This window comes from Wolffia australiana, chromosome 2 (genome assembly GCF_029677425.1).
Source record: "Wolffia australiana isolate 7733 chromosome 2, ASM2967742v1".
In the NCBI taxonomy this organism is placed as follows: domain Eukaryota; kingdom Viridiplantae; phylum Streptophyta; class Magnoliopsida; order Alismatales; family Araceae; genus Wolffia; species Wolffia australiana.
In genome coordinates this window covers 16,842,559-16,899,861 of record NC_135836.1, presented here as the reverse complement: position 1 = coordinate 16,899,861, position 57,303 = coordinate 16,842,559, and the positions used below count along the sequence as shown (strand labels likewise).

General features: G+C 43.9%; 1 protein-coding gene and 1 long non-coding RNA gene across 3 annotated transcripts; both read left to right on the top strand.

The window, feature by feature from the left end:
• The first annotated feature begins 20,227 nt into the window (after window positions 1–20,227).
• LOC144717043 (ADP-ribosylation factor GTPase-activating protein AGD4-like) lies at window positions 20,228–45,771 on the top strand. Of its 2 annotated transcripts, none has more exons than XM_078592357.1 (19): window positions 20,228–20,562; window positions 21,816–21,879; window positions 22,808–22,908; window positions 23,101–23,171; window positions 32,980–33,042; window positions 33,997–34,041; window positions 34,387–34,452; window positions 34,535–34,582; window positions 34,673–34,768; window positions 34,833–34,874; window positions 34,951–35,169; window positions 35,348–35,479; window positions 41,350–41,553; window positions 41,678–41,764; window positions 41,855–42,115; window positions 42,641–42,762; window positions 43,119–43,215; window positions 45,008–45,468; window positions 45,563–45,771. In XM_078592357.1, coding segments are annotated over exons 2-19 (2,232 nt in total). In that variant the 5' UTR covers window positions 20,228–20,562; window positions 21,816–21,877; the 3' UTR covers window positions 45,678–45,771. The 2 variants fall into 2 exon arrangements, with proteins under 2 accessions (XP_078448483.1, XP_078448482.1); XM_078592356.1 differs by having other exon boundaries at window positions 21,816–21,892.
• LOC144717044 (uncharacterized) lies at window positions 37,121–38,088 on the top strand. Its single transcript, XR_013585041.1, has 2 exons — window positions 37,121–37,474; window positions 37,813–38,088. It is a non-coding gene; the product is annotated as an uncharacterized LOC144717044 (long non-coding RNA).
• Window positions 45,772–57,303: the final 11,532 nt, after the last annotated feature.

Here is a 57,303-nt window from a genome sequence, read left to right as displayed (position 1 = left end):
TCTGAAGCAGCCCAATGGATGAATATTTAGATGACACTACCTTAGATGAAACCAGGCAATTGGATGGATACGCGATCAGATACACAATTAGATGAATATTTGGTATCTGATTGTGTATATGTCTGTAGAACACTACCTTAGATGGACATTATTTTGGATGATGATAGATGACATATGAAAGTGGGTACATATTGATTTGTGGACATAACTTTATGTGTAAATTTTTTTGTCCATATACGCCTAGTTTCCTATATGTTTATATCTATGTGTATATAAAACAAAAACTACATACTTGTTTGTTTTATAGATATCAGTTAAGGAATAGATATCTATGACTAAATTGACATCTATATGCATAGATGTGTTGGTATATGTATATGTAGTATCTGGATTCACATTATACCTCTCCAAAAGCAGTTCCATATCTACACTCATGTGTACAGCAAAATAATATAGAGTATATCTTAATCATGTTTATAGCAACGCCTACATTTTAATAGTATGTGCTAGATATTCTGTTGAGAAACTTACCGTAAGTTCTTTCTGTCATGGGGACAGATCTAGTCTGCTGGTTGTGGATGTGATGCACTGAGAAAGAGTGGTGATCATGCTCAGCTCCGTGTTGGAAAAGTCTTTGGATACTTGAGGTGACTATATGTATCTGTTATCTTACACCTGGAAAGAAAGTATTATTATGTCAAATGAGCAAATTTTTTAAAGAGAGACCATATTTGACAAACATGAAGATGAGAAATATAGCAAGACCACATTAGTTTCTGTAAGTAGTTGTGTGCAACCACAATGTCAGCATGTTTGGATTCCAATAATAAAATAACATAGCAGTGATAAGTTTATAATGCATCACAGTTATAACTTAGATACTTTATTCATTATATTTATACAAACATGTATTTAAAATATATTGAAAATAACATATCTGATGATAGAAAAACCAGTATCCGCTAAAGATATGTGAGATTGACGTCCAAACCTACGAATGAAGGTGAATGCTAGTATCGGGCCAGATATTGATATTGGGTATCGATACTGTAACAACCAACATCTGGTTATCTTAAAGGTTAGGGTCTATATTGGTCTTTCCTCCTTTTGATTAAGCATCTATGGTTAATTCATATATTAGCGCATGAATGTGTGTACTCTTTCATCTACTAGTGCTTGCCTCAGTCTTGTATTTTCATAAAAAATAAGAAGGCTCTCTTACGTGGCACAAATTTTCATTAGGGTCGGAGATACTAAATGAAGAAGGAAGTTTATTCATATGTATACAACTTAATTCACCCATTCCACCAGAATCAGACTGTGTAAATTTTTTGCATCCTTGAGGAGATGTGGCCATCGTGTTACTCTTTGTGTGTGACACATACTCCGCACCTCTTAGGCTTAAGATGCGGTGTCAACTTACCCACCTTGCAACCACAACATGTCAGCCCTAGTTCTGGTAAACCCATGACGCTCACCATGAATCAAAGAAGGCTGAACATTCCTCAAAATAAAATAAATATGTTAATATATATATATATATATATATATATATATATATATATATATATATATATATATATATATATATATATATATATATATATATATATATATGTTACAACCTTATAAATACATGTTTATAAAATAATTGCTGAAACATCTAGAGAAATTCGTAAAATGTACAATAATAATAATGGCCCACAGAAAAAATATTGAATAATATTAATATACTTTGTGCGTATAATAAATTTATGAAAAAACAAGTCAATGCATTAATAATGCAGATATGAATAAAAAAGAAGTGATAATATGATTCATTTCAGTCAGTCAATTGCATAACTTGATGATAAATTTCATCTAAATGCATGATATCACAGATCAACCTTTTGGAAAGATTTCTGAGCTAGAAAGCGTTGCTGACATTTGGTGGCATATAATTTTCACTGGAATCCATATTCATAACCCAAGAGAGGAAGAGAGAGGAAACAATTAAAAGGAGGATTTTGTAATTGATCTGAATATAGCAAGAGTTGTGTTGATAGATAAAGGTATAGAAAAGTTAATGCATTTGGATTGATAGATGGATCGTGAGAGAGAGGAAAGAATAGGTGACTCAATTAGAAGAGAAAGATAAAGATAGAGATAAAAACAAATATATTAAAAGTGACTCAAGGGAGAGGTTTGGTGTGAGAAAAAGACAAAGATGGCTGTCAGAGAATATGAAATTTTCATACTTATTTTCTTCAAAAAATTTACTTTGGAAAATTGAAATAATATTGATATTGGTATATAAATATATTCAATATGTAGGATTAATTAAAATTGAATTTATTGTAGACAATGGAGGTCAACCATTATAATTTTTTTTATTCTATGAGACGATTAATATAATGCTATTCTTGTGATTTTTAGAAATGACCAATTGAGAAGACTAGTCATTATCCACTCCTAAAGACACGCCGTCGCACCTTAAAGCTCAAGCTTAATCTGTAAAATGTAAATCAATTTTTCTGATTGCACAAGTTCTGTGTTGGACCTTTTTTTTTCCACTCTGTTGCTTCTGCTCATTTTTTGCCCGTTCCTAAGTGCCAGATTGTAAACGCTCCTAATGTCACACCTACAGTAGACATGGATACAATATATTATTTTATTTAATATTTACAAGATATTAGATATTTTATTAGCTCAAATGTGATTTTAGATCATTAAAGATATATTATGTAATACTTGATTTCTTGTCTAATCTTTTTTCACAGCTATTGAATTATGAGTAGCAATCAAAATTAAATATATACATATTTAATTGGACCTAAAGGACTCTTTGATTTAATTTTATAGCTGCTAATGAAAATAAAATTTAGAAGTGTTATTTTGTGTTGGAATTTTGAATTAATCAAAAAAATTTATAGGACTTTGACTCATAAAAGAAGGTGTCTATAAAGTGATCAGCAAGGGTAGTCTCTATAGGGAATCAATATTAGGGATCTGATTCATTTTCAAACGGTAAATAGGGGATGATAAGTGATGATTTGAAAATTTATAAAATATGATTATGGGATATAGATGTCGAAATAAAGAGGGGAGGGTGCATTATGCTCACACATAAATTAGATTTGGATGGATGAAGTGTATGGATGATTTGGATGAGATAGATATTGATTTATATGTAGATGTGGATTGATGCATATAGATGCATTTGCGTTATAACTTCAATCAATTATGGAGACAAAGAAAACTTGATTGATCTCAATGTCATTTTATTGTTCTCTCTCCTCATTGTCAAATCCCCACCATGTCATGGAATCCACATATTTTTCAAATATTCTAAACTGACTTCAGTGCAAAAATCCTCAGATTTTTCAACCCAACGTCATTAGATTTTTCAATTCTAATTACATTGTGTTGGTGAAAATTTGCATCTTTGGCATCCTATAAAAGGATATCTTCGTTTATCATTAAATCCCATTCTCATTCCCCACATGTAGGCACTTTGTGAGTCTTCAAAGTAACACTTATCATGATTCAAATTTCAGGGTATTTTGCTAACAGGTGTCCTGCTTTCTCGGTCATCAAAATTGTGTTGATTGAGATTTAAATGTGGCTTCTTTGTTGGGCCAGATATTCCTATGCATTACAAAATGGCATGTCAGCTCCTGATTTGGCCATTCTGGTATCATGATTTTCGAATCCACAAATGGTACCATCCCATAATACAAACATTGCTTATCTTTATGCATGTGTTTGAATAGGAAATTAGGAATAGTCATCATCTGTCAATACAATTTAAAAATTCATACAATTTACTTAAAACCATATTGTTGTAAATTTCTGAATGATTCGTGCCTACAACACGATTATATAACTGTGTTTCTAGCAAGCCAATTTGTGAATTTCCCACATATAATAATAACCCAAACATATAACCATGGATTTTTTGGTTATTAGTTCCCACAGATTTTGATACTATTGATGTTTCAGTCAATGTTCCAGAGCATCTTGATTTGTTACTTTGGTTGCATATTATTTTACTGTATATTGATTTAACCTAATATAATTCCTTCTGCCCTAATATATTTTTGAATTGAATATTCTAGGTTGATATATTAACATTCGTTTGTCGTAATTCATTCAACAGTTGGTTTTAATAAAATACATTATGCATATAAATAAAATTAGTTTGCAAATTTTAAAGTCATTGAAAATAATGGAAATGTATTTATGTTGAACATTGATTTTTTTGTTTCCATTAACTTGGATATATTTGACAAATATTATCAAATAATACATTGAAAATAGTTTTTCATCAAGAAAATGAAAATACATAAATGGGGATGCGATTGGGATCTGGGTAATGATTTTATTGACAAAGAAGAGTCATTAATTTGGGTTTTTATTATGGAAATGTACTTAGATATTGAGCTGTTTTTAGAATTAATATCATATTGATTATTTGGGCAAAGATTAGAGGTAATAAAAGCATTGTGTATTACATTCGGCACCCATGAAACTTATGCACCATTTTAGAACTATAATTGGCATTGATCATTTGGGAATGTCTTTTGATTAGTTAGATACAATGAACTGAGTTAGGAAAATCTTTTTGATCAATGGTGAAGAGGGACAGTGACCCTGCACATAATGTGTTATACCTATTATGAAGTCCATGCATGATCCAACATAGTGAATTATAATTATATTTTAATAAGTTGCTCGCTATTTTTTAAGCATCTGTCATAAATAAACCTATTCAAAGGATACTTGAAAAGGACATCAAAGTATCTAAATATAATAGCACCTATTCTCAATCATATGATGAGTATGGCCACTCCTATAGCCATTACTACGTGATAATCATAAATAACATGCTAATTTTCATAGTAATTTCATATATCTCATGTGTTTATTCTCATTAAAATAATCATAAGGTCAATGTTATTTGTTCTTAAAATGATTTATTAATTTTTTAGAATGAAGTTCTTATTGTTCTATATTTTAATGTAATTTTATAACATAAATTTCATAAAGAAATATTTTTTGAAAGTCATAAGATATATTTTATATTATTAAAATTTTCTAATGGTTTGCTATACTTTTAGAACGGTATTTTGATTTTTATGGATTTTATATCATTTTTATGTAAATTTCTGATATTAAATTGATAAAGAACATAGTTTTATAAGTCAGAAATTTTTTTAACTTATTTAAATACTTTTAATGAAATTATTGACTTTTTTCAATTCCAAGAATTGCATAGCACATTGGCTATTCGCCACTCAATTCAGAGGAGACAGAAAATCAGATTGCTCAGATAACTCCAAATTGAAGTGATAATATCCGACGATCTAGAACGAGTTTTGGGCTGAAAATTTGAGGGTAGTTCCACCTTTCCGTCCATCCATCCACAATCTTCAATATATAAACAAAAGCCTCCATCCTTGTAAAAAAGGCACCCTTGGTTTTTTTGTTTCTAATTACTATTTGTAGAGCGATTTTCTATTTCATAGTCTCGTTTGGGTCCGCTCTTGTACTCCAAGAGCAAAAGATTGAAGAAGTGATGTTCATATCAAGACACAAGAAGAAAAGTCACCATTCGACCGAGTGGGCACATGACGAAGAGGATAGTGTGATCATCATCTTTGTCTAAACCAAATTTTTATCTTTTTTCCTAGGTTATCATCACCTATAACCTAGGTTTCCACTCTCATGCACACCAATTTCATCTCGGTACATATCCACCTCCATCTCCATCACATGAACGACAATAAAATGGTCATCACTCGTCCCCACTCTGCCACTCATCCGCATGTATTTATCATCATCTCCATTGCAATCAACATAATATCTCTTTCATCCGCTCCACTCCACTCATGTCCATCTTCATGTATCATCATCTAGCACTCGCAAAGCGCCAACTAAGGTATTTCAAAATAGAATTAATTAGTGTAAAATCTGAGTAAATTAGTTTAAATAAGATTAATACTTCCTGACCTTCTTATAATTATTTGAATTATTTTTTTCTAATTTTTATTTACTTAAAATTTTAAAATAAATATAAAAATCCAAATATAGAAATTAGATATAAAAATTACTTATTCAATACTTTCTCCCTATGGATTGAAGCCTTACTCGCTCTATGTTTGTAAGGAAATTATAAATATTGTTGTATAAACCTGAAGTCTTAAGCAACATATTTAGCCCTAATACCTGGTTCAATGCGAGGACACTAATGAAAGTTATTGGATGCTCTTTAGCAAAAAGAGTTCACTGAATTGATCCATAAAAATCTATAAATGATATTCTAGGAAAATATCAATTAGATTTATCCATGTCTTGGTCGTGTAAGTGGTCCTTGAACATGATATACTAAATATATATTATAAAATGGCTATTGTACTTTGACAATGGCTTACAAGTTCTTAATAATAAAGTCTAAACATTCGTAGTCCAAGTACATCAAGAAGTTGGCGAAGATGATTGAGCAGTCAAGATGGGATCATCTGTCCTTTGGATAAGAGGAGACAACTTAATGAACATGATGCAATGAAAGTCTTTTCTAAGGTAATGGAATATCAAAGAAGAGTTATCTAATGATTTCCAAATGCAGCAATACTAACTCGAATGAACAATTAGATTTTACCAGTCTACCATATCCTAAGCCATCCTAAGAGTGTAATGTTGATAAGGGACTATAATGACACGATAAGCGATGTCAATCAAGTTCCATGTGTGAATTGATACAAACTCCTTTTTATCTTCTAGAGCATGGGTTGTAGCTGGACATCATACATCTACAAACTGGATTGATTGATTGGATTAAATCGACATGTCATTTATTAATCTAAATGATGAAATATCTAGTTAATGTCGATGGATATAAATGTTATTATGCCACTAAAGTCATTAGTTAGGATAATACATGGGCCTAAAAGGCCACCCAGGTCTTTTGGACATTAGAATCTGTGTAAAGTTTGGGATTTTATGAAAAATACTTAAAATAAATAAGGGTAGGCCCGGAATAAAATTTACCTAGGTCTAAGTTGTTCAAGGATTTCTCCCTTCTTCTCCCTTCTCCCATGGCTCCTGTCCAATCTTGACTCGATCGGGACATCGTAACGGCGAAGGAGTGTGAAAAGAGCTTGTCAAGGCGAGGGTGAAAATTTGATGTGTCAAGGATCACGTGCATACATCTAGAGGTTGCACACATGAGACGATCAACTCGTCTCAAATGAGGATGGAATAAGTCATGAATCTGATTTGTGCCCATATGATTCAATATTTTATTTTGATTCTGATTCAAGTCTTCTACTACAAAGATCATTTTGATTTATCCATATCAAGGCCCTATAAATCAATATTAACATGGTAGGCCCTCCCATCGACATTTTACCCATCAAATGTAAGCATATATTTAAGAAATAGTAGTACTGATGGATAGTGTGACACTTTCAAGGAAAATGTTATTGGAGATAGGTTTCGGTGAAAACTGTATTTTCACTATAGTCATTGAAACATGAGGCTTGTTGTGCGCATTATAAACTTTCATATATCATTTTAGTGAATCTAATATGTCCACATGTAGTATCCTATATGCACTTTAATATCTCATTTATTTTGATATTTTTCCAACTTTTTTTTGCCGCCACTAGTCTTTAATTTCCGTCACATTTTTTAATAATTGAAAATTATCTCTTTTTATCCTGATGCCACATCTCTATGCATTAAAAAAGATAAAACGTTACCTCTATGTTTGGGGTAGGAAATCATTATTCTCACTTTTAAACTGGGTGCATCAATTGATTGGGTGGAATCCAGAGTAAATCAGATACTCACATTTGGGGCAATAATGCCAAATCATGTTAAATCACATTTAATTTTATAGGGCCGTCTTAAAAAATCCCTAAAAAATATTTCTTTGCTTAGAAATTATTGATTACTAATATGATATTGGAAAACTGTATCAAAACATCAAAAAATATGAAAATTAGAATATCTTTCTAAAATTGATTTAAGCCTTTTTAAGCTTGATAACACATATGTGATTATTTTGATGCAAATGAACATATACAGTTATTGATAATAGTGCAATGATTAGCATGTTCTCAACGCTAATATTGGATGTTAGATACTGAATCCTGAATATGATAAAATACTTTAATTGACGGTGAATAGAGGGATTACAGGCACACCCATGTATAAATTGTTAGAGATAGAAATGAGTGCACATTTCTTTGAAGTGTATGCTATTTATAGGTTTTTTAGTGAGGAAACTCGGATTATGTAATTGCCATTCGATCATGAGCAACAAAGAATGATGGCGGCTCTATTGATGAGGGTTTTCTTCTCCACCCATCTCCTTGCCACCATGAACAACCTTGCCTTCCCCTTTTCATATTCTTCAATTTTTCGATGCAAGACCATGTCCATCAGGCTTCCATGTTAAGTGAGAGATGTTTTTATATAAAAAAGATGGATAGAGCCCAGATTATATTCAATTAATCAATGGTGGACTCTATGGAAAACAAACCACAATTCTCACCCTTCTCCATAAGCAACGTCTGCATGAAGAGATGATCAAATAGGCTGAATAATATAATTTATAACTTTAGATAATTAAAGTTCATATTTTTGAATGCATAGCAATCAATTCCCAATATCCAGAATTTTGGTTATTCCTTGCACCAAATCCAATATCCAGATCCAAATAAGAAGACACTTACTGATGCCTACATGGGATATCGGTTGCCATTATACCTATATCCAATATCTGATGCCAGTCTCGGATATTAGAGCTTGGAATGAGAAATATTATTTTCTAAAAACTAATTTTAAAGTAGTTAATTTTTATGTGGGCGTTGTCTATCACCGAGATACAAGGGCCGACTTCAAATAAGGTCTATACTGGGTCGTCATCGGTTCATGTGGCCTAGTTTATAGTGCATGATCATCCATGACTGGGATGAAGATGGGACGGGACAAAGATCATCTAGTCCTCCGTCCCAATTTTTAGAAGTTTGTTCGAATCATCCGTCCACAGTTTGTCCCCTTGCCAATATTTTTGTTTATGTCCTATCTCATCCAAAAACTATCCCGTCCAAGACATTCTCGTTCCATCTCATGTACGGGAGTAAATAGTACATTAGGCCAATCGTAATTTTACATGTGGCACAACACGTGTCAAAGTCCAGCTGGATTTCTCAAGTGGATACATGACTCTCACAAGACGTAAAAACCGTTCTATCTGCCATCCAATGCCCCGTACGGGACAGTTTTCTTGTCCATGGACGAAATAATTGTTCAGTCCAGGGACTGGCAGACGAGTCTTTGTCCCGTTAGTTGTTCAAACTCTGGGACGAGACATTTTTTTCATCCACAGATGAAATTACCATCATGTTTGCATTTGCGCAATATAGGCCTTATGCTATGACGGTCCTGGTCTGATCAAGGTTTTTTTTTTTTTCAATGGCAAAAAACACGGTGCCGGGTACGGCCAACCTGACGGTTGTGGCCGTAGACCGATCCAGCCATGCCTTGGATGCCACCCAGGGGAATTTTATATATAAGTGGAGTGTTTATAAGTGTTTATAGGCGTGGAACGAGTATAAATATCCCAATTACACTCGGATCCCACTCGTCTACGCCCATGTTTAGAAAATGAAAAGATACATATGTGATACCTGGCAGGTGCTCGGAGATGTGTTCGTGTCGACGTCCCACCGGAGCCCCCCACGATGACGATGATGGAGTAATTGTGGAGATGTTCTCGCCTCCGTCAAATGGTATCGATGTAGTACAACGCGAGGTCTTTAGCCGAGGTGAGCGCATACCATCCCTCTAGCTCTAGGGTTCCACGCAATCCTCCAGTCCCGCGGGCCTGCCGTCGCAAGGATATGGCGTGTGCAAAGGGTCGGCATGCCGAGACGATCGACGCGATAACAGCCCCTAGCTGTCGGAGGGAGTGCCTGCCAAGAAAGAAAGAGGGAAGAAGGGGTTTGTGCATGTACCGCGTGGTTGGCGAGGGCATCTGCTGTCTCGTTGCCCTCTCGCAACTGATGTCGAAAGCTGGTTGTGCGAAAACGGCACCGCATGATGTCCTGCCATACACGATGAAGCCGCCACTGGGAGCATGTACCTACACGAAGCATGTCGACTAACACCTGTGAGTCTGATTCTACGACAATATTATGAAGGTTATGTTCCTCACAGAGGAGTAGACCATTGCGTATTGCCATAGCTTCGGCTACTATATTAGTCTGTGTGTCATAGAAAGAAGAAAAAGCAAAAAGAATGCTCCCAGGTTCCCTTTGGTCGCACCATCCACATTCAATTTAAGGATGCCTATTGGCGGTGGCAGCCAATAAACAACCCGATTCTGAATCCGTGTAGGGGTCGGGGTCACCGGAATGCCCGAGGGGCGGAGGAGGTCGCATGCGAGTGCTGATTTGCCGGCTTGAGGGGGAATGATGTGGTGGATGCGCCTGATCCATATCTTGACTCGACGCATGATATCCACGGGACGCATGGGCGATCCTGCAAAACGAGAGTTTCGCCCTTTCCATATGTCCCATATTAGATAAGCTATGGTGATGTATAGAATGGGGCTCCGTTTAGAGTATGTTGGCGAGAGAAACACCCTGCCAAAACTCTCGAACCGGGTCAGTGTAGCATGAGATAGTGGACGCCAATGGTCTGTGATTTGGCGCAAGCATTCAAGTGATGTCTCACTATGAATGAAAAGATGATCCATGGTCTCAGTATGGGGGGCTGTGGGACAGCAGTGGCAGCCGGAGCCGAGAGAGTAGCCTATATGGGTCACTTGATCATCGGTCGGTGGGCCGCGATGCAAGAGTCTCCAGAGGAAAGAGGAGACTTGAGGAAGGATCGTCGGATGCCAGATGCGGCGACCCCAGTGCTGGATGGGGGATTTCTCGCGAAAATGCTCCCATGAAGATTTGCACGAGTATGCTCCTTCGGGTGTAAGCGTCCAAATGGCAAAGTCGAGATTAGACCCGATTGAGGTACTCAGGACCTCAGGTAACGTATCTGAAGGGAGGTCATGCTGCTCTAGTACGTGTTGCGTGTTACCCATAAGCAGTTGAGCCATTGTTAGTTTCACTTCATGTGGGACAAACTGTGGATGGTGTGCGAGTGGTTCATCAGCATGCCTGGTGTCGAACCAGGCGCTAAACTCTCCTCGTCCAATGTGCTAGTGAGTGATCTGGGCAAGCTGAAGCCAGTGGCGCTGCCACGTCCACCATTGCCGAGGACCCCGAATATCAACCTCTCGATGGCCCCACTCGCCATACTTGGCATAAATAAAAGTACCCAATGGTGAGTATGTGGTGCGCAAACGCCATACGAGCTTCTTTTGGAGCATGTCTTGGACATCTGTGAGGCGTCTGATCCCTAGACCCCCCTCATCCGTCGGCCGACATGCTTTCTCCCAAGAAACCCAATGGTGACGACGCTCTCCCTCTAGGTGACCTGGCCATAAGAAACGTGCGCATAGTCGTTCCACTGAGCAGAGAACCGTAGAAGACAGTGAATGAACCGCGAGGGTGTGCAATGGGATACTCACGAGGACGTGTCGAATAAGTTGGATACACCCGCCATGTGATAGGAAACGAAGTTTCCATCCCTCTAGTTTCTTTCGGAGTTTACCCAACAAGGTATCAAAGTAATGATGCCTCGCGGGTCTCAGAAAGATAAGACATCCAAGATATTCAAAAGGAAGACATCCTCGTGGGTAGCGAGCATACTGCTGGATGATCTGAGAGCGCTTTATAGTAGTGGAAGGACCAACTATGAAGCTACTCTTCAGGGCATTGACAAGCTGGCCCGAAGCTTGCTCGTAGGCTGTGAGGGTACTCATAAGTTTCTTAATGGATTTTTTAGATCCATTGAGGAAGAGGATGGCATCATCTGCAAATAGAGAATGCGAGAGGATCAGACAACCCATTTTCGTAAAATACAGTTGGATGAGGCCGTGATCGATCGCACGGGTGAGTGATCGGCTGAAGACCTCTTCCATCAATATGAAAAGGGTACGCGAGATAGGATCGCCTTGCCGGAGACCTCTCGTGGCCGTGAAGAAGCCAATGGAGTTTCCATCCATCAAAAGAGAGAAGTGATTCTCTCTTTTGATGGATGGAAGCATCTACAAAAGAGAGAAGTAAATGCAAGCATCTACAAGATGGATGAACTCAGTAGTGAACCCAAAGCGGCGCAACACTAGGGTAAGGAAATTCCACTCGATTCAATCAAAGGCCTTCTCCATATCCAGTTTGATGATGACATTTGAGCCCCGAATATGAGCTTCCAAGGACTGGGCTAGCTCATGAACGAGCATGATGTTGTCATGGATCTGTGGACCCTTGACAAAACCACACTGCTCAGGCAAGATGAGTCGCTCAAGGAGGTTCCCTAGTCTGTTTGTAATGATTTTGGATGCAACTTTGTAGCATACATTACAAAGACTAATGGGGCGAAAGTCTCGGAAGGTAGTTGGAAGAGCTACTTTTGGTATGAGCGCTAAAAAAGTGGATTTCCAACTACGAGGGAAGACTTTGTGTGTAAACACCTACTTGATAGCGAGCACCAAATCGGTGCCTACGATGTCCCAACATGCCGTATAGAATTTCGCTGAGAATCCATCCGGTCTGGGGGCTTTGTTCCTAGCCAAGGAAAAGACTACCTCCTTGATCTCTACTCGAGTGGGTAGGGCTGTGAGGAGGGCACTGTCCTGGTTGGTCACCAAGTGAGGGATAGAGGCGAGAAGGTCCTCACTCACCATAGTTGGTTGTGAGGATAGAAGCGAGCGGTAAAATGCCACTCTTGCGTGTGCCAGCTGGGCGTGGTCCTGATTATACGTCTCTAGTAGAGTCGTATAGTTGGGCCTGGCTCTGTGACGGATCGAGGTGTGAAAGAAACGTGTGTTTCTATCACCTTCTTGTAGCCATTAGATACGCGATTTCTGGAGATAGAAAATCTCCTAGCGCCGCATAGCGTCCTCAAGTTGCTCCTTAAGTCGAACTTGGCGCTCTCCCACCTCGCACATCCAGACATCTTGCAATTGTCGCTCGACGGTAGCTAATTCCATCTTGAGTGCTTCAACTGGCGCGTGGACGTCTCCAAAGACATGTCGATTCCACCACTTCAGGTGGAGTTTGAGATTCCTCAGGCGATAGCTGAAGTTCTCCATAGGTGATGTCGAGATCGTTCCATGCCAATGGCTGTGTACAAAACGACGGAAGTCGTTATGCTCTAACCACATGGCTTGGAAGCGGAATGGGGGGTGGCGAACTCGATTACTCGAGTCCGGGAGAAGGAGGATCGGTGAGTGATCAATCACGATGGTGCCCTGCATCAGCGCCGTGATATTGGTGAAATACCGGTCGATCCATTGGTACATACGCGCATCGGCTTGACGCTGATTACACCAAGTCCACTTCTCTCTGATAGTAGGAGGCTCCACAAGTGATGTCTGGTGGATAAAATCGTTGAACGCTTGCATAGAACTTGGCCGAGGTAGGCGTCCTCCCTGGCGTTCGCTGACTGCCTGTATGCATTTGAAATCCCCAGTAAGAAACCAAGGGAGGTCAACAAGCTGTGAGTGAGAGTGAATATGCAAAGCGAGTTCCCCTAGAGGGCCTCCCGCACTAAGTGTCTATGTGAGGCATAGACTATAGTAAGCCTATAGGGCTTTGGAGAGGTTGGTATGTCAAAAGTGGCGTACTGGGTCCCTTCAGCTAGTAGTTACAACGAATAATCCCGCTTCCAAAAAAGCCAGAGCTTATTCGAGGGATGTCAATAAACATGATCCATTCCGAGTTTCCTCGCAATGGGAGGGGAGCAATCCGATGTGGTCATCGGTTCAATAAGTCCAACTATTCCTAAGTTGTACTTATTGACTAGGGAGAGCAGATGTGATGGCGCGTCACCGTCCGACACCGCAGGACCATCGCTCGAGGAGCCTGCACCGTCATCGAGCCCGACGCCAACACGCGTCCAGCTGACGCGACAAGCCAAAGCGACGACGCGTACACCCGGGTTTAGATATTCGGCGTGACGACACGCCACCTTCGGATCGTTTTATTTACTCGCTTCTTATTTTCTTATAGTTTGTCGTCTCATCTACGTTCTAGCGAGGGGAAGTTCCCATATGAGGATACCTTCCCCTCCCATCTACCTAGTGGGCCTAATAAGCCCTTTTATTTTCTTTCCCCCCCTTTTTGTAGTTAAGGGGCCCATTTATCCCTCCTATATAAGGGAGGGGTGGGCGCCCCCCCCCAGACTTACTCTTGAATTTCAATTGAAAGTTTTAACATAAGAAGTTGAAGAGTCATTCTCGTTAAGGAGAGGAAGAAGAAGAAAGAAGGAGAAGAAGAAGGAAGAAGAAGAAGGAAGAAGAAGGAAAGGAGAGAAGAGGGCTGCTGCCTCACGCCCCGCTGCCGCCGTTCCTCCTCCTCACCACCGCACGCCGCCAACGCCGCGCCACGCCGTCTCGCCCATCCGCGCCACCTCGCCACGCCCGCACCGTCCCAGCACGCCCGCGCCGCCTCGTTGTGCCCCGCACAGGCACGCCGCGCCCCGCGCCATCAGGCCGCGCCCCGCGCCGTTTGGGTCGCACTCTGCGCCGTCTCGGCTACGCCCGCGCCCTCTCGCCCGCGCTCGCCTCACCGCACCGCGCCGCCTTGAGTTCTGCCTGCGCCGCTACAGGCCGCACTCGGACTCGGCGCCGCGCCCACGCCTCGTGTTGCGCCCGCAACGCGCCGACCTCCGCTGCCTGTGCCCCGCGTGACGGACCGCGCCCGCGCTCGTGCCATGTCGTTCACCGACCGTCGGTGTCCCGCGCAGCGATCGTGCCCCGAGTCGCGCCCAACTCTGCAGCCGCGCCGTGCCGAAGCTCTGCCTCGCGCTGCGCCCCGTGACGTTGCGCCTTCCGTCGCCTAGCACTCGACACGACCACCCACATACGGCATTGCCCGCGCCTACGACGTCGTTGCTGCCCCGGCCCTGTGTTACGAAATAGATGTCGCGGGACGCGACGAAGGTACCCTCCCTTACTGCTCTTTACGTCTCTTACCTTTTTCAGTATACTTTCGTATTGCCTCCTCCGCGCTCGGGTTAGACATAGGTGAGAGTGAGACAAGTTGAGAAAACGACGACGATGTCTGTGAGAGTCTTACCTGGCTGGTACGAGTCGGGCGAGCCCGACGAGTTTGAGCATCGAAGCGGGATATCCCCGCTCGGCAATGTAGTCGCCCTCGACCCTCTCAGGCGAGGTTCGGGAGGTCTGGTTGACCCTACCCTAGGGGACCCCATCAGATCTCTGGAACGGCACCTCCGCATATCGGCACTAGCACGTACTACACATAGGGTTTTTGGATTTTCCGTCTACATCCATATCTGTCCATCCGCAATATTGGACGACTCTTGCCGTCGTGGTCCGATAGAGACCTTTATTCGATACCGAGCCACTACCCTCGGTGTCGACCGGACCACGTCTTGACGACGTCCGACGTCAATATGTGACTGGGTTAGAGGGTTACCGATCCCTCTACAATTCCAAACAAGACTTGGAATCATAAAACTATCGACTCGCGTGACGCACCCTCGATCGGGTGTTATATATGCGACGTGTACGCGGGGTATCTGAGTGATGACCTAGTAGAGGGGGGTGTCCACATCTGACTCCTCTGAGAGGGAGGCGACATCGTCCTCCTCGCCTGTGCAGGTGTGGCCCCTAGTATCTCCACATGTATCCTTTGAGCTAGGGAGTGGGGCTTGACGTTTATTCTAGCAGTCCTCTTGCTCAAAAGGAATATGTGATGGGTGGAGGTCGGGCATGAGAGTGAGTATATCAGGGGGGGGGGAGGACATGGCCAAGGTGGGGCGGTAGGCTAGGGGTGGGGATGGGTGGCGATAGGCTAGGGGTAGTGTTGGGTGGCAATGAAGGGAAAGGTGTGGATGAAGGTGAGCGAGGTGGTGGAGGTGCGTGAGGTGGTGGGGGGAGCAAGGCGTAGGGGAGGGAAGTGGAGTAGATGAAGGGGGTGTAGATGGAGGTGAGCGAGGTGGTGGAGGTGCGTGAGGTGGTGGGGTGAGTGAGGCATGGGGGAGGGAAGTGGAGTGGATGAAGGAGGACAAGGTGAGGGGGATGAGGATGTGGGCTAGTGGGCTGATGAACAGCGAGGGGCTGTGGAACGGGGGAACGATGAGGGGGTGTGTAACGGGTGGGGGACGAGTGGGTGTGTGGCCAGAGGTGTGTGGAATACTCGTGTGACTCTGCCCTGCCTACACATAGTCTCCCTCAGGACTTTGGAGATCCAAGAGGGCAAAGGTATTGGAGGTACTAGTAGATGCTCGTACCTCCTTACCTTTACCTGGCCAATTGCCGATAGTGGGGACAGCTAGGGGGCAGGGTAGGGAATGTGGGCGCTTGTCAGCCCCTTTCTTCACCCATTGGGATCTTGAGACTGTGTGCTTGGCCGTTACGGGCTTGGGCGGCATAGAATCCCTAGGTGGGGGAAGGTTAGGGGCCGGCACACTAAGTGGTGCAGGGGCGGGGCGTGTACTTTGATTCGGTCTCTGGATGGGGCGGCGCCCTTGAGAAGTAGACTTTGTTTCTATTATGCATTCGTTATAAGGCAAAGGTGGGAGGTATTCCTCTGAGGGGGCCGAGGAAGTCTGCGATGCCCTTTGGCGACACGTATGAAGTGTGTGCCGTAAGAGGATACAATGCGTACAGAACTGCGGAAGGTTCTCGTACACTATGGTCTGACGAATAAGCTCATGCCCATTGCGGATGAGGATCATGCAGTGGATGGGCTCTAGTAAGTCAATCTCGACACATACCCTCGCATATCTGGGGTGATTGAACAGATGGACGTATTTGTCAAGACGTATAAATGTGCCAACATCACTATCTAGGGACTCTAGAGCGGTGGGTGTGAAGAGATGCGACCTAAGCCCTGGAAAACCGATCAAGACTGGTACAGAGTGGGGGCAATGCTCCCGCGAGGTGCTAGTCTGTTCGGCTGTCCATCGATAGGTGTGCATTGTGGAACCACTAATTGTCCACGTGGTACGACTCCAAGCTTTCCTAAAGTCCGCTTACTGTTGGAAGCGAATGAAGACACTCCGGTGGTTGCGTGCGCCAATAACCACCGGGCCAGTGAAGTATCCTGGCGCTACATAGACCCTCATGATGTCATCAATGAGGGGACGTTTCGTCGTGAATCGCCCTATCAAAGTATAAGTGAATGGGGCCGCCATTCGCGAGACCTCCTCTTTCAAGAAGGCGACAACTCTCACACCTTCTATGTCAATGTAGTCCCGCTTGGGGGTCGTGTCATTGTATAGTGGAGGGAGTGTGACCTTTGGGAGGGGTTGAGTGGTAGCCGTGTACGTAGTCCCTGCTACTTTCGCCGCCCAGGTCGTCGATGATGGTTGCCCAGCCAATGCATTGCCACGGTCGATTGGCGCTCGATATGTCTCCGTGTCTAGTCTGAGTGGTGCGATGTGTGGTAAAGTAGGAGGAACAACTTCGATGGAAGATGCCAGACCCACTTTCTCGGTGTCGGTCAAGACCTCACGGGCTGGTTCATCCACGCTAGTCCGGTCAGCATATGGGGGGGGGGCAAAGTACCCGAGTTGGGCCAGCGAGAGTTGTCTAAATGTCCCAAGTATAAAGGTCCTAGGTCGTCTAGGTGTACTTTATCAAGGATGATCGAGTTGTCGTGGAGGACTGGATCAGAGGTGGCTGTATTGACCAAGTACGTCTGGTCAGGATTGACTAAGTCACCGCAATCAGGGTTGACCGAGGCACCATGGTAAGCAAGGTCAAGGTTGACCATGTCAACATGATCGACCAAGTCAATACGGTCATCCGTGGCCAAGATTGATCGGTGAACTTGGTCAAGATCGACTGAGTCAGCCTTTTCAACACAATCAGGGTTGACTGAGTCAACACAATCAGGGTTGACCGAGGCACCATGATCAGCAAGGTCAAGATTGACCAGGTCAACATGATCGACCAAGTCAATACGGTCACCAGTGACCAAGACAGCTCGGTCAACACTATCAAGATCAACCGAATCGCTTTGGTCAACACTCTCCAGGTTGGCCGTGTAAACCTGGTCAACACAGTCAGGTTTGACCAAGTCGGCTAGGTCAACAAGGTCAACACGGTTTAGTTTGACCAAGTTGACTGGGTCAACAAGGTCAAGATGGGCCAAGCCAGCATGTTCAACTTCGTCCAAGTTGACCAAGTCACTTTGGTCAACTTGGCGAGGTTTGACCGAGTCAACCTGGTTGACTCGGTCTGAGGCGCCCGAGTCGACCAGGTCGACTCGGTCTGAAGCGGCCCGTTCGACTTGGTCGGAAAAGGCCGAGTCGATCAGCTCGACTCAGCCGATACCGCTCGGGTCGACTTGTGGTGAGTCATCCGGGTCGACAGAGTCGACTCGGACTGTCTCGGTCGATGTAGGTGGGTCAAAGAACGCCACGTCAGCCATCAAGGTGGACCAGTGTGGAGCGGATGACGTGGAGAGAGCTGGGCTGTCGATTGGATAGTCCAGATGGGGATCTAACGGCAGCGGGGCCGTTGAACGGTCAACAAAAGCGGGCAGCGGGGGCGTGGAACGGTCAACAAAGATGGGCGCTAAGGGCTTGGAATGGTCAAAGAAGGCAGGCGACGGCGGTAAGCTCACCGGCAACGGCTCTTTTTTATTTATTTCAGCAACGTCCACGGGAGGTCCATCATCTGGACCGTCGACGACGCGACACGTTTCGTCGCCGACGGTCGAGATAGACGGACAAACAGCGCGCGCTGTTATGATTGCGGGTTGCGACACAAGATCTAAATGTTTTTGGGTTTTTTTAAAATATTTGTTTTTTTTTTTCAATTTTTTATGAACGTTAGATCCATCTTGGCAGTTAGTTTTGACAGCCTGGATGGATCTCGTGTCTGACAAGTCCAGCACAACCATATCTGACGTGGTGAGCACGTCTGATGCAGGGTGTGCTGGCATTGCCAGCGCGTCTTGGTGGGCAGGCTGGCCATTTGACGTGCGTGACACGTCAACCGCCCAGCTAGCCGTCTCTGCTGACTCAGCGGCCCGCATGGGATTGCGGGCCGTGAGTTTTCCTTTTCATTTTTCGGCGAAGTCGTTTAAAACATCAAATATTAAGCAAGTAAAAGATAAATAAATGAAAAATGAATTAAACCTGGATGTTCTACTCCCCCAGACGAGCAATCCAAGTCCAGATTTGACGGGATTTGGATTTGTATAGCGTCCAAATAAAGAAAAATAAAAATCGAGAACGAAAACTTACTTCTGATCTTCAATTGCCTCTAGAACGAGCTATACTGATATGTTTTGAGCGATTTTTGAGTCGATTCCAGTAGATTTCGACCTTCCGAATCCAATGGGACCAATTTCAGCTCATTCCATCCTTGTCCAAGGTCAATCAAACTTTACTCTTCTGCACGACAGATGAAGGTCTTAATCTTCTCCTTGATCCAGGTTTTTAGCAAAGACCTAAACCTTACTTAAACTTCGGTCCGATTCTGGTCTGTTCTTATTCAATCTTGGTCTGATCCCAAATGGTCTTGGTCTAGTTAGGTTGACTAGTCAATGTCAAAGGAAAAAAATTATGTTAATGATATTTAGAACTGCTGGTACTGAATTCCCCTTCACCTCCCTTCCATTGTTTCCCCACTAACTAGGTCTTTGTCCTCCCACACCTCCCTTTACTCCTGGAGAACTATCGAGGTGACTAGAGAAGGAAGAAACATTCAATAGAAAAAGATGTTTGGATGGGTTCTTAAAGCCCACATTCGAACTCCTCTACATCACACGGGTGTGCACATATGCTCAAATATTTGGCGGCTATGCTGGGCACAATAGAAACCTCTATGGCGAGTTGGATTTAACATTTTTAGAATTTTACAAAAAAAATTTCTGATAAATATTTAATAATATACTTTCGGTTTTGGTCTGGTTTGACCCTTGGACCTAAACCTGTTTGACCAACCGCTCCACCCTCAAATGCAAGACCTATGGTCTCAGTTCGGTCTGGTCAAACCCGGTCCGCGGTCCTAAGTGTCCAACCCTAATAGGCCTAGTGGCGTCGGATGACATTGCGTCGTCCGTTCTCTTGTTCGCGTCATCCGTCTTCTAATTCAGTTTAGGCAAGTCCACTAAGGAAAATGAGAGTTGGTGGGGAATCTTCGGCGTTGAAAGTGGGTCTGCGAGCGAGGAACGCTTCCAAAAATCAGACGAAGCATCTCCGAATCTAGTTCGATCGCATCAGCACGAAGTTCCCATCGAGAAATCTCATCGAGGATACAGCTCGGAGTTTCTTGTCGGTCTTGCGCGCGCTTCTCTTCGGCGAGAACGAAGAGCCTTCGACGGTGTTCGTCCGCGAAATCTTCCTTTGTCGTATTTTTCCATAGAACGTTGTAAATCTGAAGGTCTGATCCCCCCTGACCTGACTGAGTCGACGAGAAGAATGGCGGCCTTCATGAAGCTGGACGATTCCCCGATGTTCCGGCATCAGGTGCGCGCTTTTCTGCCATTTGTTTCACTGCGACCCGCCCATTTGGCAACTTTTCCATTTTCGTCTTTAGAGGTGTTTACATCCGTTCCCAGAAAGTCTGAACAAGATACTGTGACTTCACAACCGGAGTCCTTATTTGGTTGTCTTTGGGCGTTGATGAGTTTATTGCCAATTATTGCCTCCTGCTCTATTTTTTTGGAACTGATCTGCACGACAACTTATACACCTGACGTTGGCTTCTCTGAGCTGTTCATTATCTCGGGAGTTAATAGTTTTACCAAAGATGATTTGCTTACCATTTTTTTTATTAATCAGCTGTCGAATAATTAGCCCGAATTCTATGTTTGCTCATTTCCTGGATTGATATCGACCTTGGAACTGAGATTTGAAAGGGAGAGTTATGTCTTTTGTCCTGCCCGCACTCTTCCAACAGACGATTTCTACTCGCTCCGAGGCTATAACGTGGATCGATTTCCATGTTTAATCTAGAAGTAGAGGATGGATGAATGAAAATCCTGAGTTCCTTACATCTAATCGCATTCAGGAAAAGGTGGGGCTTGAATTATAAGCGTGAGAATACGAAAATGGCTTTTTAGTTACTTAGTCTGGTGAGGCTTTAAACTATATAAATAGGTCAGGGAGAAGAGTTCTCCAATTGGAGTGTCAGGCGAGAGCAAATTCTAATCGGAGTGTCAAGCGCGTGGGTTTATGGACCTTTACTGATAGTAGAACCCTTCAAAGTGATCAATATTTTTTATCTTCCATATGTCTTGAATCCGATCCTTCCTTATTTAGATCTTCCTCAAGTGTCATCCTCTTATATCTCCTCCTCTCGCATTCATAACCCCTTAAAATCCAAGATTCATCAAAGATTGTAACAGCTGGTCCCTTTTATGTGTGGCCTCTTTTTATGTGAATATCATAACGGTTGGTGTCTTTTACACGGTCAATTGTAAGTTTTTGGGAAGGACTGCAACCAATGTGTGGCTCAGGTCTGTCTACATGTTAAGAAAAAGATGGGAATCGGAGCAATTATACCATGAAATATTTCAACGAGAAGTTTTATTCTTCTGAAATAAATTCAAGAAGAACCCATGTTGTAGGTATACTCATGTCTTCTCTCGAAACATTGATAATATATAAAAGGGGATATGATAACGGTCTTTATCAGCTTAGTTTTAAAAGGGGATCTTCTCTGTTCCGTTATAATTTACTAAATGAATTGATCTCCTTTTACGGTATCTCTTTTGCAGCTATTCTCTTTGGAACATGCAACAGATGAACTGAAAGAACGATGCCAAAGACTTCATAAAGGATGTAAGAAATTTGTGTGAGTAATCTACTCTTCTCTGGCTTCCTTTAAGTTCACTCGTACGTTTAATTCTTACCTTATAATTGGGACTCATACAGAGGCAGTTCACTTCCAAATGACTATTTTTAATGAATTTAATGATGTGGCTTTAGCGTGTGATCTATTCAATGAAATGCTGTTCTTCTTCACCATGGGTTTGGGCGTGAAATTTTGCATTTATGTTTTCTTTGATGCCATCTTTCTGAAGACACGTTAAATGGGTCTATTATGATTAAGCTTGAGGGAAGATACTTAAGAGTTAGCAGGAAATACAGGAAATAAAGGAAATATACCGACCAGTTCGACAATTCACTCTGATGACCACCCCTATAGAGCTGCCATGGCCAGGACCCCACAAATCTCCAAACCAGACTCTCAGGGACCCCGTCCCCAATGCCCTAGCTCCCTTTCAAACCTCTGCTCTCTCATATGAGCTCCCCTTGACACGTAACAGTACCTCACGTGTACTCCTTTCATAGTGCCTGCAAGGTGTCCAAAGTTTTGTATGATGAGGTTTATGTGATGGCCGCCTCAATGAGTCAGCGTGTCCTTTTGCTTTTTGTAAATGATCCTTTATTTTGAAGTTAGGTATTGTATGTCGCCATTGCTAGAAGATAATGCGCTTCACTTGTCCTGTTGCTAAATATGTTTTCACGTCCTCTTTCTATCTCACATATGTCCTTCTCAAAACTTTTGAAGTCATAGTTTAAAAAATAAATAAATTTGATGTCATGTGCCATATTTTGTCAAGTTATAAGACTCTGTAGAGTCTTTTAGTCAGTATGCTCTGACTGAAGGTCTCTGCTGCAAAGCCGGCGAACAGGATAGTTTTAGAGTACCACTTTGAAACTTGAGGCTGATTAAGCTTTACAACGCATCTTATGCCCATTGTAGGGCATCGCTTGAAGGAGCATGCGAAGGGGACATCTCTTTTGCCAATTCCTTGGAAGCTTTTGGAGCTGGTCATGACGATCCCATGAGTGTGGCCATTGGAGGTTGCAAAATTTTTCTTATTTCTCTTATTTTGGCTAAATGTTGCCTATGTTGGGTCTTAGATTTTACCCCGTAAAAACATTGTTTACTTAATGACCCAAAATCACATTTTCATTCTCACTATACTTATTCGTTGGATGCACCCACATTTCCTCATTCGACAAATGAAATTTACTCAACGTTGATTATTGTAGGTCCAGTCATGTCCAAATTTACGACTGCATTCAGGGAACTTAGTTCCCACAAGGAACTTCTTCGTTCCCAAGTAAGTCTGTACAAAATCATTTTTCTCTGCAACTTCTCTCGTATAGTTTATGATTTTCGTTGAGAAGTGTCTTGGGTCCGTCATTGTTTTCTGTCTATGGCCTGTTATGGGGTCTCATTATTTGTACCCGGTTCCGTACCCTTTTATATAAAGGATACACCGGTCCAGAATCGTTCAGATTTAATCCCATGAGTGTGAAACAGAGTCTTTCTTTCATGTTTCTCTGTGTCTCCACCTGTCATCTAGGGTTTAGATCCAGGTGAGGCTGCCCGTTCAACCCCCATCGTTTCGTATATCCACTTTGAAAATTTTCTTCAATCTGTTAGTCTATATATTTGTCATGCTGTGATGTTACTAAATTATTACTTTGGAAACTCAGGGTTAGGGTCCAGGGCTTGGATATTTTTTGATCAAGATACTTTCATGAAGACTTTTTTTTTGATGGGGATGCGTCTTGTTTCTCATTCTAGTTACTGTCGGGCAGATTTACTCGCATTAAAAAATAGCATTCGGGTAGACAAATCATTTGAATTCCTACTAGCCTCGTTGTTTCCACCAAATTCTATACGTATAAGGCCTCATATTCTGAAGGGCCTTGTTTTTCTCGTTTCCTGCATAGTAGTCGTTGACTCTAGTTATTACTGAGAGATGCTCTCAGAAAATAGCTCGTTATCATTCTATTGATTGTAAATACAATTTTATCTAGGTCATATTTCAGAAAATAACAATTTTATCTAGGTCGCAAAGTATCGTATAGTTCAGTTGAATGCTCTCAGGAGTGCCCCTGGCAAAGTATCATGAATGGAAGCCTCTGCTTCAGTGCAGAAGCCTCTGCCAGTGCAAACAAGGGTCCTTAAGTATCTGGACCTTGTTTATATTAAAATTCTAAACCATAGTAAGTTACATAATCCATAAAAGTCCTCATCCTGAGTCTATACTTCGTTAATGTCATTTTCTAAGAGGAGCATAAAATAGCATACATGTGAACATTTGATCTTCCTTCTCCGCTTAGATGTAGGAAAAGAAGCTAAGATTCTTTTAGAACTTTATAATTCCGTTATTTTTCAAATTCTAACTCCAGAGGATGAAAGAAAACAACTGTCGATTAGAAACTTATTCTAGTCAAGGCTCTCAATTCTGTGCCATTTTACTAATCACATTTGTCGTCTGGAATATACCAATTGAACCTTTCTTTTCGTCATTGAATTTCGTCGAGCATTTTAAATAAATTATGCCTCTATAGTTTTTGGATTCTGTAGTCATGTTATTTTAACTTCATGGGAGCTGCATTTTTGGTTTGCGGGATCGCACTAGATCTTATTGAATCAAATGTATCTTATACAAAGCTCATATGAAAAATGATGGCTGCCGTAACAATGTTGTTTGCCAGTATGTGAGGCATTTATAAACACTTATTCCCATTTGGGCCATTAAAAATAAAAGGAACAGCTATGGGCCACTTATACAGTGTGGCCCATTTGCAACACTTCTGAGAAATAAACAAATGAGCTTTGTTATGATCAACACCCCCTGCAAGTTGGGTATGGATGTTAATCATGTTCAACTTGCTGGCAAAGTGTTGAAATTATGGACTGGGTAGTTCTTGGTGAAGATATCTCATGTTGGCTCTGCTGATACTGCAAACGCAGGTTCCATGATCCCACATCTGTTTTCTCCATGATGAAGCGTCTACTGATTTCAATATTTTTGGTTCTATCGTGTTGAACCCGATCCTGTGAGATTTCTATGGCAAACTGATTATCACAATACAGTCTGATACTCTTCTGGGAATAACATTTAATTTCCCTGTGCCATCAATCTAAACTTGGGTGCTGCACTAGACTGGGGTTCAACCTTCTGTTTCTTTCTCATCCATGTGACGAGACTCCCTCACATTAAAGCACAGTAACCCGAAGTCGATCTTTTATCCAGCATCATCAGCATCTGGGTAGATTTCTGCTGTCACGCCTTTAATTTTTTGACAATTGTTTACCCTGTCCAATAGCACCTTAAAGATAGGTCAGAACATGATATGTCACATGTTGATGTATCTCATGTGGGTTAGAATATGATCCCTACCAACCCTAAGGATGGCTCCGTGTCTTCTCCTTTGTCAATGTTTTCAGCATGCTTTGAGGATATTCTTCCTATCTCCTTCAAGAGAACAATTATACACTTGTGCTGTGACAGTGCTATTTCTTCATGCAGAGATGCCAATTTTATTCCCAGAAAGTACTCCAACTTCCCCAAAAGGTCATAGATTCCATTCAAGCTTTGCTGCCAAGGCCATAATTATCTTTACTGTGTAAAACTTGGGAACTGGAGCAAAAGTCTTGAAAGAATCAATTCCAGGGTTTAGCCCTTGGCTAGCCTGGCTTTACATTTCTCCAAGGTTTCATCTGCTTTATATTTCAGGGTATACACCCCTCGACATCCTACAAGTTTCTTGCCTGGTGGCAGTCCATTGATTCCCACATCTGATTCCAATTCTTTGGAACAGATATACTGGAAAAAAATTCACAAAAAACTGTATATTGGGGCCCTAATTTTTCATATGAAATATAGTTTGCGAGAGGATAGCTGCCACCAGTTCAACAACTTCTCACTTTCTTGCATATAGCAATGTGCCATCCCAAATCATCTTCAACCTGGGAATCAACTTGATTATCTTCATATTTTGTTTAGACAAATTTTCTTCTTCAATTTGCAGCTCTTCTTCATTGTGACTTCATTGTGATTTCCACCTCCCTTTTGTCGATCAGTACTTGGTTAATGTGCTCTCTCTCTTTCTGGGCTGTTCCTCAACTGCAAATTCTGTCCAGAAGTCTCCTTCTGATGGTACATATTTCATTGTTTCTAGCTGTCTATCACTGGGAAGCATAAGAATTTGAAGATTCGACCACTGACTCAGTCTGATCTGCTACTTCTCTTTCCTCTTTCTGATAGACAATGTCGTACTCATTGAAGGTTCACATCAGCTGATCTCTTAAGTCCAGTTTCATTTCAATTTGAATCAGAACACAATATTGATACTTCCCTTAAGAGGGACATATCACAATGCGATGTATCTGACCTGTTTTATTCGAAAAAAAAATTCTGACCTGTTTTATTCACGCTGGGAACTTTTAACATGCGTTTCTGGGGTCATCAGGCAAAACAAAAACTAGTGTTTAAGCTCTTCTGTCCCTAAAACTTATTGTGAAAGGCTAGCAAGTGGCCTCTAAACTGGAACTTCTGACCAGAACAAATAAGCTCAACCACCTCTACGAGGTTTTGTCTTACAATCTTGAACTTTGGGTTTATTCTGAAGATATATTCTATCCATCATCTGCTCAACAGTCTGCACGCTCTCATTCGCCAGAAGGACCTCCTAACTTTGGCTCTTCTTGGGATGATGTTTTCCGTATCCAATGTCAATTCAATGGATTTTGCACAGGAGACAAGGTGTCTGTCAACTTGGGGAATAGTGTTATAATTTTCTTTAAGATATTTCTAACAAAGAACAAGCTTCTAAACCACAGATCCTTAAACATTGTATAAATTTCTTCAGCTCAGCAATAAGAGACTTATTTTTCAAATATTTGCACAACCATCTCTGTTAGCAAGCTCCCTGGCTGGTCGGCTGTTGACCTAGCCGTCAGTCAGAATGAGAGAACTCAAGAAAAACCACACTACATTGACTAGGGTTTCGCTGGTTTAAAAACCAGTGAGATAGAAGAAAACGGTTTTGGCCCATATAGATGTGTTAGCGGGTAAGTGGGCCTCTTATGTCCAGGGTGCATATTTACATATAAAGAGTAAACAGAATAAAAATAAATAGAGAAAGGAAATAGGGCTTCTGCGGACAATCTCTGCGTAACAGTCAGCCTCAGATGCATTTGGCTGCTTTGGGACCTGTCTTTTCTTACTCACTAATATCTAAATCTCGTCCTGTGGAGTGTAGAAAAAGAGTGGTTCGTGATAGCATTACCTTGAGATCATGTGTGAAACATTGGAAATTGCTCCGATTAAACTGCTAGACGACTGTATGCATAGCAAGAAAAAACTCTTTTCTCCTTCCTCTAAAAAGATATGGTTCCAGGGCTCAGCAAAGATTCAAAACTAAAGATTTGTTCTTGTTAGTGTGGACTTCTTCCCTATTATGTACTCTCTCTCCTACTTACTCTCCTAGGGTATAAATACCCTCTATGTACCCCTTTGGGTCCTCATGTCATTATCTTCTTCCTCCTTCAATCTAGGATCTTCTCCTCTCCCTCAACCCTTCTAGGGTTTCACATGGTATCAGAGCCCTTGGGCATCTGAGTATAGGGCTTGACATCACCCTAATCCCGGCGGAACTCCGGTGAACCAAAGCCCTGTTCGAATCTGCAGGAAGGGAAACCCTAACTTCCTGCAGAATCGACCCTGGTTCCACCGACGACCACCGTTTTTGCCGAAGACCGTCTCCCACCGCGGAACCGCCGCCCGAGCCGCCAGATCCGAGCGGACCAGCCGCCCGAGCAGCAGCCCAGCGGACCAGCCGCCCGAGCCGCCAGTTCCGAGCGGACCAGCCGCCCGAGCAGCCAGCCCCGAGCGGACCAGCCGCCCGAGCCGCCAGCCCTGCACGGTCCAGCAGCCCGAGCGGACCAGTCGCTTCGCGCGGACCAGCCGCCCGAGCAGCCGATCCGAGCGGACCAGCCGCCCGAGCTGCTAGCGCGGACCAGCCGCCCGAGCCGCCAGCCCGGCGGACCAGCCGCCCGAGCCGCCAGCCCTGCGGTCCCGCAGCCCGAGCAGCCGATCCGAGCGGACCAGCCGCCCGAGCCGCCAGACCCGAGAGGACCAGCCGCCCGAGCAGCCAGACCTGCACGGTCCAGCAGCCCGAGCAGCCCCGACCGCGGAACTGCCTGAGCAGCCAGCCCCGAGCGGACCCCTGACAGTCAACTGCCTGCCTGATGGCGGACGACAGTGTTGACCCTCCCGTCTCCGGCAATGCCAGCACCACAGTGGCCCCGCTAGTGCCGACGCCTGCTAGTGATTTTTCCGACGCTGATTTTCAGCGGGAACCGCTGTCGCACAAGGTGGTCCATCCTCTCCCGATGGTCCCGGAGTCGACCCTTCTCCGCGGCCCGAACATCCTTAACTGGCGTCGGTACATCGAGACCACCCTCAAGGCGCGCCAATTGTTCAAACACTGCATAGCCGGACCGCTACCGCCGACCCATCCACACTTCGCGGCATGGGAAGCCGAGAAAATTTTATCATGGGCTGGCTGTACATTCACACTCGTGCTCCCGAGTTCCGTGACGAGTTCCCGGACCGGACGACTGTGAAGGGTGTTTGGGGCCAGGCCGCTGCCTACTGTGGCCGTGATGGCGACAACTGGCGCCTGTTTAGCCTTGTCCAGCGCGCCCAAAACCTCCGTCAAGGCCAATTGTCCATTTCGGACTATGCCTTGGCCCACAAGAAGCTGTGGGAGGAAGTTGACTACTACCTGCCAACGGATGACCCGGCTTCCGTGTCCTATCAGAATACACTCCGCATCCGGCTCCTGGGATTCCTAAACGGCCTCAACAAAGAATACGATGACATTCGCCGTCGCCCTCCATCGACGCGAAGGACTCCCGTCAATCGATGATCTCGTCAAGGAACTCCAGGAGGAGGAAAGTCACTTCCAGCTGCAGCAGGCTTCCGTCGAGCCCTCTCCCGACTCGACGGCTCTTCTCACTCGGCCATCGACTTCCTCCTCCACTTCCTCTTCCGCCTCTACTTCCGATCCGCCGGCCTCCGCAGTGGTATGCAACTACTGCAACAAGCCCGGCCACCGCAGTCGTTTCTGCCGGCGTCGCAAGTTAGATAACGAGAAGAAGAAGGCAGCCGACCCGAAGGCCATGGTCGCAGCCACTCCGTCCTCCACGTCACCCATGGATCAGCTTCAGGCTGATGTGGCCCTTCTCCGCGAGCAGCTGGCCGCCATGCAGTCCCAGTCTTCCGCCCATTTTGGCGGTTTCGGTGCGTACTCCTCTCCGGTGTCTGATCAGTGGTACTGTGGTCATACGGCTCTCCACTCACCTCTGGTCTCGGATACAACCTGGGTGCTTGATTCGGGGGCTACCGATCACATGACCCCGTTCAACGACCGGTTTGTATCCTACGAGAGGCATAGTGGGAGTCGTACGGTTCTCACGGCCGGTGGTGGACGTCTCCGCGTGGCTGGTATCGGGGCAGTCTATGTTGACGGCCTCGGTGTTGTCCGCAACGTCCTTCACGTCCCCGACCTGCGAGCCGTCCTCATGTCACCGCAGCGTCTGGTTGATTCAGTTTTTTGTTCGTTTCACCTCCAACCTGACGGCATGTTCCTTTCTGACAAGGGGGGGCCGCTCGCAGTGCTTCTTGGTACCTCGTAGCCTCCGTCCGGTTGACGAGCAGCGCCGTGCACGGCTCCAGTTGGCTCATCAGCGCCTGGGTCATCCTCCGTTTTCCACTTTGAAGCGTTTATTTCCGTCGTTGTGTACTGGACTAGACCTACAGACCGTTGTTTGCGAAGCTTGTCAGTTGGCCAAGCATCGACGATCCACGTTTTCTCCGTCTGTGTCCCACAGCTCGACGCCGTAGTTCCGCGTTCATAGTGATGTTTGGGGACCGGCCCCACAGGCGAGCCTAAAGGGCCATCGCTATTTTTTGATTCTCGTCGATGAGGCGACCCGCTACACGTGGACCTACCTGCTGGCGGCGAAATCTGAGGTTCCTGCCTCCGTCCGTCACTTCTGTGCCGTCGTCCAGACTCAGTTCGGCCGCGGCATTCAGCGATTCCGGTCCGACAACGCCCGCGATTTCGTCAATGCCGATCTCGCCTCCTACTTTGCCGAACGGGGTATTCTTCATGAATCCTCGTGTGTGGCGACCCCGGAGCAGAACGGCATGGCTGAGCGTCGCATTGGCTATGTCACCTCCACGGCCCGGACACTCTTGCTGAACTACCAGGTACCCTGGTCGTATTGGGGTGATGCGGTGTTAACGAGCACGCAACTCGTCAACCGCATTCCCTCCGATATCTTGGGGTTCCACAGTCCCCTTGATCGGATGATTGAGGCCTTCCCCGGCGTGCCTCTTCGGACCGGCCTGCTCCCTCGCGTCTTCGGCTGCACTGCCTATGTGCATGACACGTCTCCTTCCCGCACGAAGCTCGACGCTCGTGCCCTCCGGTGCGTGTTTGTGGGTTATGCCTCCCTTCAAAAAGGCTACCGGTGTTATCACCCACCTTCCCGGAGGGATTTCATCTCGGCAACCGTCACCTTTGCCGAACATGAGTCCTATTTCGGTGACCCCTCATCCCGCCTCCCGTTGGATGAGGCTCTTGCGGCTCCCCACTTAGAGCCGTTTCCTATTGCGGGGCCCACTGCTCCCTTGCCCTCCTCCATTGTTTCTCCCCCACTTGATCGGCCTTCCATTCCAGTGGCTTCTTCTCCTCGTCTGGAGCACTCCTCCACTTCCCCTTACCCCTTCCGGCATCCTTGCCACCCTCGCCTACCCGTTAGCGGTTCCGCCACTACCGCCGACACCTCCCTCCCCGCGGCTCCTCTCCCCCGGTGTGTCGTCATCCACACCTCTTGGGGAGTCGCCCTCTCTCCCTCCTGCGGATTCTTCTCCATTCCCCGAGGAGTCTCCGTCTACACTCGCTTCCGCTCTCCCAGCGGACGATCCTTCCCTGTCTCCTCCCGATGATGACGATCAGTTGGGATGGCCTATCGCCCTTCGGAAGAAGTGCACGCGAGTGCACCCGCACTCCGCTATCCCCTGTCCCACTATATCTCCTTCGACCGGCTGAGTACTTCCTACCGGCTGTTTCTCACTGTCGAGTCGGACCCCATTCCACGCCGCCTAGCCGATGCTATCGCTTCTCCTCATTGGAAAGCGGCGATGGACGAGGAGATGCAGTCCCTGCTCAAGAACCACACTTGGTATGTTGTCCCACTCCCTCCTGGCAAGAGGGCGGTGGGTTGCAAGTGGATTCACACCAAGAAACATCATGCTGATGGCACCCTCGGCGCTACAAGTCGCGTCTCGTGGCCCGAGGGTTCACTCAGTCCTCTGGCGTGGACTACTTGAGACATTCTCACCCGTGGCGAAGATGGACACCGTCCGTCTTATCTTGGCAGTGGCTGCTCACTTCCACTGGGGTATCCGACAGTTCGGCGTGAAGAACGCTTTTCTCCATGGCGACTTGACGGAAGAAGTTTACATGCAGCCACCTCCGGTATGCCCTCGGCCCTCCTGGCACCGTCTGCCGACTGCGGAAGTCTCTTTATGGACTCAAGCAGTCTCCGCGGATGTGGTTCGACGACGTTCTCTTCCGTGATGAAGACCGAGGGCTACACCCAGAGCAACGGCGATGCGTCGCTGTTCTTCCGCCATTCTCCGCGGCGTCTCCATCCTGGCTGTATATGTTGTGATATTCTTATCACCGGCTCCGATTCTGCAGAGGCGACTCGCCTTGGTATTGCTCTGGCCAAGGAGTTCGAGGTTAAGGCCCTTGGGCCTCTCCGCTACTTCCTCGGCCTTGAGGTGGCACGCCCCCCGGGGCATCTTTGTGTCTCAGCAGAAGTACGCCGTTGACTTGCTGGCCCTTGCGGGCATGACGGAGTGTGCGCCAGTGAGTACTCCCATTGACCCAAACGTGAAGTTGGGTGCAGGGGACGACTCGCCTGTGGTGAATTCCTTCCAGTATCAGCAGCTGGTGGGGAAACTCCTCTATTTGACGCACACCAGACCGGATATCAGCCGCGTCAATCTTCTCAGCCAGTTTATGCACTCACCGCGGGAGATCCATCGCCAGGCAGCATATCGGGTACTTGCGTACCTTAAAGGTTGCCCCGGGAAGGGATTGCTCTTCCCACGGAGTACGGATCGGACAGTGAAGGTGTACACCGACGCTGATTTCGCCGGTTCGATTGTGGATTATCGCTCCACGACTGGGTACTGCATTTTTCTGTTTGGCAGTCTTGTCACGTGGAAGAGCAGCAAGCAGGACAAGGTGTCCCGCTCCAGTGCTGAAGCCGAGTACCGGGCACTCGCCGATGGGGCCTCTGAGGGCCAATGGATCTACGGCATTCTCCATGACCTTCGGGTGGAGTACTCCGGCCCGATCCATTTCTACTGCGACAACAAGTCGGCGATTGCGTTGGCCCAGAACCCTGGCCAGCAGGGAAAGATCAAGCACATGGAGCGCAACCGCTACTTCTTCAAGGAGCGGATGGACGAAGGCATCTTCGACCTTGACTTTGTTGCCTCCGCGGATCAAGCCGCGGATGTCCTCACCAAAGGACTGTCCCGGCCCCTGCTTCAACGTGCGGTGTCCAAGCTCGGCATGGACGACATCCATACTTCGCTTGCGGGGGGGTGTTAGTGTGGACTTCTTCCCTATTATGTACTCTCTCTCCTACTTACTCTCCTAGGGTATAAATACCCTCTATGTACCCCTTTGGGTCCTTATGTCATTATCTTCTTCCTCCTTCAATCTAGGATCTTCTCCTCTCCCTCAACCCTTCTAGGGTTTCACAGTTCTCGCTCCATCGTCAGGGGCTGGATAAATCCACACATTTCCACTGTTCAAAAGCATAATATGAAGTACAAATTCAATTGGAAAATGTACTTAGCCTGAAAGGTGACTCCGTGATTGGACTGAGTACCTAGTTAAATAAAAGTTGTAGTTTTTTTTGAAAAGTAAAAGTGGTGGTTTTCAGGTCGTTCGATGAAGTAATCCATTTATTGGAAATAAATTTGTTTATCATCCTCAAATACTTTTGGTTCTTATTCTGCTCTTGTTGAACAGGTTGAGCATATGTTGACTGATCGCTTAATGCAGTTCATAACTGTTGATCTGCAAGATGTGAAGGTAATTATTTTATTTTTCTTTTTTAACATTGAAACGGTATTTCTCTTTGTAGAAATCTTTCATAGAACTGTGTTATTCTTATGGCCTTAATTGATAATAAGAATGATCAATTTGGGGACTGCATTTCTATTACCACACATGCCATTGCAAATGTTGACACGAATGATAATTGTGTTTCTATTTTTATGAGTTTCTACCTTGTTGTGAGAGATCTTCCCAACTATATTCAATGTTGTCAATCGCAAAAACAACCATGTAACACCAGACAAGCTCACAGAAGAATTATGTCCCTTATATTTTGTTAGGGTACTGGGTTAATTTACTTTTGATATAGTTTCACAGCAGATGGCATTTACTCTTTAATGCGTGTGCATATATGCGCCGTAACTCATTCAGTCCTTTGAGCCTGCTCTCTATCTCTCTTGATTCTTCGTGGTATCAGAACTATACACCAGAGCAGGGCACCAAGTAAAACAGATCTTTAACTGGTTCATGTGCGTAGGGCACCAAGTAAAATAATATAAGGAGAATTCGTCGTTCTATCCGTGGCAAAATTGAGGGCTTTATCACTTCACTGTCTTTCTTTTAGATGACACCTGTGATGGATCTGTTATTTTTCCTTTGTATACGGCCCTGTGATGAATCTGTTATTTTTCCTTTGTATACAGCCCTGTTATGTGCCCCATTTTGTGTACCCCATTCTGTATCTCGTTATCTTAGAGATACATGGGCCAGCTTAGATGAGGAATCGTGTTATTTTTGTTCTTTCTATGTGTAACCACCTCTCCACATTTGGCTAGGTTTTGGGAGACGTGTGACTGTCTCCACCACCTATTGCTCTAAAACTATTCACCTTATGTCCGGGTTGAATTGTCATGATAAATTTGTTTATTCTTATTTCCACCATTTATACTAGCAGAAGTATAATAATATGTGTTCTGTCTTTATTAATAGGAATCTCGTCGACGATTCGACAAAGCCCAGCATGTTTACGACCAGGTACGGCTCTATCTTTCTTTGCTCTATCTGTTATGTTTTCTTATTTTTCTGAATTCTAGCGAATATTGTAAATGAACATTTTTTACAGTTCTTGTGCATTCGTGGGCCTTTGACTTGCTTGGAGTGGTGAAATAACGATAAAATTTGAAGAATCTAGCAGCTAACATGTTTGTTTTCATAATACATTACCTAATCTTTCTCATCACTCATTATATCAAGGGCCCAAGTCTTTTGAGGTCACGTTAAAATTGCAAAAATGTTATATGCTGCTTTCATATGAATTCATATGCTGCTTTCATATTTATGCAATCAGTGCTTAGGGTCAGCTTTTGATATCTGTCCTAGGCAAGAGAAAGATTCATGTCCCTTCGACAAGGCACACGAGTTGCTGTCATTTCTGAGCTGGAGGAGGTGGATTCTTTTCCTTGAAATTTTACTGGATACTGATGTTTCTGAAGCCTCTTTTCTTTAATTTTTGTCTCCCTATTCGTAGGATCTGCAAAATTCAAAGTCAGCATTTGAAAGATGCCGGTTCAACTTTGTACGTTATTTTTGTTTCCTGCACATGTATGGTATGGGTAGATATTTTAATTTAATCGTATGGTCAACTTCCTGGGTTTAAGGATTACAGATGAATGCTCTTGCGAATATCGAAGCTAAGAAAAAGTTTGAGTTCCTGGAATCTATTAGTGCGGTCATGGATGCACATATGAGGCATTATAAGCAGGTAATGAATGATGTTTATGAGTACCATTTTTTGCTGTAATCTAACTGCTACTCTCATATTCTAGGGTTATGAGCTGTTGAGCCAGATAGAACCATTTATTCACCAGGTAGGCGACTTTTTTGGGATAGAACCGCTTAAGTTTATAGTGATGATTAGTTGATGTGGCTATTTTCTTGGAGTAGGTTCTCACATATGCGCAACAGTCGAAAGAAATGACGAATATCGAACATGACAAACTCGAGAAGAGGATTCAGGAGTTCAGAACCCAGGCAGCACTGAACAGTATACAATCTTCTGTTGATCCGCATGCTTTGGAGGGTGCAGATGGTATCCATTTTGTTGGCACTAGTGCTTGTAAAGATGTAGAAGCTTTGATGATGCACTCTGCTGAAAGAGGAGAGGTATCTGATAAGACTTACTGTTTTGTGATGTTTGAAACTGTGATAATCGAGGAATTTTTCTTTGCGGATAGGTCATGTATTCGTGGAATATTTCATGGGAAAAGGAAGAAGTTTTTTTTCTTTCCCCCTTGATTATTTTAATTCTTTTTTGAAACGAGAATTTGGCAATGTGCTCCAGGTTCTGACAATTAAGCAAGGTTATCTCTTGAAACGGGCATCAAATCATAGGGGAGAATGGAAGAGGCGATTCTTCGTGCTTGACACAAATGGCACCTTATACTATTACAGAAATAAAAATGGTCAGCATGCGGTATGCTTATTTTCTGCCTTTTGGGCTGTGATTTTTCTATGATATATTAAGCTCTATTCCGGATCAATTTATTCATGTTGCACAGGGAATCTTTTGATGATTAGTTTTGTTATCCTTCCTGTTCCTGGTGCTTCTTCTTGGACCACCTGTTGTTACCTAGTCGCCAACAGGAAGAGGAAACGAATAAAGTACTTCCAGTATTTATATAGCGATACATTGGTTCAGGACTTGGAGGACGGGTTCTGATGGATCCGCTTAAGCTGATCTCGTTAGAGCATTTATGATCGTCAACGAAATACATGCTTTACTAAAGAAATATACCAAGCAAAGCGCCTACTCAAAGTTTTATTTTTTGTTGACATTATTGTCTCCTTTCCTTTTTCTTTTCTTCTTTCTATTATTAGCTCCTTTCTATTATTAGCCCATTAAGGGCCCTTTCTATTATTAGCCCATTAGGGCTCCCTATAAAACCCCTTGTAATCTCTTTGTTTGAGAATCAAGAATTGTTCTTTCTTCTTGTCTTCATGGTATCAGAGCCCTAACTCTAACCCTAATCCGGGTTCCTGGGCTCGACATTCGCCACGATCTCTGGCGTTTCTACATTCGCCACGATCTTGAGCTCCTTCTCCTTCCGGTTGGCTACCTGCTCCTGGCGGCGCAGCTTCTTTCCGGCCACATTTCCGGCTTCCCGCACCGCGCTCCCTCCTCGGCTGTGCTTCTCTCTAGGCAGCGTACGCTTCCCTCTCGACCGCACGCTCTCGTCTCGGTCGCGGCCGCGCTCCCTCGTCGACTCTTCAGCCACACACGCAGCCAATAGCCGCGGGCGTTCCTGCAGCCGTGTGCTCCTCGTGCGACACTTCATTCTGTGATCAAGATGACGGAGCCTGTATCGGTTTCCGGTGTGACGCCAGCATCGACGCCACCCAGTGTGGGTCAAACGTCAAATGCTTCGGAGGCACCTCTTGAGTCGGGGAATTGGTCGGCTTCACCTGGACCGTTTTCTCTGCCTCGGATGCCTCCAGATGGGATGTTCACCGGCTTTAACCTTCTTCAGTGGCAGCAATATGTCCAGATTACTCTCAAGGGACGACTGATGCGTCATTTACTTGAAGAAGGGCCTTCCAAGACAGACTCCAAGTACTATGACTGGCTAGACGTTGAAGGGGTGGTCCATCGATGGCTTTTGGATAGTATTTCACCGAGTATCAAGGGTGAATTTCTGTCTCTTGAGTCTGCCCGGGCCGTGTGGGAAGCGGCCCTTGACAGCCACTCCAAGAAAAATAATATTGCCACACTGTATGAGCTAGTGCATCGGGCCGCCAATCTGCGTCAAGGAGACAGGACGATCATGGAGTACAGCACAGAACTCATTTCTCTGTGGAATGAGATTGATCACTACATGTCTCTGGACCCTCACTCGGTGGATCGCAAGTACACTCTTCAACTTCAGGTTTTTCAGTTCCTTATAGGACTTAACCCGGAATATGAAGCGGTACGGGCTCAGCTTATACACCGGGAGAAAGAGCTTTCCTTCAAGGATGCGCTTCGCAGCGCGAGAATTGAAGAATCTCGCTTTCAGCAGTCCCAGACCCCGCCTTCTGCACTTGTAGCACATCTGCCTTCCTCCACGCTCCTCGGTGACGACCACATCGACTGGAGCAGGAGCTTCGTCTCGTGGTCCATCTACTCGGATTGAGGAATCCTCCAAAGGTGATCCTTCCCTTTTCTGCAATTACTGCAAAAAGCGGGGTCACTCCAAGGAGACGTGCTTTAAGCTTCAACAGAAGCGAACACAACAGAGCAATCTTGCTACGATTGCACCTTTTGTCAACCAAGTACCGATGCCTGGTCAAGTGCCTCTGTCCTATGGTCTTCTTCCAAGTGGAGCGTCTTCGGCGAGTGCTTCTCTTCCCGGCTTTACACCTGAAGAAGTGGAACGTCTTCGGCGATTGCTTGACCCTCCAGTCGTGGGCTCGTGCTCTCTAGCTAACGCGGGTATGTCCACCATTCCTTCTCCTCCTCTTTCACCATCTCCGTCGTCATCATCATCCACTTGGCTTCTTGACTCTGGTGCCACTGCCCACATGACACCCAATCCTAGAGCTTTTGTGACCTATGAACCCGTTTCCGGCTCCTCCAAAGTTAAAACAGCTTCCGGTGATCTTCTCACTGTGGCTGGGATTGGTCGTGTGTCTCTCTCTCCTTCGATGAACCTCACTAAAGTCCTTCATGTTCCACGGCTTGCTCATCATCTTCTTTCTTTATCCCGCCTTGTTCGTGATCTGAACCAAGATCTTACATTCACTCCTAATACCTGTTTTTATCGTGATAAGGTGTCGGGGAGGACGATTTCCATTGCTGAGGAGCATGAGGGTCTCTATCTTGTTCGATCTCCCTTGTCTCCCCTCACTGTTGCTGCCACTGCAGTTCCCCTTTCGGCGTCTCATGTGCGTTTGTGGCTTCTCCATCGACGCCTCGGCCATCCATCCTTTGCTACTCTTTATCGTTTATTTCCAAAACTTTTCCAAGGCCACTCTGTGGACCGCTTTGTTTGTGATGCTTGTCGAATTGCTAAACATCATCGTACTACGTATCCTATTTCTTCTTCCCATTTGACGACTCCTTTTGCTCTCGTTCACACCGACGTGTGGGGACCCTCCCCTGTTCATAGCACGTCCGGTGCTCGGTGGTTATGTATATTCATTGATGACGCTACTCGTTTCACGTGGGCCTATCTCTTGAAAAATAAATCAGAGATCTCCTTGTTATCCCTCAGTTCTCCTCTCTCATTCAAACTCAATTCTGCACTTCTATTCGTCGCTTCCGCTCCGACAATGCCCGAGACTATGTCAATTCCACGTTAAGTACTTTCTTCCAAGAAAAAGGCATCATCCATGAAACCACATGTCCTTACACCCCCCAGCAAAATGGAGTTGCAGAACGAAAATTTCGTCACATTTTTGAAATGGCTCGGAGCCTCTTATTTCACATGCATGTGCCAAAGTATTTTTGGGCTGAAGCTGTCCTAACTGCCATTCATCTTCTCAACCGTCTTCCGTCTCGCGTACTTAACTACTCTACTCCCATTGATTGTCTCCAGCATTCCTTCCCCAACATTTCTCTCCGAACCAACCTTACCCCTCGTGTCTTTGGGTGCGTTTGCTTTGCTCCTAACCACCATCTTGGTCGTGACAAGCTTGATCCTCGGGCCATCCAATGTGTCTTCGTCGGCTATGCTTCTACTCAAAAGGGTTATCGATGTTATCATCCACCCTCTTGTCGATTTATTGTCACCAAGGATGCTACCTTTGATGAATTCACTCCGTATTACCCCTCTTCTTCTCCACCTTCTCCTTCTTTACCACCTCAATCAGATCCCCTTGAATTTCTTATTCTTCCTAACTCATCTCCCTCGTCACCAGTCCCAAGTCCTTCCTTGCCTGTTCCTCCCGAAGAGCCTCCATCTGATATTCCCATGAACACCTTGTCCTCTGATCCTCTGCCTGCACCATTCCCAAATCCACCTGTCCTTACTAAAGATCCATCCTCTGCTTCATCGAACCCTCCTGCAGAGTCCCCATCGGATCCCTCTATCCCACTATGTTGTGCCCCTTTACCTATACGCCGTTGCCCGCCAGAAAAACGCTATGGTATCACTCTTGCTCGTCGCAAGCCTCGTGTTCCTCCTACCCCTGAAGTTCCCTCATCCTCCTCATCCACTCCTCTTGAAAATCCTTCATTATCACTTGTGTCTTGCCCTCATCCTTCTCCATTGTATCCATTAGCCGCATCCATCTCATCTCATCGTCTTTCCCCATCCTACCACGCTCTTCTCACCTCCCTTGACACTATCTCCCTTCCAAAGACGGTGGACGTAGCCCTCTCTCTTCCTCATTGGCGTCGGGCAATGGAGGAGGAGCTACAAGCACTTGCCCTAAATGACACATGGGATCTGGTTCCACTACCGCCGGGCAAGCACTTGGTTGGCAGTCGTTGGGTTTATGCTGTAAAGCACAATTCCGGCTCTATTGAAAGGCACAAGGCACGTGTTGTGGCGCAAGGGTTCACCCAACAGTATGGCATTGATTATCAGGAAACGCGTTTGCCCCTGTGGCCAAGATGAACACTGTCCGGATTCTCTTGGCTCTTGCCGCCGATCGGGGCTGGATATTGCAGCAATATGATGTCAAGAATGCTTTTCTTCATGGTGATTTGACTGAGGAGATCTATATGGCCTTACCTCCTGGATATGCCTCCTTAGTGCCGTCTACTCCGAGTTCAGTTGTTTGTTGCCTGAAGAAAGCGCTGTACGGTTTGAAGCAATCTCCTCGTGCTTGGTTTGGCCGTTTCACCATGGCCATGAAGAACCGGGGATACCGTCAGTGTAATGGAGATCACACGCTTTTCTACCGTCATTCCACGTCCGGGGGAGTGGCTATTCTTCTCGTGTACGTGGATGACATTATCATCACGGGTGATGATACGGAGTCCATTACTCAGCTGGCTATGTATCTGTCGTCGGACTTTGCCATACGTCATCTTGGCCCATTACGATATTTTCTTGGTATTGAGGTGGCTTATTCTTCGAGTGGGATTTTCATCTGTCAGCGGAAATATACAGTGGATCTTCTTTGCGAGCTGGGAAAGGAAGACTCCAAGCCTATTTCGACACCGACTGATGTGAGTCATCGACTTGGTGCGGATGAGAATGAAGATCCGGCTGAGCCTGGACAATATCGAAGACTTGTGGGCAAACTGATCTATCTCACCCGCACCCGTCCCGACATTGCATATACAGTGGGTGTTCTAAGTCAGTTTATGCAGAACCCTCGAATGAGTCATCTTCATGCTGCCCATCGCCTCCTCCGTTTCTTGAAGGGCACCATTGGCCGTGGATTAATGTTTCGTCGTCACAGTGGTCTGCGTCTAGAAGTCTACACTGATGCCGATTATGCAGGATCTGTGGTTGATCGTCGGTCGACCTCTGGGTACTGCACCTTCTTGGGAGGCAATCTTATTACTTGGAGGAGTAAGAAACAGAAAGTGGTCTCTCGATCAAGTGCTGAAGCGGAGTTCCGTGCCCTTGCGCATGGTCTTTGTGAAGCACTTTGGATTACCCAACTGCTTCGTGAACTAAGGTGTCCGGTTTCTTCCCCTGTTCAGCTGTTCTGTGACAACAAATCGGCTATCAGCATTGCTCATGATCCCGTCCAGCATGATCGTACAAAACACATTGAGATCGATCGACATTTCATTAAAGAGAAGCTTGAGTCGGGAAATTTCTGCACGCCATATGTTCCGTCAGCTGAACAGCTTGCAGACATCTTCACCAAAGGGCTTCATGCCCCTCGGTTTGAGGAGCTCTGTTCCAAGCTAGGTGTGGAAAACATCCACGCTCCAGCTTGAGGGGGAGTGTTGACATTATTGTCTCCTTTCCTTTTTCTTTTCTTCTTTCTATTATCAGCTCCTTTCTATTATTAGCCCATTAAGGGCCCTTTCTATTATTAGCCCATTAGGGCTCCCTATAAAACCCCTTGTAATCTCTTTGTTTGAGAATCAAGAATTGTTCTTTCTTCTTGTCTTCATTTTTTATTAATATAAATAATTTTATTAATAAGCTGCTGAAAGTTTTATTATATTTAAAATCGAAAAATACATAATTGAAGCATACTTTGGCAGCTCGAAAAAAAATGTGGATAGCTACGATCAGATAAAAATTTGAAAAGGTTTTGAGATAATTGAAGTATGTTTACTAGAAAATTTGAATTATTTCTGACTTTTTTTGAATGAAATAATTTCTCTGGTTAATAATCTTAATTGAGAGCTGTAAATTTCAGATGTTTCCACTCATACTTTTTTCTTCATTTTAGTCCCAACCTACGAGTGCTCTTGAGATCAGCAGCGGTGTTTTTAGCCGATTTAGACTCTCAAACCAACGGACTTCTTCAGATGAACACTCACTCTCTTGTTCCACGGTTGATATCCGAATGTCCAGTATAAAAATGAATGCCGAACAATCAGACTTGAGGTTCTGTTTCAGAATTATAACCCCAGCAAAGACATACACATTACAGGTAATTCTGATAAATTCTTTCCTTCTTAGTTATGACGACATTTCTTCCTATTTTGGCTCTACACTTGGTATTGTTATTCATTGAAAACTTCATATAATTCTTCTCTGTTGAACAATTTTTGCAGGCAGAGAATGATGCAGATAGAAGTGAATGGATCGATAAAATCACTGCAGTGATTGCTTCACTTCTTAATTCTTCATTTTCGAATCAGGTTTACCATTGGAACAACTATGGCTCTCTGTCTTCTGATAGTGTATGCATCATTATGACATGAAATCCTCATATTTCTGGATAATGGCAGGTATCTTTTGGAGAAAAGGATTCATCTGATACCAATATCAATCCGGTATCACCAAGATTTAATACGTGTGGCTTAATTTCTGAGAGACATCCAACTTCTAGACAGGATTCTGTTCCTGAGATACTTAGGAGCATTCCTGGGAACAATTTCTGTGCAGAGTGTGGTGCACCAGAACCTGAATGGGCGTCAATAAATCTGGGCGTGTTATTATGTATTCAATGCTCTGGTGTCCATCGAAATCTTGGTGTTCATATTTCAAAGGTACATGGAAACAGTTCAAATTGTGGGTCATCTTCCCGCTGTATTTTACTCAATTTTCTCTTTATCTTTTGTAAATTAGATATACGCATTTTGTAAATTCCAATCGTATCTAGGGTATTTTTTTCTTTTTACCTGCTAGGGATATTTTTTCATTTTCCATTCCACTTGTATTTCCCTTTAAATATGGCAGCCCTTCCTTTACGAGGGCAATCAAAAAGTAAATTGGAATAGTATTTGGGTCTCCAGTTCTTGGTGATGTCCACCCTGTCCGTATCCCGCTCCTATGCAACATCTGCTCCATCTCTACTTCACAGTGACGTCCAGTTCCCCCAAGATACCAGACTGAGAGAGAGATGAATGGTTTGGGTTGGACAATGTTGGGTGGCTCCTGTTTGTCCTTATTATTCAACAATTTGACGGACTTTTATCTGCATTGCTGATCATCAAATACGTTTTCTTTTCTCCCGTTTTTTTTGAATGCATTTTCTCCCGTTTAGTATTTACTTTTTTATGATTTGAACTCAGGTTAGATCACTTACGTTGGATGTGAAAGTGTGGGAGCCCACCGTGCTGAACTTGCTTGGTGCCTTGGGAAACACTTTTTGTAATTCATTGTGGGAAGGGCTTCTACATCCTCAACTAGGAGGGTACGAAATGAATGTTAATTCTTTTTATTTCTTCACCTTTGTTTTGTGTTTGAGATGCCTTCAGTTGGTTACGTCCTGAAAAATATATTCCGAATTTGGAAAGGGTTTTTCTTCTGTATTGGTTCATATTGACAGCTCTTCTTGGTGGGCTTCAATGTCAAGCTCTCTGTTAAATGCAAATCAGCAAAACCTTGCTTTAAGAAATTCATGCTCTCAGCCGTCATTAAGTTTGACTGATTGCGATGATTTCTGGTGCATAAAGGAGTTTTCTCGGACTATTCAAAACTTAGTCTATCTATAGTCTTTATATCCAAATTCTTCTGGCATATTTATCTTTTCATTTTTCAAATTTTCAGTGCTTCCACAGACGAGAAGACCATCTCGTCAACATCAATCACGAAGCCTGAACCTCATGATTCTTTCTCAAAGAAAGAAGTTTTCATTCATCTTAAGGTACACTGGTCTCTCGCTAATTTAATTAACAATTTTAAGGCCTGTATTTTTAATTTAATGGTGTGCTTTCATAATGGTGATGCGTCCCCTCTACCTGTCTTTTGGACTACATGTAATAGAGCCATTATTTTTATTTTTTATTAGTCGTGTAAATGTGTCACACATTATAAGTGGGTATACTACTGCCAAGATGATGTGTCACACATTATCTTAAAGGTACTATTGGTCGGGGTATACTACTGCCAAGAAATTGAGGTATGATACTTTGAAGTTCACTCTATTGCGGATTTTGCTGGCTCAGTTGTTGACAGTGGATCAACTACATAATATTGGGCATTTATCGGAATAAGCCTGTAACTTAGAGAAGTAAAAGTGTGATTCAATGTCCCTCTACAGTGCAGAAGCTGAGCGTAAAGCTATACTGAGTGGAATATATGTAGCTTTGTTTATTCAATAAATCTGATACTTGAAGAACTTGGTCTTCACATTCCAAATGAAGTATCTGATATGGTCCTTGACATCTAATACAAGAGGGAGAAAAGAAGAGATATCCATGTGAGATGCAGGCCAAGGATACAGTGGTCAACACCGGTCAGATCAAAGGTCAAACAAGGGCTGACCCTAAGTCTACTGCATAGAAGGACACAGAAGATTGTCATGTGAAGCAGGACGTAATGATCTAAGAATTGAAGGGCTAAGACAGGCCTGCGAAGGAGGCCGGAATACAAAATCATTAAGGAATAAGAGCCCGATAAGAAGATTATACAGAGATAGAAGGGAAAGGAGGTTTAAGGATCTGTTGGCTGGTCTTTCCCTCTGGTTATGGGGCTGCATTCATTCAGTTAAGGAGGATGACAAGAGAACTCAGGATTCCAGGATTTTTACTAGAGGCGAGTTCTTCAACAGGATCAGATCTGCAGCATTGATCAAGCACGGTGATGAACCTCCACCAAATCAGTTCAGGTGCATTCCGTTCTATCGATTGATACCATTTTTGAGATACTGCATATCAGTATCACATTTTATTCGAACAACAATTCTCCTGAATAGACATTTTGTGAAAGATTGAGGCTGGAGTTATCAATCCAGTATTTGTGGGTTCTATGACCGAAACTGGTTATATTTTTACCAAAGGGCCACTAGGATCGCAATTCCAGAAATTGGTAGAAAATTTGGGAATGATCAACATCCATGCCCCACTTGTGGGGAGGTTTGCTTAAAGCGGTTATTCTAATTTCTGTTATTGGCCCTGTTGATTGCCAAAGATTATAGGTAGCATAGATCCTCTATTTTTTAAATAGAATGCTGTACGTGGGAATGTGTCTCGGGCGACTTATCCTCAGAATAAGTCTTGTTAGTAAATGGGATCCGCCTCTCTTTTTTATTGGCTGGTATTTAATCCAGCGTAGGGAAATAAAATAAGTGCTTTTTTGGCTTATTCAAACCCTAGCTGCTGGGATGTCTCCACTGCTTGCAGAGAGAGGAGCGTCGACAGGAGAGGAAGGAGACATCACCCATTGTTTAACATGATTCGTGTAAGGAAATAAATAATCATCTACTTTGTCATAGAAAAATCTAGCTTCAGCACCTGGATGTTGCAAAATTTTGTCTTTTTTACTGTTATCTCACTTGATATGTAGGAAAATAAATTTGTCTAACTTCAAAATTTGTGGATCATGGCTTCATATATTCTCTTGTTCTTGCAATGGATGAACCCAAGTTTCATTTTCTGAGTTAGTATAGATGAAACATATTTATATATTCCAAGGCTTAATTTGGATTTATTTTGCAGTATATGGGTAAAATTTTTGTGGCTGAAGAGCTGGGTGAATTTGCTTCACCTCCCTATCCGGCACACATCTGGGAGGCTGTCAAAAAAGGAGATGTCCATGCTGTTTATTCCTTTCTGATATCGTCGAGTGGAAATGCAAACAGTCTGTATGAAGATTTTAGAGGCCATGATCTCTTTCATCATGCAGAGGGGTCAATGCCAAAAGATAATTATGGCCATTTGGAGAGGAAACATCATGATCCATTACTATGCGGCAAAATAAAGGAGTCTGGTGTTCCTGAAGGGTGCATGCAAGGCTGTTCCCTCCTGCATTTGGCCTGCCATTTTAATGATCTTGTGATGCTAGAACTGCTGCTTCAGTTTGGGGCTGATGTAAATATACAGGATTACCATGGTAGAACGCCTCTCCACCATTGCATCTTTAAGCAAAATCACACAGTTGCAAAGAATCTGCTGAAAAGGTAAGTTAGGGATTTTGTTTGGTATGTTTTTCTCTACATTTGGAATCTTGTAAGTGAAGTGATTTAATAGTTATATTTTTTGTGTCATCTGCAGGGGTTCCAGGCCGTCTACTACAGATGGAGGGGGACAAACTGCCTTGGAAAGAGCAATGGCGTTTGGGCCCATAACTGATGAAGAGCTTTTTGTGTTCCTGGCTGATTGTGAATGAGGGTTGTGATCATTCTTTTATGATTAATATCTTGTAAGTCAGATTGAGCTTCGGGCATATTGCATCTATGAACCCAGAAATGCGTTTTCCCTTATGTCTGAAGGCTTAATCTTAGGTTTAGCAGGGCAGTCCTTGTTCAATGGGTCTAGCTAGGCAGATCCACATTATAGTCTTCCGTGTAAAATGTGAGCGAAAAGAACTTCAGCTTACCCATATTTGTTTCCTGCCATATGAACTCAGCAATTTCCCGCTTGGTTTTTTATCAGCAATGCTAGAAGAGAAATTCCAAGAAATTAGGCACAAGCAGTGAGATTGAATAAACAATATGGGAAGCAATTCAATGTTCCAAGGATATATCTTGAGAGCTGTGACATGCAAACTTCCAGAAATAGAACCATGCAAGAACATTACCAGATTGAACAACAGTGGATTGTCATACCTTCCATATAATGAAAGGCAATATGAGAGGTAAAATGCCTAGAGACAATTGGATTGGACTTCTCTCGAATGCCAATAATGATGGACTGGATTGGATCTCTTCCAAATTGAAAATAATTACATGATTATCTGCCTCCCACTTCTTATTTATAGCATCCCTCTTCTCGCCTTTTTTTGCTTGAAGTCACACGTGCTTTGATTGCCCACCCTTGGTATGTGTGAGGAAATCAACTCAAGAAGATGCATTGAATTCCCTGGTCAGTAGTCTTTGTTACACATCGATGTTAACTATAGTGACATATTAGAGTTTCTCCATTAACCATACCCTAAGTCATTTGGGAGTCTCTTGTAGATGAAATATCATGCGTAAACAATAACTGATGACAATAAATGTTTCATAATCTTTTAGAGCATGAGGTGTAGATTGGCACCCCAAGGACTAGCAATTAAACCTTTCAAGTGGTTTAAATTGAATCCTTACTAATGTACATGCTGATAGAGTTAATATGAACGGCTTGAAGGTACACTCTTCAAGGGGACAAAGTGAGAGTGGAATCTGTTCCTAATTATATGCTTTGATCACCCTTTACTGTATAGTTTGAATCTAATTTGATTTTTACAATTTCCACTGCGAGAATCATTTTTGATTATTTGATGAAACCCACACAATTCTTTTAAAATGAGCTCCAGAGACAAATTCTTATATCAGGATTTATTGGAGGATATATTTTTGAACATTTATGAAGAGCTTATAAATACCAATTATGATATGGACTAGTGTATCTATTTATTCATGACCTATTGGAATGCACCTACACTTACGCATGAATTTCTTATGAAAGTATAATTAATTTGATTTCACAATGTAAGTTCACAATATATTTAAATATACATAGTAGTATTTTAGGTTAATCCCACTTGACACCCTTGAAATATAGTTTCTTATATTTTCTTGAGGTAATTTAAATGCGAGGACATGGCTTGAGTTTCATGAGAATTTATGAAGTTAAATGGAGATAACGAGGATTTCATGCCACAACCTGAAACATAGGAGGAAGCCCAATTTAGAAGAAAAGACCATTCAATGCCCATATCATGGTGGATCAGGTATCCAGACCTTGGTTGAAACAGTTCCGCATGTCGTGTACCTGGACTTGTTCAAATCTGCTATTTATTTTGAGGATCTTGCAGAATGAAGAACGTGGATCTGGGAACCATATATACTTATTGTTTCCCTCCATCCTAGGGCATAGAATCTTAGGAGATCAAGCCAACTATTTAATCATATCAACTCATTTGTTGGAACTAATTCGGATATTGCATTATATACGAACATTTCTTTAGAAGGTTTTGATCATTCTGAATCCATTTCCCAAAAATATACGTCGCTAATGGGGAAAAGTTAACATAAATTTGGATACAATGCCACAGTAAAAATGAAACATCCACAAAAAAAGAGATCCAAATTATTATTTTATGACATATTTTCATGTAAATATAACAATATTTTTATGATCTGTTACATTTTTTATTTGGTATGGTCCTCAGTGAAATAAGAATATATTTTAAAATTATTATTTATAAATTCATCCGCATATTTTTGTTTGTCTACGTTTATCTTAAAAGAAGATAATATTTATCCTCTCCTAGTTATCCACCTCATTCTCATTGTGATCACAATATATTTACATATTATTTTAATGATCATTTAAATTGTGCATGTGAACACATTCCTAATTTAAAATATTTGGAATAAGGCATCTAAGTGTCATTGGTTTGGTAAGTTTGAGATGATTCAACATAAGAAGAGAAAATATCTTCAAGAATAAAAGGGAATGTGGGTAAGAATTATATTCGTCATTTAATTACAGGAGAACCCTAAATTAGTTGAAAATATTGAAAACTAGTTATTATTCTATATAAAAGTTTTAACATTTACACATATAACTTCAAATTATTATCCTAATTTTCATCTTATGCACTGAAATATATAATACAACCCTTGTATTTTTAAGTTTGTGGAAACCAGTATCATCAATCATAGATGGTGAGAAATAAGGGGATGGAGAAATATTGGGTGGACATAAATTTGAACTAGAATAATATTTTTACATGATGATTATCATTTTACAATATCATAAAATGTTTGAGGTATGACTCCACCTCCCATGTCGTCTCTAAGAAGTTCAAGAAGTAATTTTCAGATTTCATAAGGTAACATTTTGTAATTATGTATTCCAAACTTATGCCATATGTCATGAAACATATGTCATAGTTATCGTAATTTCTAAAATATCTTTGAAATATATTCAGCTTATATTTTCTAGTCATAGAAATATGTTTCAAAAAAGACCTGAATTTATGCTAAATTTATGAAAATATTTAATTCTGATATTGATGTATGCCCTTTTACATCTTTTTCATCATAGTATGTGGGAAGTGTATGTGGCCTGAAACCCCATTTCACATTCCAAAATTATTTTTTTATTCATTGATATAATATATTCATTAGAAAGCATATCGGATGTTTATAATAGAAGTCCAGGAATACATGCGGTGAATAAGTAATTAATAATGATATCATATTACATAGATCACTAGTCTTTAAAAATGTATTTTAAACATGATATTATAAAGATAATTGAGAAGGACATCAAACTATTCTTAAAGAATAAAGCTGTCTAGTCCCACCAATACGATGAGTATCCCTGATTCTGTAGCCATTAGTATGTAGACATTTAAGACAGATAGTGGGTGCTCTTTGTAAAAAGAGTTCAATAATATGATATGTCTAAATCCCTTAATGGTATTATACCTATCGCTAATCAAGTTGATTCATATCACAATTATGTAAGTGTTCTTAGACCGGAGACACAAAATATGCCTTATAGATGCATGGTTGTGTTTTAAGTATGACCTAAGAGTATCTAATCAGAGGATTTCAAATCCTTAAAGCTTGGATGTAGCAATAAGTACACGAAGGTGATTGTGCGGTAAAGATGGGATAGTCCGGTCTCAGTGTTTTAGGATATTTACTCAAGGAAGATGATGCATTTAAATCCTTTATGGTAGTGGAGTTATTGGGAAGTTGTTCTCCGAGAATCTTGTGTGGATATACATACATGTTAATTGATGTCAATAAAGGTTCCATGAGAGAATTGACATACTCCTTTGTATCTTATAGAGCGTGAGGTGTATGTTGGCAATCCATGGGCTAGAAATTCAACCAGTCGATTAGGTTAAATTGATGCTTGATTAACTAATCAGTATATGATATCAATCCTTGATTAAATAATGTTGACATAATGTCAAACTTACATAGGCCTAGAGGGTCACATTCATAGGGATTTTGGATGTTAGTGGACATACTCAAAGTTAGGGAATTGTATCAGTTTTTCCTAAGGATGGGGACTTTTATGAACATGTCCGGGGCTTATATAAAAAATTCTCTCAAAAGTATAAATAGAAAAGGCCATGCGAGTCAATTTGAGTGCCCTCCTCTTTCTCTCTTCCTTTTCATCATGTCTTCTAGAGGAAATAAAAATTCCAGTACTAGAGTTTGTGGAAAGAAGAGAAGATCTAGTGCTCTAAATATCATGTGGATACATCAAGAGGTTATATATCTGTAAAACTTGAAGATGCTAACTTGAATAACCAAGAAATCATGGATTTGATCCGTGCAAATGTGATATTTTTAGTTTTCTATATTTATGGTTTCCATCTTTGATTTGATATTCTTCTGCCCAATGGATTTCGGATACATGATGATCAAAGCCCAAAAATTTCCAAGATAGGAAATGTGGAATCCAAATATGAAAATGGTATACCAAATTCTTGTTACCCCAAAAACTACAATGATGAAAATGATATGCTCGTCTTATTTTTTAAACTTCTTGATTTTAAATATCTGCCCACTTTTTGAAAGTGGCGATTCTAATATCTTCTAGGACTTGCAAAGTGGCGATTTGCTCCTACATTTTTTGCATTTGACCCCCAATCACACTGAAACTTGTTTCATTGGATTCAGAAGGTCAGAATTTATTTGAAACAACTCCGAAATTGCCCAAAACAGATCGTTATAGCTCCAATTCTAAGAGATTTAACCTTTGAGGTAAGTCTTATTTTCAATTTTCTTAACTTCACAATATCTTGCTATTACGAAGACAATATAGCTCAAATTTGGACTTAAAGGGACCGTATCGAGATGGAGCACCTAATGGTATGATTTTTATTCCATGAATCAAATGATTTTTCTTCCATTTTGTCCTTCTAAATCTGTATTTTCCATCTCGCTATCTTGGCGAGGTGGTCAACATCCTACTTGTTGATTTAAAATTTCTAGATGACATGAATGTATCAAATTCCATCAAAAAAAGGGGTGGGATGGCATTAAATTCACCTTTTTCCATCAAAGAATGTGTGGTGCAGCCATCTAATCTAACGACTGAGATTAATCTAGGTCAACAACTGGAATTGATCATAGCTGTTGAACGCACCGTGCCACTTGCTAACGTGGGCTGCGGGATTCAAACGAGGATGACTGTTTTTTTACACTATTTGGCAGATCCTGGACTGTCTTATCTCTTAGAGGCCCATTGACCAGACGATAGGGATTCAATCAACCTCAAAGCTGACCGGAGGCTCCTTTGACCATTCTCACACTAACACCTCAGCCAAAGGAAGTGGACCCTATCTCCATGCCACATCAGCAAATTGATTCAATGGAAGATTGGATTGACTTGCGTGATTGGGACATTATCGAACCGACTGACCCTGGTCGAGTTCTGACTGAACTGATGAAGCACAATCGATTCAAACCATCCGATCTTGACCGGGTCGGATTGGCCAAACCTGTGCTGATCTGCCTAGCTAGACCCAATAATGTCAAACCGATCGAATCTGATCACATAGTGATGCCGGACGTCGTCTCAACGGCGTCCGACCGTCACCGAGGGTAGGAACTCGGTGTCGTATCACTAACTAATCGGTTCACGTCCACGACGTCAACCGATGGATATGCGGAGAACAGAAATGTTTGAATGACGATAACGAGGATGATGGTCCTACTATGGTACGTGCAATGCGCCGACAAGCTATGAGAACCAACCCGGAGCGGGGACGGGGTCGCCAAGCTGGGTCGAACCAGCCCTCCAAGTCGTCCGAGGTGGGTCGAGGGCGCGCACGCCGTCGAATGGGGTAACTCCCACTGGAATGCTCACACGCCGTCGGGCGTCCCACTGCACCAGACAGGTAAGACGCCGTCTTTGTTTTCGTTCTCTCAATCTGTCTCACTCACCTATCTAACCCGAGCGCGGTGGAGGCAATACGAAAGAGTACTGTAAGAAATAAGGAACCGAGGATCAAGTGGAGAAGCTACCTTCGTCGCGCTGGCGACGGGGGCTTTAGTGCCGTTCGCCCAAGGTGGCCTGACTCGTTGGCTCGAGATGATCCGGCTCGGCAGCGCACCAGTCGTGCAGGATCACGGCGGTCGGTGCAACTTGCTCGGTGCAGGACCACGACCGGATGAGTGGAGTCCGGTGCGGGCTGGCTCGGCGCAGGCGAGGTCAGTACCGGCTCGCGGCGGCTCGACGGCGGGCGGGGCAGGTGAGCTCGGTGCAGCCTAGCTCAGGCAGGTCGCGGAAGCAGCGGCAGCACGCGCGGAGCGTCTACGGTGGAGACGGGTGTGGCGGCGCGCGCGGCGGCGCGACAGCACGCGCAGGCGGCGCTGCGGCACGGTGCGGCGGCGGTTCGCAGCGGCGGCCGGAGCGCGCTCGCGCAGCGGTACGGCTGCCGGAGCGGCAGCAGAAGCGGCGGCTCGCGCGCGGTTCGCGAGATCAGGTTCGGCGCGGGCGGCGCCAGCGGCGCGACGGTTCGCGCGCGGCGGAGCGGCGGCGGAGCGACTGCTCGCGCGGCAGGAGCAGCGGTAGGATCGGGCTCGCGCGCGTTCGCGCGAGTTCCGGTTCGCGCGGCGGCGCTGCGCGGGCGCGATGGCTCGCGCAGGCGGCGCTGCGGCACGGCGCGGCGGCGGTTCGCAGCGGCCGGAGCGGCGGCAGAAGTGGCGGCTCGCGCGGTGGCTCGCGCGGGATCAGATTCGGCGCGGGCGGCGCTGTGCGGGCGCGACGGTTCGCGGCGGCGGGAGCGGCGGCCGGAGCGGCTGCTCGCGGATGCAGGAGCGGCGGCGGGGCCGGCGGCTCGCGGCGACGGGAGCGGTGCTGGTGCAACTCGCCTCCTCCCTGTTCTCTCTGTCCTTCTTCCTTCCCTCTCTCCTCCTCCTCCTTCTTTCTTCCTCTTCTTCTTTCTTCTCTTCTTCTCCACGACCTGACCCCTTCCCTTCCAAAGGTGCAACTTCTAATTTAGGTCAAAGGTGAGGGAAGCGCCCACCTCTTCCCCTTATATATGGGTGAAGAGGGCCCTTCCTTAAGTCCAATAACACAAAAGGGAAGGAAGGAAAGTAAGCAAGAAAAATAGGAAACGGGCTTGTCAGGCCCAACATGAAAAAGAAAGGTGTGGAAAAGGGTTGCTCATATGGGCCCTTCCCCGCTACGACAATCTGAATAAAGGGAAAACTATAAGATAAAGTAACTGTAACGGTGTGCTCCGGTGGTCGGCGTTCGCGTCATGCCGAGTAACGGAATGCGGGATCCCGTGTTGCTGCGGTGGCTCGTCGTGGTGGCTGGACTCGTCTCGGTGGCGAGCTGGGTAGTGCCGGCTCCTCGGGTGCTGAGTCGGGGACGTCTTGCTGCTCCTCTGCTGCTGGCTCGATGACGACCGGTGGTGACGCGCCATCACATAGGTTTGGTCGATCCTGATCGGATTGGCTTGGCGGATCTCGATCGGATTGGTCTTCCTGGTCTTGATCGGTTCTATTCAATAGAACCAAATGGGGAAAGACCAGCCGATCCCGATCATATCGGATTGACCTGTCTCCAATGGATTGATTTGACTGAAAAAATTGGATCGACTGATCCTGAATGCATCGGTCTGGCCGATCCTGGTCGGATTGATTTGATTGACCATGAAGGGATCAGATCAAACAAACCCGATTGGATAGGTTTGGTCGATCTGGATCGGGTTGGATCAACCAATCTGGACCAAATCAACCTATCCTAAATGGATTGGTCCTATTGGCCTGATTAACACTGGTACGGTCAGCTTGAGAGGGATTGATAAGCTTGGATAAATTGCACCTGATCAAATGAGCCTGCTCAATCCTGATAGAGTCCGTTCGATCGAGACTGATCTCGAACGAGATGGACCGACTGACCCTAATTGGATTGGGACATCTAATATTGATCGAATTGGCCCAAAAGACTACAAATGGGTTTGGCTGTGCGATCTCGTAGGGGCTAGCCGGAGAGCCCCCCACATGTAAGCCTTCCTGAGCCTCCCACATAGGTTTGAGTGAAATTAAAGGGGTAGAATAGATCGACCACAATTCTGTTCGGCCCAGACGGACGCTCCTTATTTGGGATGCTCATCGCCCCCATTAGGCAGGAATGACCCGATCGTCGCGACTCAATCTGAGCGGGTTGGACAGTCCCTACTTGAGAGAGGAGACATGACCTACCCCTACCTACCCCCACACTACGTCCCAACCAATGAGATGGGCAGCTCGTCTAGTCGGTACCTCACAGCCTACTTTTGTCTAGGAACTACCAAAAATCACACTCCACCCATCCTATGGTGACATGATCCTGACTTGCAGCTATCCCGATTTGGAAGAGATGCCATGTCAAATTCTGCACAAAAGGTCTCACTGATGACAACTGTTTTTGCATTAACCTGTGTAGGGAGATTTGCTACCAAGTGTCTCCTCATAGATGACATGGTGAAGACATACTTAGCACTAGAGAACCTCTTTGGCCCTATTATCATTGGAGCCTGAAACCACCATAGTGTTTTTATCTGATTCCAGCTTGAAGAGGTCTTCAGGAAGGCTTGGAGCCACACGACATGGACAATTAGTGGATCCATCATGCATACATATCGCTGGACAGCAGAGCAAACGAGCAGCTCTAGTGATCACTATCCTCACTCTATTCTAGTGTGTATTGGTTTCCCTGGCTTGTGTCCACATCACTTTATGCCCAATGATCTGGAATCATTGGCCAGCGCTGTAGGAACATTTATACATCTTGACAAAGACATACATATGTTCAATCACCCTGGATATGCACACATTAGTGTTGAGATTGACTTTTTGGAAAATCTTCATCGTATGATCCTCATTAGGAATGGTGATGAGCTGATCCATTGTGCACGAGAATTAATCAAAATTCTGTGTACATTGTACTCTTCTCAGGCACACTATCCAGATGTGTCGGCAAAGGGTGATGCATGCTAGCTCGCCTACTACAGCTGAGTTTCTTCCTCCCTTTCTCTACAATGAACACATTGTAGAGGTCAAGAACACTCCACAATGGTGTCCCCCTACTCAGAGGCTGCCTCCAACTTCACGGTCAAATGATGCACAGTAGGGGGTGCCTTGCACACCGCCCACTCTCGATCGAGCCGTTGCTCCTACCAAGCCTATTTCTACAGCTCAACAGTGGAGAAGAAGGGCGCTGCCAAGTGTCCCAAAACTCCCCCTTAGGCTAAAGCTATACCATCTAATGCCTTCCCATTGAGCAAGGGCAAAGAGACCTTGAATGCATTTTTCTTTTTGGAAACATTAGAGGGGTTTGATGCTAGAGACCGCATCAAGGTAGAGGAGATTCGGCCTAGTCATGCATCTATCGCCATGAGACATGCTGCAAGTTGCTCCCCTCTTCGCTCTTCTTGCCCTTTACCCCCTCGTGCCACAATATCCCCTATTGCTAGCCAAACATCCCCTACATCTCTCCCCATCTGTATTCGCAGCCCCCTCTCCGCATCTGTTAATACTACCCACCTCCCTCATTCATCATCATCCCATCCACTAACCACATGATGCCCCTTCCTCATCCTTCCCTTGTCACAACCCCTAGTCACCTGATGGCCCATCCTTCCATCCGATGTCCCTACTGCATCCACCTAGCGTCACATCCGTAAGCCACCTGATGACCCTACCCCATCCATCCACCACCACATCCCCTAGCCACTTGATGTCCCTTCCTCATCCACCCAGCCCACCCATTTCATTGTCCGATGTCCACTCATCCCATATACCATTTGTTAGGGAAAAACGATTGACCAACTGTCAAGAATCTCTCCCTAGCGTCGATACTTACAAGGACACAAGTGGACTTGCCCCCACGGGCCAGGAAGAGGATGATGACTGCACATTTGAGGATTCAGATACTAACACGAACCTTCCTCTCAGCCACCACTCGAATACCATACACATACATTGCATGTATAGCATCCGATCGTGGGCGTGCCATGCAAGCCGATAGTATTATGATTTAAAATCTAATTTGAAATTATAGAGGGATTGTCAACCCTCTGACTTAATCCCATTTTCTTTAACCCATCAACAATCACAAACTAGGAATACTTAAGCTCATTGAGTCGATGACTACATAGGATAATACCCAATCCATCATGAGGAAACACGAAATGGATAATGTCTATTGTCACTCCTAGAATAAGCTATGGTTATTTTGGACGAGAGATTATTTGTTGGAATTTCCTGCCAAAGGGACTTAATACGTTACCTTTCTCATGTCATATTCCTCAAAACCTTACACGATTACAGTCGTATATGCATCACATCAACACCGAGTATGTGAGGCTCTATGGAGGGAACTCACACAACATATTGAGGACTACCCTTGGCTCATTGATCTCCCTTGGCGTATATCTAGGTTTCAGCTGCATATGTGCAGTTAGTGAATGTTAGGGTGAATGACTCCTAAGGGAGAGGTCTATGCAAGCATTTAGTGACTTTATTCACCAAGCATCACTAGTGGAGACACCTAGTATAGGTGAGATTTGGACATGGTTCAATGAGTGCCAGACAGCCACATGTATGTACAAGCAACTTGATTGTTGTTTAAAAAACAACATTGCCTTAATGGATTGCTCTATTATTGTCACGCTTTTACCGCGATACTATTCAGATCACTCACTGATCATCCTCCTAGACACGATTGCTACAATAAGTTGGCCTCCTTTTCATTTCCAAGTCATGTGACTCAAGCATGAAACTTTTCACAGCTTTGTGCGACACCACTAACACAGATTTCTATATTTCCTATGGAAAACTTCAGTTGTCGACTAAGGAATCTCAAACTTCATCTAAAATGTTAGAAGAGGCATTTATTTGGGGGCGTGCATACGCAAGTTGAGGTGCTCAAGACAGAGCTTGCAGCAATTGAGAGAAAACTTCAGGGAACTTGGATTGATGAAGCTGGGGAGCACACGATTTGAATTAGCAAGAAACTTTAGGATGCCATGTGAATCCAATGGCTTCGAGAAGATAATGGAAATACACGTTTATTTCACGCCTCAATTTGCCATAGAGCTTGACCTAATTATACAACCCTATAATGGGCATATAATCAGGATGGTGAATAGTTAGCGACAACTGGTGTCACATACTTTAGTTTCCTTCCTACATAAAATTTAACTGAGGTGACCGTAGATCTACTAGCCTCCACCCCACACTTGGTGACCAACTAGGAAAACACCATACTTATGGCCCCTCTTGCATGCTCAAAGACCAAGGAGATGGTATTCTCCTTTAGTAGAAACATGTCCTCAGAGCCTGATGGATTTTTTGTTAAATTCTACATCACTTTTAAGGATATAATAAGCACAGATTTTGTACAAGATATCAATTACACGTAAAGTCTTTCCTAGAAGTTGGAAATCCTAGAAGTGGATAATCCAGTTTCTTTTCGAAACTTTCTATCTATTAGTCTATGTAATGTATGCTACAAGGTTACATCCAACATCATTACAAACTAACTAGGGACCTTCCTTGTCAATATGGTTTTGTCAAGGGTCGACATATCTATGCCAATATCATGCTAGTTTACGAGTTAACACAATCAATGGACACTCATATTCTAGTTCCAAACTTCATCATCAATTTGATATGAAGGACTTTGATAGAGTCGAGTGGGCTTTCCTTACTATAATGTTACAACGCTTTGGTTTCTCAGATGCATTCATTGATGTAGTTGATGCTTGTTTTAGAGAGAATCATTTCTGTCTCTTCATGGATAGAAACTCCACTAGTTTCTTCACTGCCACGTGAGGTCTA

Bases quoted from the DNA above. Each gene is read 5' to 3' on its own strand.
- LOC144717043 (XM_078592356.1), top strand. From the start codon at position 20,515: ATGGCGGCCTTCATGAAGCTGGACGATTCCCCGATGTTCCGGCATCAG. The intron at 34,453-34,534 runs GTGGATTCTTTT...CCCTATTCGTAG, and splicing joins TCATTTCTGAGCTGGAGGAG to GATCTGCAAAATTCAAAGTC. The intron at 35,170-35,347 runs GTATCTGATAAG...AATGTGCTCCAG, and splicing joins ACTCTGCTGAAAGAGGAGAG to GTTCTGACAATTAAGCAAGG.